At 39.4% G+C, this 72,089-nt stretch overlaps 1 protein-coding gene across 7 annotated transcripts; it reads left to right on the plus strand.

Annotated features, from left to right (window-relative positions):
- Positions 1-2,593: 2,593 nt before the first annotated feature.
- Positions 2,594-31,373, plus strand: RESF1 (retroelement silencing factor 1). Of its 7 annotated transcripts, XM_038577212.1 has the most exons (7): positions 2,594-2,712; positions 4,007-4,103; positions 16,783-16,848; positions 20,166-20,311; positions 21,815-26,835; positions 28,059-28,142; positions 30,645-31,373. In XM_038577212.1, the coding sequence occupies exons 5-7, from the start codon at positions 21,873-21,875 to the stop codon at positions 30,815-30,817; spliced, it is 5,220 nt and encodes a 1,739-aa protein (XP_038433140.1). In that variant the 5' UTR covers positions 2,594-2,712; positions 4,007-4,103; positions 16,783-16,848; positions 20,166-20,311; positions 21,815-21,872; the 3' UTR covers positions 30,818-31,373. The 7 variants fall into 7 exon arrangements, with proteins under 7 accessions (XP_038433140.1, XP_038433139.1, XP_038433144.1 ...); XM_038577211.1 differs by lacking the exon at positions 20,166-20,311; XM_038577213.1 differs by lacking the exons at positions 2,594-2,712; positions 20,166-20,311 and adding an exon at positions 2,980-3,086.
- Positions 31,374-72,089: the final 40,716 nt, after the last annotated feature.

Below are 72,089 nucleotides of genomic sequence, written 5' to 3' on the forward strand. Positions count from 1 at the left end.
CTTTGGAACACTGTGCCATAAGTACGGTAAACAGAAGTCAATGTAAGATCCAGCCCTGTATTAAATATACTTTCAAGTCCTAGAGATTGTGTCTTCCCTCTGCAAGTCTCCTTGCTGGTGATCCTTCAAGGCTGCTAAATTGATGAATGCCAGTTGTACTTTAGGATTTGTGGAAAGACCAAACACTTTTTGGAAGTCAGACAAGCTTTACTTATCTAAAGGAGAAAGGAGAAAGTCAGCATAAACACAGACAAGGATACATGGCAGAGAGATCAGTGACTTCATCTCAAATAAAGTTGTAGCTTCCTGGGCATTAAATCTTGCTGGGCATTAAGCCTTCCTTAGGCTATGTAGGAGTGGGGTCTGCATCAGACTTTCTGGCAATAGAACTCCCTCTCCCTTGGGTTGATTTCTCATAGTCTATCTGTATGGCTTAGGCTCTGGAAAACCCCTTTTCTGAGCCAAGTATACCACTCCATGCTCCAGGAGATGTCCTAAGTTAATGCGTTAATTTATGTAATGGTCTCAATAATCCTAGAAAGTAAGTACAAGTATCCACTGCTTTTCACTATTTTTTTTAAAAGATTTTTTATTTATTTATTCATAGAGACACAGAGAGAGAATGAGAGTCAGACACAGGCAGAGGTAGAAGCAGGCTCCATGCAGAGAGCCTGACGTGGGACTCAATCCAGGGTCTCCAGGATCACGCCCTGGGCTGCAGGCAGCACTAAACTGCTGCGCCACCAGGGCTGCCCCACTGCTTTTCACTTTTTGAAAGGTTTCCTTATGCTACTTTGCTTTTACGAAAGACTTACATTAGTACTTGTTTGTGCTAACCCAAGGAAATCTGAAGAAGATGTTTGCTTTCCTGCAAAAAGATGATAAGTGAGAATAGCATTCAGCGTTTGTGATGCGGAGTGTACCCGGAGCAGCCAGAGTGGCATCGCCAATTCACCTTCCTTGGGAACTACACTCGGTATCTCAGCATTGAGCTGCTATAGCTTTTAACTATGTGAGCATCTGTGCTTTATCCCAACTTATTCTGTGCATCTGTTAGCAAGATGTGTCCTAAGGAAAGCCTAAAAGGAGTTGTTCTTTGGGTCTGGGAATGCTCAAAAATGTTTCCACATAAATTAATGGTAATTGCTTCCTCACTTTACACCGCTTTGGCTTTTCATATGAATTCTCTACTTTCAGACAGCAGGAGAAACCTGCATTCCTGTTATTCTTCTTTTACAGGCAGGAAAATAGCAGAAACAGATTAAGTGATTTTCCCAAAGTTGTATGTCTAGTGAGTGGCAGAGTCAAGATCCAGACCTGGGGGTGAAGGAATACCCTGCCTTCCCTATGCCAAGAACTAACCACCTCTGCCTTTTCTTACGTTTAACCACTCAGACATATTCTCTCATTTACTTCTTCCTATAAAACCCCTCATAAAAAAAAGGCCTAACTTTTGGAAGTTTCCTCTGCATTAATTGTCGTTCTCCCTATTTCAATGACCTGAAAAAAAAAATTATTTACTTGGTGCGCTTCACTTGGTGTGCTTTCTCTTTCACTTGTTTTATATTAAGTTTGCTGACCCCATACCCTGTATCATTGGCTCTGAGATCAGCAGCAACAGCCTATCCCGGGAGCTTGTTAGAAATCTACCCTTTCAGGAACATCTAAGTGGCTCAAGGGTTGAGCATCTGCCTTCAGCTCAGGGCGTGATCCCAGTTAAGGGCTTGAGACCCCATCCGGCTCCCTGCATGGAGCCTGCTTCTCCCACTGCCTGTGTCTCTGCCTGACTCTCTCTCTCTCAAACCAATCTTAAAAAAATAAATCTGCATTTTCAGCCTTACTTTAGCCCACTGAATTGGCAATTTTGCAAGGTGGTGCGCTTCAATCCTTTTTAAGGAGCTCTCTGGATGCTTCTGATGTGAGTGAAAGGCAGAGAACCACTGATAGAGACTTTTTTTTTTTCATTCAAATTTAATTTTTTTGCATATATATATTTTTAAATGTCTTATTTAATATATATATTTTTAAATATCTTATTTATTTATTCATGAGAGACACACACACAGAGAGAGAGAGAGGGGAGCAGAGACACAGGCAGAGGGAGAAGCAGGCGCCATGCAGGGAGCCTGATGTGGGACTCGATCCCAGGTCTCCAGGATCACACCCTGGGCTGAAGGCGGCGCTAAACCGCTGAGCCACCCAGGGATCCCCTGTATATATTTTTTTATTGGATCCGATTTGCCAACATAGAGCATAACACCCAGTGCTCATCGCGTCAAGTGCCCCCCGCCCCCCCCCGGCCCGCCCCCGGTCCCTCCATCCCCCCGCCCACCTCCGCTTCCACCACCCCTGGTTCATTGCCCAGAGTGAGGAGTCTCTCACGATCCGTCACCCTCACTGATACTTCCCACTCATTTTCTCTCCTTTCCCCTTTATTCCTATCAGACACGGGAGCGGGCTTTTGCAAATCTCGCCGCCCGGGACTGGAAGGCCCGACCGGCCGCCGCCTTGCTTACCCGGGGGGCACTAGGACCCGGGCGCCGCCGGCCTCCGGGCGGCCGCCCACGGCCGGGGGCGGGGCCCAGCCGCGGGAGGAGCCGGGGCCTCGCCGCTCGACCCGCCCCCGGAGGCGGCCCGAGCTGACTTAAACTCAGGGGCCCGGGAGGCCGGAGCGTCCTCCCCGCTGGCCCGCGCTGGGCTCTGGGCCCGTCGGTAAGTGTGCGGCCCGGCGGCCCGCGGCCCCTCGCTCGCCTCCGCGGGTCCGCGCGCCCCAAGCCCAGGCGCCCCAAGCCCAGGCGCCCGCGGGCGGCGGCGGCGGCGGCGGCGGCCGCTTTTGTTCTGAGGCGCGGACGGCGGCGCGGGGTCGCGGGCGCTCGGGCGGCTCCGGGCCTCGGGCGGGGAGGCTCGGGCGCGCGGCCGCCCGCGGCTGGGCGGGCAGCCTCGCTCGGGGCCCCGCCGGCCGCCGCCAGACTCGGAGCCCGCGCCCCAGGGCGGCGCCTCGCGGGCTGTTTGCTTTAAATCGCCTCAGTCCGCGGTGGAGGTGGCGGGTGCGCGTTTTGTGGCGCCGCGAGGCGATTGTTGAGGCGGTGGGTGTGAGAGAAGCTTCTGTTTTTAATTATTTCCTGCGTCGTGGTCGTGGGAAAAAAAAAAAAAAAGTCTTTGTTTTTGCATTTACTGTTTCTCGAGCGTTTCCTTCTCCGCGGCTCCGTCCTGCTGACCCTCCCGAAGCGGGACCGCCCGGCGAGCGTCTCCCAGGGGCCGGCGGACGCTCCCCGCGCTCGGCTCCTCCGGGCGTCTGTCGCTCTTGGGTGTCCTCGGGGGACTCCGGTCTCGACCTCAGCGGCGACCTTTGGGCGGGGGGGAATCGTTTCCGTGAAGACAATTCATTTGTGATACTTGTCAAGAGCCCAGCTTGAGAAGAAAAGAGGGCAGCCGGCGTCGCGATTCAAGCTCGGGGCGCATTTCAGTAGGGAGCTTGTTTGGGGATTTTTCTGTTTGACGTTGGTTGTAAATGGTACCAGCGTGAACATGCAGGAATGTTAAGGTTTTACTTCACATTCTTTTATTATTATTATTATTAATTATTTTTCTCTGTGCAGTCGGATTCTCCGAACTCTTCCAGTGAGGGAAATTGCAGTGCAATTGAAGTATTTGTTCTAGAACGGTCGGACAGCAGTGAACCTGGAGGACCCCCCCCCCCCCCACACACACACGAATTCTCATTTTAAGCAGTGAAGGGTATTCGAGGCCACACCTAGTTTGTGTTTCTGTCAGGTTGCACACCTAGTAGGAATTTTGCAGACTTAGTGCGTTTTTTTTTTGGTGCAACCTTACAGGAACACACTCTGGCCCGGCAGTTGTCCTATCAGGGTAAACAGATGAAACGTGTGCTTTTATTGTGACTGTAAAATTCATTATAAATAAAAAAAAAAAAAATATATATATATATATATATATACGCTTTATATTAAACCGCTAATTGCAGAATGTTTCTTGCTCTTCCTAGGACCAAAGAAGTAAAAACACTGTGTGAAGGGGGAGCACGTGTTTGGAGGGAAATGGGAACGTACACAATGGTAAAAGAGTAAGATTATACTTAACAAGTAAGTATGTTACCTCCAAGTAGCCTCCTCTGATTTTTCTGTTGTGGAATGAAATTATTAATTAAACGAATCAGCATCAGTTAGACAATTAAATGGCAGGATACAATGGATTCAGTGACAGAGCTTGAGGACACATGACAATGGTTGACCTAGCCTAGAGAATTCAGTTGTTAATCTTTTGTGAATAAGGAAGAGTAGATCATGGTGAGGTGACTGGGTCAAGTTACTCAGGCAGAGGTCTACTTAAGATGGTTCTGTTTCTTCCTTTTTTAAAATTTGTTTTTATTATTTCTGGCAAGGGGTTGGGGTGAGGCAGCATAGAGCTCAACTCTAGGAGAACCATTCTGAGAGAGGACAACCTCTAAAACCAGAGTGATCATCTCCAGGGCTTCCATCCTGTAAACACCCAAGTTGTGTCAGGAAATATTCTGTAATGATTAAGACCGTGGCCTTGCATCCTTTGCTGAGTTTCAGGTCTTGGCTGTACCATTTATTATCTGTACAACCTTGGGAAAATTATCTAACCTTTTTTTTTTTTTTTTTTTTTAAGATTTCATTTATTCATTCATGAGAGACACAGAGAGAAGAGAGACAGAGAGAGGGGCAGAGACCCAGGCAGAGGGAGAAGCAGGCTCCATGCAGGGAGCCGATGTGGGACTGGATCCCAGGTCTCCAGGATCACACCCCGGACTGATGGTGGTGCTAAGCCACTGGGGCTGCCCAAAATTATTTAACCTTTTGCCTCTGTTTTCTCATCTGTAAAATGAGGATAACAGTAGCACCTGCTTCATAGCATTGGTGGGATAAGTTACATGATTTTTTATTCATATGACCTACTTGGAACAGCTGCTGGCTGTAAGTGGTAAGTGCTCAATAAATTTTAGCTGTTGTCCTGTTAGAGGAAAGATATTATGGCTTGTATTTTATATAAGGAAAGATGTATTACGTCTAATAGGAAATTCAGTTTGCTTTAAGCTCTAAAGTTTATCAACTCTAAGTCAATTTAACAGCTTTGTGTTGATTAAACCTCTCACTATAGAACCTGTTGTAGGTTCAGTTTTTGCAAGGAAGTACCAGAACGCAAGTCTATAGTTTTTACCTGCAGGTTTAATTTGAAATCAGGGACACCTCCATTAAATTCTTTATTGAGGGCATATTTGCCCCACAGCCCTGTTTTTCCACATTATTGTGTGATGTACAGGAATCTCTTCCCATTTAGATTATTGGTATCTCGTACAAATAGAAGCACAGATATTTAGCAAATTGATCTTGCTGTTTTAAAAGGTATTTATAAGGGCACCTGGGTGGCTCAGTCAGTTACACATCTGACTTGGGCTAGGTTCATGGTTTTGGAGTCCTGGGATTGAGCCCCACGTCGAGCTCTGCAACCAGCTTGGCTTTGTGTTGGGCTGGGAGGGATGCTTGTTCTTCTCCCTCTGCCCCTCCCCTTTCCGTACATATGCCTGTGCTTGCTCACTCTCAAATAAGTATATAATAAAATCTTTAAAAATAAGTAAATAGAAAAAAAAAGTAAATAGGTATTTATAAAGTTGGATTTCCAGATTTTTTTTGTTGTAACCAGGCTTTCTCCACTGTCCTGTCCCATCCCCACCATGTAAGGCATACTTTTCAGTTTGAGGTAAAGAGATAACAGTTTACCAACTCTGTCTCCAGAAATGCAAGTTAAAATTTGCTTTGTAATAAGCCTTGTAAAGAAAGAAGTAATCTTGTGGACTTTGAGGAATTCTGAATGCTTTTTTTTGGAGCCATCATTGTAGTGTGTATATTCTTGAGATCTTAAATGTGCTTGTAAATTGAAGGGCAATGTTGGAGGCTGGCCTGTTGAGGTAAGTGTCTCAAGTGAGACATTGCTCATTGTTGTAATTACTGCAAACATTTAATGATAATCACTAAGATTCTCTTGAGATGTATTAAATTACAACACTTCATTTGTAGATAAAATCTTTATGGTTAAGGTTGCAAAGTGTGTTATAGGATGTATTTTCCACTATAGGTTATAAGAAACAAATCATAAATTTTTTTTTTTAAGCCTCAAAACGTAATTTATTGGATCACATCATTTAGAAGTTCAAGTGGCTCAATCTTCATGTTTGGCTGGATTCAGCATCTGAATCTAAGGAAAGAAAATCTTTTTTTTTTTAAAGATTTTATTTATTTATTCATGAGACACACACACACACACACACACACACACACACACACACAGAGGCAGAGACACAGGCAGAGGAGAAGCAGGCTCCATGCAGGGAGCCTGACGTGGGACTCGATCCTGGGTCTCCAGGATCACACCTTGGGGTGAAGGCGGCACTAAACTGCTGAGCCACCGGGGCTGCCCAAAGGAAAGAAAATCTTAAAAGACTTTTGAGATACTCTATCTTTGCTGTCTTCAACATTGACTTAATTCTCAGGCACACCCTCCCCCTTCATTGAGTGGCTGCAGTATCTCCAGGTATAATATACATTCAACTTCAACTTGAACAGACATGCCTTTCATATGATTGCTTTATCAAAAGTCTAGAATTAATTTCATTGGGTCATGTGCCTAAGTTAATAACAGGGAAATGCTGTGTTTGCTTTTTTTTTCCAACTACAGTTCAGAGATATAATTCATATACCATATTCATATGATTGAATTTGCCCATTTACAGAGTACGGTGGTTTTCAGTATATTCACGGGGTATGCAGCCATCACTGCAGGTTAATTTTAGAACAGTTTCTTGACCTCCAAAACCATCTCCATGTTCATTAATGGTGTCAATCTAGATGATAATGAGGCTGTAAAGCAAACAAAAGGGTTTATTTGGTGTCTTAGGGACTGCAGTCTAGGACACCCAGAGTTGACCAGAATTCAGAGTATGCTCCAGTGAGTGGGGAGTGCATGCTTATATAGGCAGAAACCACAAGGCTATATAACTTGTTTTGGAAGAATAATGGTTGGTGCTAGCAGAGTTTTTTTTTTTTTTTTTTTTTTTTGCTAGCAGAGTTTAAACTAACTGTAACACATGATTGATTATTTGGTTAATAGACGTGAACATTCTCTATTTCAGTCCAAAGTAGGAGGATGTATTCCAGGAGGTGGTCTAGTTGCCAAAAGTCAAAAGTTCATGGTGTTCCAAAAATTGAAACTGGAGACCAGCATAGGCCCTGTTTCTTCACTATCCTTTTGACTCTATTTAGAGTGACTCTTTATAATGCCTGTATTTTGGAATCTTCTTCACAAATAACTTCCCTTTCCTCCAACCCAAGCATTCCCATGCAGCTATTAATCTAGTTTTTATCTCTAGATTTGTGTGTTCTGAACATTTCTTTTAGATGAATTAATAATAATGATATGTGATCCTTTGTGACTTTTCTCTCACTTCACATGTTTTCAAGGCATATCCATGTTGAAGCATGTCTGTACTTCACTGCTTTTTATTGCCAAGTAATAGTCCATTGTATAGATATGCCACATTTTGTTTCTCCTTCTGTCAGTTAACAGACATTTGCATTGTTAGCATTTGCTGCTGTGAGCATTGATGTACAAGTATTTGTGTAGTCCTACATTTTTAATTCTCTTGGGTATATGCCTAGGAGCAGAGAGTTGCTCCATCATATAACTATATTTGATCTTTTTGAGAAACTGCCAGAGTGTTCTTCAAAGTAGATGAACCATTTATATTCTCAACTACATGCATAAGAGTTCCAGTATGTCCACATCCATGGCAAATACTGGTCTTTTTGTGATAGGTACTGTGTTTTTCATTGGTGGTTAATGATGTCGAACATCTTTTTATGTGCATATTTGCTATTTTTTATATCTTTGGGAAAATTGTCTATTCAGAATTTTTGTTAACTTTCAATTTGAGTTGTCTTTTATTGTTGAGTTTTAAGAATTCTTTACTGAATTCTAGTGACTGTAAATATGATGGTTTATTTTTTGGATTGTCAGTTCTGTTCAGTACTACATGTTTTGTTACGTGGTTTTGTAGTAAATTTTGAAGTTGGGAAGTGTGAGTCCTCCAGATTTATTCCTTTCAAAATGAATTCTAGGATTAGGTTCTAAATTTCTGAAAAGACATCTAGGATTTGGTAAGGGTTGCACTGAATCTGTAGATGAATCCAGGGAGTATTGCCTCCTTAATAGCATTAAATCTTTAATTGAACATGGGGTGTTCAGTTCCTTTTTTTTTTTTTTTTAGGTCTTTAATTTTTTTAATAAAATTTTTTTAGTAATCTCTACATTCAACATGGGGCTCAAACTCAAATCCGTAAGATCAAGCGTTGCATGCTCTTCTAATCGAGCCAGCCAATATTTTGAATTTTTTTTTCTTTTTTCTTTTTTTTTTTTTTAAGTAAACTCAGTACCTAACAGGGCTTGAATTCACTCTGAGATCATCAAAAGAGTTTTATGCTCTACGGACCCAGCCAGCCAGGCCCCCTTGGTTTTTAATTTCTTGTAGCAATGTTTTATGGAGTATAAATTTTTCATTTCTGTTAAATTTATTCCAAAGTGTTTGATTCTTTTTAATGTTCCTGTAATGAGATTGTTTTCTAGATTGTGTTGTTTAGAAATACATTTGGCTTTTGTATATTGAGGATGTACTAGACAGCCTAGCTAAACTATCTTATTATGTTTTTTATGGGGTTCCTTATGGTTTTCTATATATAAGATGTCATCTACAACTAGAGATAGTTTTACTTCTTCATTTCCAATCTAGGTGTCTTTTATTTCTTTTTTTTTTCTTTTGCTTAACTGCCGTGGTTAGACCCTCTGGTATAATATCTAACAGAAATAGCAAATACAGGCATCTATTTTGTTCCTGATCTTGTAGAGGATAAGCATTCAGTCTTTCCCTGTTCATTATGATATATGCTGTGGGTTTTTTGTAGATGCCTTTTACCAACTCAGAGAAATTCCCTTCTACTTATAGTTTGTTTTTATCATGAAAAGATGTTGGATTTGAAGGTGCATTTAATTTCTATCTTATTTGATCCTTCTGCATCTACTGAGATGGTCAATTGATTTTGTCCTTTATTCTATTGATACATTATATAATATTTTTTTTAATGTTGAACCTGTCTTGCATTTCAGGGATAAGTCCCACTTGGTTGTGGCGTATAATTTTTATATGCTGATCTATTTGGTTTGCAAGTACTTTGTTGAGGATTTTTGCATCTATTCATAAGATACTGGTCTGCAGTTTTATTGTGATTTCTTTTCTGTTTTTGCTATTCAGACAATATTATTAGCCTCATAGAATTAACTTGGGACGTATTCTCTCTTTTGTGTTTCAGAAAAGTTTGTAGAATTGATTTTTAATATTTAAATTTTTGGTATGATTCACCAGAAAGCTGTATGGGACTAACCATTTCTTTTTAGGTAATTTTCTGATTACTAATTCAATCTTTTTATGTAGTCCTATTTAGATTTCCTGTATCTTCTTTTTTTTTTTTTTTTTTTTTTATTTTAAATTTTTTATTTATTTATGATAGTCACAGAGAGAGAGAGGCAGAGACATAGGCAGAGGGAGAAGCAGGCTCCATGCACCAGAAGCCTGATGTGGGACTCGATCCTGGGTCTCCAGGATCGCACCCTGGGCCAAAGGCAGGCGCCAAACCGCTGCGCCACCCAGAGATCCCCGATTTCCTGTATCTTCTTGAGTTAGTTTTGGTCAATGTCTTTTGGGGTCTTCTGGGGTTGTGCACTTAATTCCACTGTATGTGGGGGGAGGGTCCCCCCACATCAACAACAAGCAATTTTCTGGGGACACCATGTGGGTATCCTACTGTTCTAAACCATTCTAACACCTGGAAGTAGCATCAGATTCTGTAGGTTGAGGGCTCAGACCCAGAAGACTGCCCTCCTCCCCCATTTAAGATAGCAGTCTGAAGCCCAGGTTTTCCCTTGTGCTTCTGACCAAAAGGCTGTAGATTGGAGGTTTCTCCAACCCTCCCGGATTTCAGATGCCAATTGCAAGTCCAGGTTGTTCTTCCAACTAACTGGCTATAGAACAGAGGTTTCCACAAACCCTTCCATGGAGTCTATTAATTTGCTAGAGGGGTTCACAGAACTCAGAGAATCATGTTACTTACTAGGTTACTGGTGTATTTAAAATGATTTTAAAGGATACAAATCCACAGTCCTAGAAGAGATGCATAGGGTGAGGTATGTGGGAAGGAGAGTGAAAGTTCTTTGCCTCCTCTGAGCATGCCATTCTCCCTAAATCTTCATGTGTTCACAGACCTAGAAGCTCTCTCGTTTGGGTTTTCATAGAGGCTTCATTACATAGTCATGATTGATTAAAAACATTGGCCATTGATTCACTTTCCATCTCTCCTTCCCTCTCTGGAGGTGGGGTGGGGTGGGACTGAAAGTTCTAATCCCCTGATCACAGGACTGGTTCTCCTGGCAAACAGCCCCCTCTTTGGGCGTTATGAACATAACAAAAGACACCTTTAACACATCACTTAGGAAAACCCAAGGATTTTAGGAACTCTGTGCAGGAAGTGGGGACAAAGATCAAATACATATTTCTTACTATAAAATATCACGGTGGTCGTTTTCATCCAAATCATTAAATATATTGGCAAACAGTTCATGGTATTCTCTCTTCGTTTTCAGTGAAGGGTTGGTAGTAATGTCTCTATTTCCTGATTTTAATAATTTTGAGACTTCTTCTTGGTCAGTCTAGATAAAGGTTTGTCAGTTTTGTTGATCTTTTCAAAGACCCAAGTTTTAGTTTTGTTCCTTTTCTCTACTTTTGTATTCTCATGGTTAAAGTTTATGACAGCAAAGGACACAATATATGTCAAACAGAGAAGAGAGAGATGCATGGGCAAGAGTCCATGGAAGTGAGGTACATGCTTCCAGGTTCTCCTTCCACGAGTACTGAGTGGGTATGCTATCTACAGCTACAGATGGAAAGGACAGGTGGTCTCAGGAAGCATTTATATACATTAGAAATTCTTTTGGACCCCAAAGAATATTTGTTTATGTAGGTTCTATCAAATCTGTTTCTGCATTCAATTTTTTGCATGTGTTTTTAGTTGAAGTAGTTGAGGGTGTTTTGGATGTCTCAATAGGTCACTGCTTCATTACAGCACTGAAGATTCATTGCCACAACTTCTATCGGTTTTTACATTTTCCTTCCATGCGATAGTGTTACTGGACAAAGGATTGTGGCTTGGGTGGCTTAGAGCATAGGATTGATCAGTCCACAATTGACTGATTATCATTCCTTCTCCCCCAGCATAACGGCATAGTTCCCCTATGGTAGTTGGAGAAGGAAGACAATAGACCCAGGTGGGATCAGGGTTGGGGAAATAGGCAGAAACTAGTAATCTAATTTACCCCAGGCTGTTGCTACCTACCACCCTCAATCAACATACTGCTGGCCAGGAGAAGATCTTAATCTAAGGACTCCCTACAGTCTCTCAGCTGTTGCTGAATTTGGGAATGAAGGTCTTGGGAGTGGTATCCTTTGGACCAAGGCTTGTATACCTTATCCTGTTAGTCATGACTTCCATTGGTTCCCTGATTAAGGGAAAGCAGTTCCCTTGTATACAAGTTCTCTTGTATATATTGTCTAAACTACAGTTAATGGCTCTGAATTTAAGTAGATCTGTCATCCCCTGCCTTGATCCCGCTAGCAAAGTAGATTCTGTCCAGTAGGTCTCTTGGGTACTTCAGATCCCCTTGCATTATTAATCTCAACTTTTAATTTTATAAAATCTGGATCTTAACTCCATGCCAACAAAATGCCTCTGTTAAAAGTTCTTGCAACTCTAAACCTCAGACAACCAGAGTAGACAATAGAATGTTGCCTATAATGACAGAGGTAACTAACAGGGTGTAAAAGTTTTCAGATTTTTCTTCAGGGCAATTGAGCCTGCTTTACGGCAACTGTTTAGTTCTTTTCATAGAGTTTGTCTACCTCAAGAGGCACAGAATTGGCTCACTCCTATTATAATAGCAATACTTAAACTTTGTACTCCAAACGCATGTTTCATCTTAGGTTCCTTATACTTGCCTGGCAAACTGCTCATGTATACGTGAGGCACTTGTCGGGGATTTCTAGGTATTTGAGACCATTACCCCTCTAATGATTCCTGTTTCTTTGAGGTGGATACCTGGAGCACTCTAAAATGAGTTACTAGGCAGCACTTGAAGGAAAGATAACTGACTTTTTCATGTATGCTCTGGAATCATTAATTCCCACTGTAGGATATAATACAACTATAAATGAAGTCTGAAATTTGTCTCTGACCTCTGCTCTAGAGACACAGGAAAGTGTAAACTTTGTAACCTGAATGATAGATGCATTGCTCTGGACTTCGGACTGGCCAGTCATGATGGGATATATGTGACTGCCAGCACCCCATGCTGTACCTAGATTAATCCGTGAGCAAAAGTAGAGCTGTTCCCACTCCCTTGTTCTTCCAGGGAGAAAGCCATGTGGCTGTCATTGGTGAACCTCGATGATACCTGGGACATAGTTCACTGGCTTGGCTTGGTGTGGGGAACTTGGTTGTAGTCTGACCTCCACAAAAGGCCTGATCATCCCGCCAAGGGTCAGGGTCAAGTCACTTTTCAAATATTGCCTGAGAGAAAGTACAGTTAGGGTATTTGATGGAGTGTCTGAATAGAATTTGTAGCTGGACACATAAAAGGTGGAGGGTAGAGTTGGGGGGCGGGCAGCTTTACCATGGTACTCTGATTACCTTTGTCTTGTCATGGGCTGAACAGGCAAAACATAATCTCTGTCTAACCCATACCTTGGCAGGACACCCTGCTTGTCTTCCTGGGAAAAGGTTGATAAGAACCCTTGTGAAAAATGGCCTCAAGGATAGTTTTTTTCTGTGCCCCAGTGTGTCAGTTGAGTACTGGACTTTACCACTTCCCTTACCCTTGGGATAGAGCAGTAGGCTATAAAATGGTTGTTTCTGAATTGGCTCCTCAGCAGCCTGTATTCTCAACCACTTTGGTATCACCTTCTGGGAATAGGGACACTAATCTTGGTTTTTCTGTTTGTGTAAGTAATAAGTTGCACATGAAATTATAGTCTTGTTGCCTTTCTCTGGCACTGTGGAGAGTTAACAGCAGTGATAGTGGGACTTGTATTCTTGCTAGCCACTGCACTTCTGCCTGGCTTCATTCATTTGTTCTGTCAGTTGAATGTGATAATGTATTTAAAGCATTCAGCACAGACAGTTCTTAACATATGGTAAATTCTCAAATGTTAGCTGTTATTTATAGAGTTGCATTATAAATAACACAAAACTTAGAATACTTTTGAAAGCCTAATTCAAGGGTTAATAGCCTAATTTATCACGTGACTAAGGATACAAACAGCCAGAGCTAGAATAGGTTAAGTAAATCACGATACTTTTGGCATTCCTGAAAAGTGTCTTTTCCACTGAAGTGTTGGTGTTTGTGGTTTTGTTGATGTTATAGAAGTATCTCTAAGCTTTTTAAAATGCTAATTAGTTTTTCAGTGGAAAATACTGGCTTTCCTCAGTTTAACCACATCAATAGGTACTCCAAATAAACTTTGGTTTGTGGAGCACATTAGAAATGGAACAATTCTTGATGTGGCTTAGTTTGTCCTGTTCTTTCTTACTATTTTATCTGATTTATAGTAGGCCTGGCCATGGCAAACACTAATATAACAGATCCTTTTTCTTAGAGTTGTGTTCATGGGGTGTACACTTGTGCATTTGTTTAGGATAGATATTAATATGATTATTTCTCCAAACTATGATTTTTTTTTTAAGATTTTATTTACTTATTCATTAGAGACACACACAGGGTGGGGGGTGGGCAGAGATACAGGCAGAGGGAGAAACAGGCTCCATGCAGGAAGCCCGATTTGGGACTCGATCCCGGGTCTCCAGGATCACACCCTGGGCTGAAGGCAGCGCTAAACTGCTGAGCTACCAGGGCTGCCCCTCCAAACTATGATTTTTAGGGATTTTTTTTTTGCTTTGTAAATTCCTGTCATAAGGCTAAATTACAGATAAGCTTCTGGGTTGACAATTTTTTGCTTAAACTACATTCTTTGTGTTATATGGATATAGAATAAAATGAAAAAATTCACAAATCTTTTTTTAAACTTGGTGAGGTCTTTATGAAATTATACGAAAATCAGATGCATTGTTACATGTAGTCTCCAGCCATTTCTTTTTTTTTTTTCCTGCTTCACAAATTATTTTTGCAATTCACAGCTTGCTATTCACAGCTTTTTATACTTTGAATTTTTAGTGACATGCTTTCTTCCCAGTTTTATTGCAGGAAGTAATGGTAATAGTATCAAAACTTAAAGCCCCAAACTGTTAAACCTAAAGGTAGTTTATCTAGGGACACCTGAGTGGCTGTCAGTTAAGTGGCCAACTCTTGATTTTGGCTCAGGTTATGATTTCAGGGTTCTGGGATGGAGCCTGTGTCACGTTCCACACTCAACAGGGATCCTCTACTTGAGGATTCTCTCCATCCCTCTGCTCAAATAAATGTATGCTCCTGTATGTGAGCATTCTATCTCAAATAAATCTTTAAAAAAAAAGTTTGTCTATGTCCAGGATATATTTTTTTTTGGTTTTTTTTAGTTAAAAATTTTAAAGTCATTTTCATGATGACATACAAGGAAACCTCCATGGATGTAGGAGTATGTGAATTATGGCTCTGAATTCCCTCAGTTTGGTCATAGGACTTTATCAGGGTCAACATACAAGGGCTGCTTGCCTCCCAGTGAGGGCCACCACATCTTATCAGCATCAACATATTGGTATTACCTATTCTTTATACTGCAAAACCTGCCAGATGGGTGGGGTTGGTAGAGCCAGACTTTGTGCTAACTGTATCTAGGGTCATTATTCAGGGTTTGCTAATTTACCTATAGCTACTAATAGCAAGGATATTCCTAGAATTTCCTACAATTGAATATAAAAATCCATTGCTTTTGTGGCCCCGTGACATCCGCTCTCATTACTGGGCTGGTTGCTGATCCTTTCAGCACTTGACAAAAGAATTTGAACTATTGTTGCCAAAGAGAGAGCCTTAAATCTACAAGGCAACTAATGGGCAGTTATTTGTTTATTTTAAAGATTTTATTTATCATGAGAGAGACAGAGAAGCAGGCTTCATGCAGGGAGCCCGTCGTGGGACTTGATCCTGGGACTCCAGGACAGGATCACACCCTGAGCTGAAGGCAGCGCTAAACCGCTGAGCCACCTGGGCCTCTGTGGACATTTATTTATTAACAACTTAAGATACTCTGTTTTAATCCCTACTAGAAACAAATGTGGGTGTGTATAATGTGTTCAGTACTTCTCTTGTAGATTTTTTTTGCCAGTTCTATTCATTATTGAAAATGTGGAATTGAAGTTTTCAACTCTTGGTGAATTGCCTATTCCTTGTTTTTTATTTTAATTATCTGTTAAGTATTTCTAATTGTTATATCTTTTTCTTGGATTGACCCTTTTATAGTTTAAAATATTCCTTTTTATCTGTAGTAAGATTTGTTTAGGTTTTTTTTTTTTTTTTTTGAAGATTTTATTTATTCATGAGGGACCCAGAGAAAGAGGCAGAGACATTGGCAGAGAGAAGCAGGCTCCCCCTGAGGAACCTAATGTGGGATTTGATCCTGGGACCCTGGGATCATGCTTTGAGCCAAGGGCAGCTGCTCAACCACTGAGCCAGCCAGGTGTTCCTGTTTAGTTTGTTTTGTCTGATAATTAGCATAGGCCTTCCACATATCTCGCAGCTGCTGTGTTTGCATCATCTGATACCTTTTGTATTCTTTTATTTTCACTGTATTTCTTTCTTTGGATCTAAAATGTGTCTGGAGACAGCATTTAGTTTTTTTAAAATCTAGTTTGTCTTTTGGATTGTTGAATCCATTCACATTTAATGTTATTAATATGGGGGGGATATACATCTGCTGTTTATGCTTTTTGTTTTCTAGGTCTTGTGTCTTTCCCCCCCCTTAACATTTCTTTGCATTAAGTGAATATTTTCTAGTGTACATTTCAATCTCCTTAATGGTTTTTTTACTGTATATTTTGTGAAAACACAAATTACTTTTAAAAATCATTTTTATCTGCATTTAAGGTGTTAAACATTTAAAATCTGATCTATTTTTATTTATTTATTTTTGATATATTTTTTAAATGCTTGTGATTTTAAAACAAACTGAAAAGGCTGTCACTAGTACAGAGGTAGGGAGGTGAAGAGTATGGGGCCCAATGAGGTTTGTTTTTGAATCCTGCCAGTCCTAGAATATGTGTGCACCTTTGTGGATGGCCTAATCTCATAGAGTCAGGTTGATATCAGGAATAAAGGGAAGGGGAGTAGGATTTTAAATTTAGAGATTTGGTAGGAGGAAGGTCAGCTCTGTCATTGGAGATGCATATTCCAATTACAAGGGTGGGCTTTATAGATTTGATGATGGAAGGATGGAGAATTGGTGCTATTTCTCCCCTCAAATATAAGGAGCTGAATTAGGGCAGGGGGAGCATGGTTGGAGTGGCTAGGGACCAGGGCGGAGAGAAAAAGTCGTAGAGCATGGGGGAAAAAAATTCAAAAAATGAAGTAGAATTGTGAGCGGTGTTAAGTTTTATGTTTTTGTTCATAAAGTAAAATTAGTCGGCTGGCTTGTGTCAAAATTTTTTTTTTCCCCAGAAAACTTCAGCTATTCCTGTGCAGAGAAGGAGATTCTTAAGTTCAGCCATACTTGGGATTTGTCAGGTAAGTGCCATGCTGGAGTTGGGTGGAGATTTTGGCAAAAAGTTAATTTTTTTCAAGTGAAATTAAAATGATAGACCATGGAAATCCAGTCTCTTGTACTCTCCACTATAGTATATTTTCAAAAAGTTTAATACTTTGTATCTAGAAGTAGAGACTCTGCAATCTGAAATAAAGTCAGACAACTTTTGACTCCTTCCCTCTAAATAGGTAGTTCAGGGATGATTTTCCAGGCTTTAGTTTCCTTGTGTGCTAGCAAAGCAGAGAGAGGAATAAAGTAACCCCAAATTACTCAGAGCGTTTGTCTGCCTACCCATATGCTCTGTATTGGTCCTCTACCGGCTGCTCTCTTGTAATCACAGACTTGGTGGCTTAAATAACACCTGTATTTCTCACAGATCGAGGTATTTGGTTTCTCCTGAGGCCTCTTGGCTTGTAGTCAGCCTCCTTCTCTGTGTGACCTCACATGGTCTTTCCTCTGTGCATATGCCTGCTGTCTCTCTTAAAGGACACCAGTCCTGTTGGATTAAGGCCCTGTCCTTATCACCTCACTTAAATTTAATTACCCCCCTGAAGGGCCTGTCCCCAAATATAGGGGGTTAGGGCTTCAACATAGGAATTTGGTGGTAAAAAGACACAATTCACTCCATAACAGCCTCCCACCCTAAGTATGCATAAAAACTAAGGGAAACTTATTAGGCATCATTAACTCTAGAAGTGCTGCTTTGTATTACGCCTGTGCCTGATCAGCCAGTTTTTTTTTTTGTTTTTTTGTTGTTTTTTTTTTTTTTTTTGAGTAAACTCTGTCCCCAACCTGGGACTCAAACTCATGACCCTAAGGTCAGGAGTTGCATGCTCTACTGACAGCCAGCCATTATTAAGGAGCTTTCCTGGGAGAAGGCATGTGAGGAATACAGAGATGTCTCTTCCTAGGATCTTTTTGTTTGTTTTTTAATTTTTATTTAAATTCTGTTAGCCAGGGGATCCCTGGGTGGCTCAGTGGTTTGCCGTCTGCCTTCGGCTCAGGGCGTGATCCTGGAGTCCCAGGATCAAGTCCCACATCGGGCTCCCTGCATGGAGCCTACTTCTCCCTCTGCCTGCATCTCTGCTCCCCCCCCCCCCCCCCCCCGTCTCTCTCTGTCTCATGAATAAATAAATAAAAAATCTTAAAAAAAAATTCCCTTAGCCAGCATATACTGTGTCATTAGTTTCAGACGTAGAGTTTAGTGATTCACAGTTGCATATAACACCCAGTGCTCGTCACATCAGGTGCCCTCCTTAATGCCCATCACCCAGTTACCCCATCACCCCTGTCCCCTCCTTCCAGCACCCCTGAGTTTGTTTCATATAGTTAAGAGTCTCTTATGATTTTTCTCTCTGATTTCTTCCCACTCCGTTTTTCTGGGATCTGTTTTTAATTCAGATGGATATATGCCTTCTTCAATCTTTTCAATCTTGTTTTTCTTCTTAGTGAGAACACTATGACCCATAATTTAGTAAGTCTTAAAGATCTATAGATTGTTTTGGATTTTCTCTATTACATCTATTACATCTGTGAATATCCATTTTATGTTTTCCTTCCCAATTCTTATACTTTCCAGGATCTCCAATACAGTGATTAATAGAAGGGACAATAGTGGTGTATTTGTTTTATTGTCAGTCTAAATGTTTAAAGCTAACATTTATCAAAATTAAGGAAATTTGTGTTGTTTGATAAAACTGTTCTAATGAATGTGAATTTTTTGAAAAGTTCTTGCATCTGTTGAATTTAGGATTTTAAAAATTATTGTTATTTGGTTAATTTTCAAATGACAAATCTTGTATTTCTGAAATAATCCTAATTTGATCATGATAGGTTATCATTTTCATGTCACCACATTTGGTTTGCTTACATTTTGTTTAGGATTTTTGTTTTTACGTTTCTGCAAAAAATTGGCTTCTAATTTTCCTTCTTTCTGGCTTTTGGATGACAGCCTCAATGAATGAGCTCTAAAGTGTTCTCTTTTTTATCTTTTTTCATATTAGATTATTTCTTTCATAGATTGTTAGCATACTCCAGCAAAGCCGTATTGGTCTGGCATTTTCTTTGTGAAAAGAGACTTGATTATCAATTAATTGGTACTTAAATGGTATTGTTACCATGTCAATCCTGGTTAGGTGTATTTTTCGAAGAATTTCTCTATTCTTCTAAATTTGAAATGTATTGGAATAAAATTATTCAAAATAAATACTTAGTATTTTTAACATCTATAGGGTCTAGTAGTAGTCTCTATTGCCAATATTGCACTTTTTAAAAAAAGATTGATTTTAGAGATAAAGTGAGAGTGTGCTCGCAAGCAGGCAAACACGTAGAAGGAGAGAGAATTCCACAAGTAGACTTCCTGGCTGAGCATGGAGCCTGACTCAGAGCCAAAAACAAGAGTTTACCACTTAACCAACTGAGCCGCCCAGGGGCACCCCCTCACCCCCAGTATTGCACTTTTATTTTTATTTTTTAAGCATTTTTTAAAAAAGATTTTATTTATTTATTCATGAGACACGGGGGGGGGGGGGGCAAGAGACACAGGCAGAAGGAGAAGCAGGCTCCATGCAGGGAGTCTGACGTGGGACTCAATCCCGGGTCTCCAGGATCACACCCTGGGCTGAAGGTGCTGCTAAACCGCTGAGCCACCTGGGCTGCCCTATTGCACTTTTAAAATGTCATGATCAGTATTGTTAGAGGCTTATTGATTTTTATTCTTTTTTTAATATTCTTTTTTAAAGAATTACCTTGTGACTTGTTGAATCTCTACATTTTTGTTCATTATTTTATTTTCACTCTCATCATTTCTTTTCTTAGGTTAGCTTATTATGATAAATGTGGAGTTCATGTCCCAGTCTAATTTTTATTTTATTTTATTTTTTAAAATTTTTATTTATTTATGATAGTCACACAGAGAGAGAGAGGGGCAGAGACACAGGCAGAGGAAGAAGCAGGCTCCATGCAGGGAGCCCGACGTGGGATTCGATCCCGGGTCTCCAGGATCGCGCCCTGGGCCAAAGGCAGGCGCTAAACCGCTGCGCCACCCGGGGATCCCTAATTTTTATTTTATATCAATAACTAATTTTTAAAAGATTTTAAGTAATCTCTACACCCAAGGTGGAGTTCAGACTCACAACCTTGAGATCAAGAATCATATGCTCTACCAACTGCATCAACCAGATCCCCCCCTTAGTCTTCTTTTTAAAATATATTACGAATTATCCTCAAGGGTTAAGTAAACATGAGTATAAGAGCATGTTATGGACTGAATTGCATGTCCCTCTTCACCTATTCCTAGGTTGAAGCCTAACCCCTAATGTAACTATTTGGAGATGGGCCTTTAGGGAGGCAATTAAAGTTAAATGATGTCATAAGGGTGAGGCTTGATCCAGTAAGACTGGTGTAGAGGAAGAGGCACCAGAGAGCACTTTTTCTCTTTGTAATGTAAGTATAAAGTACATTCCTTATTTTTCAATTATTTGGCAATTTCCTAGTTACTTTTTTCCCTGTAATTTCTAGATTGATTCCATTATAAATTAATCTGAATTACTTTAATACTTTGAAAATTGAGATTTACTTCTGGCTCAGCTAGATGGTCATATTGGTAAAAATTCCATGTGTGTTTGGAAAGAATGTGTATTCTGCATTTGGGGTGTACTGTTAATATGCTTACTTTACATTTGTTTAATTTTGTTATTTTAATCTGTGTTCATGAATGAATAAATAAAATCTTAAAAAATAATAATTGCCTACCAAAAATGGCAAAAACATCTTGTGCCAAATTCCATTATTTTCTGAGACTGTGCCATAATATCTTACCTTCAAAGTTTGGACAATTAAGCACTTTCTGGAATAAATTGGACTGGCTAAACTTAAAAGAAGAAGAAAAAAAATCTGTGTTCATGTGCTGTGGTTATAGATTTGACCATTTTTAGATTTAGCAATATACTGTTGGTCAGTACAAATTAACCATTTTGGAAGGCAATTTGTCACTGTTGATGTAAATAATTTTAATGTTCTTTGACACATTGATTTCACTTCTAGGAATTTCCAGAAACAGGCACAAACATAAAAGCATAAATATAAGAATGCTTAGTTTAGGATAGTTTATAAGCACAAAAACTTAAGAAAACCAAATAGAAGAAACATAAGAAAGTGAATAGAGGACTGGTTGAATGATGATATACAGAGAAACTAATGTTATGCAGACAATGAATATATATATATATATATATATATTTTTTTTTTTTTTTTTACATGATAGTCACACAGAGAGAGAGAGAGAGAGGCAGAGACACAGGCAGAGGGAGAAGCAGGCTCCATGCACCGGGAGCCCGACGTGGGATTCGATCCCGGGTCTCCAGGACTGCGCCCTGGGCCAAAGGCAGGCACTAAACTGCTGCGCCACCCAGGGATCCCCAATGAATATATTTGTAGTGCAATGATAAGGTATCCTAGATACAGTAATGAAAATCAGACAAAAAGACAGGGTTTTCTCCATGTGTTTGCTTTTTATGTATAAAGTTTTCTGAAAGGGAAGGTAGCAGTAGACACCCTTAGGGAGTTAGACAATGGGAATAGACAAAAAGGACTTTTTACCATGTGTTTGACTTGTTCGTTTTGTTTCAGTGAGCATGGGTTACTCATAATAAAGAGCCTGTTAGAATAAATAAAAGCAGAAAGTAGTTGCCACTTCAGTGTAACAAACAAAATACTTTTATGTAGAATGAATGCCTGTAAAACACCCTAGACAATTTTTTTTTTATATTTGCTGTATTTATTATATCCTCCTTTGCTCTTTTGTTTCTCTTCCCCAAATTAAAGATGAAGCTTTGATCTGAGGTTTCTGGAATTATGATAGACATAGCATTGGTATCAAGGTAAACTAATTTTCTTGGGAAGTTTTATGTAGATAAATTTTTAATAAAAGTTCCTTATTTCCTACAGATTTCCTGACATTCAGAACAACTGACTTTTAATACACTGCTACTACATCAAATCAACAATGAATTGGAATGTAAAACCAGAGAATGTCACCTTACCACCACAGTATCCTAAAAAGCAGTCATCTTTTTTGGAGCAGGCTTTAATAAATACACTTAATACAACATCTCAAAGTTCTTTAAACTATCCTGGAAGTAACCAAGAAGCATGTATGTTTCTTGGTAATTCAAATACAGTTTCACAGCCACTGCTAAACATCAGAAATTATCCAGCTCCTCAGCAAATCCCTATTCCTGATATGCATAATGGGACAGTTGTGGCCTCACAAACTTCAGTAGAAGGAATCACATATGCAAATGTTAAAGGATCCAAACAACTAAATCACAATTTGCAAATGTCTTCAGGAGTTACACAAAATATATGGTTGAACTCTCAAATGAGGAATTCTATGCTTTCTCATACAGGGGCAACTGTGTCCCATCAAACTGGTTTTGGAACTAATACACCTAATTTACATGCACTACAGAATCAATTTGTATCATCAGATTCCTATTCTATGCAACTACAAATGATCCCTCCTAATTCTGCAAGAGTTCCTGTAACTTATCAAGGAGCCCCAAGACTTAACCCATCTTTATCAGAACGACAGGCTGATTGGGCACAACAGTATACATCCAGTGGACTGACTTACCCAGATTACAGATCACTTCCAAAGCAATACAATTACCCGTCACAAAGCTTTTTGCAAGATCCCACTCATCAGAAACAAAATCCTATGCCATCTACATCATTGCAGATGAAAAATAGTCACCCTCCAGATTCTCCACGGACTTTACAGTCAAAGCAGACTGCAAGTATACAGTCCTATCAATGTGCAGTTACTCATACTGACAAAAGACCACTTCCTCCGCCTTCTGACTGTAGATATGTAAGCCAGCCTTTTCAAAGTACTCAGCATGTTATTAAACAGACTTCTCTGGGTGTTTCTCAGAGTCAAGAAATGCACTTACCTGAAATGAGGAGAGACTTTCCTAGAAACTTTCAACAGCATTGGCAAAGCCTTAATGAAAATGTCAGCACAGTTGGAAATTCCTGTAACTTGAAAATAAATACTAATGTCACTCAGCCTTTTACTGAACCTGTTAGATCTTCTATAGATGGTGTTCAGACCCTTGCTCAGAATAATCAAGAGAGAAGCGTAGACTCTTGTGATCTATCTTCAAATCAAATACTGGACACAAATGCCACAAAAGAGAAGTTAGTGAGGGATATTAAAACATTAGTAGAAATAAAAAAGAAGTTTTCCGAACTTGCAAGGAAAATTAAAATTAATAAAAATCTTTTGATGGCAGCAGGTTGTATTAAAACAACTGATACCCCTTACAATGAATTAGCTCCAAATTCTGAATTGTCTGTGAAACAAAATGTCCAAATCCAGTCTGGGCCACAGGTAACCCTACTGACTCCAGAGAATAAGCCACCAACCATAATGGAATCTGCAAAAGAAACAAGTAGAACACACACTACAATGAATTCTAACATTCAAGACCTCAATTGGGGAAATTGTAACCAAGTGAATTCTACTTTACGAAATTCTGTCTATTCAGAAAAGTTACCAATGCCAGACCAGTTAAATGATATGAAAGTTAGGACTTCTTTAAAGTCATCAACTGTTGAGATTACCCAGACAACATTAAATAACACCCAGGTTTCATCAGGAAATGTCAACGTTGAACCAAATGTGCCAACAAATTCTGAAACAACTTCTGTTCCTCAGTCTACATCTTTTGAGGAATATGTTTCAAAATACCCAAATAAAAATACGCTGATTCTCAGTTTACTTACATGTAGAGATAAACTACAGGAGAAATTATTTAAAAATACTGGTGAAACTATTCAGGGCTCTAAACCACATAGTTTTGAAATTAGTTCAAATACCCAAGTCACTGGTAACCAAACGAATTTGAAAACCATGGAAACTCCAAGTCCTTGTAATATAAATACCAAGGTTTTAGACAACTCTTTTTGCCTTGAGCGGAAATCCTCGAGTGGAATGTCTTCTAAAAGTGACCATCACTTTTCCATGGAATTGCTAGCAACATGTCTTTCTCTGTGGAAAAAGCAACCTAAAGAACCTACAGAAGAAAAACAGTATAATGAGGCAAAAAACAGAACAGCAGTTGGATTTTCAAAGCCTGTGGAAACCTGTGATAAGAGTCCATTTTTAGTTGTAGGAAATTCTCAGAATAAGATGGTAAACACTTCCCAAGAAACATCTTTGTCAACAGTAGTACAGAATTATGAGTCTTCCAGTGCAACTGTTACAAAGGGAACAGAACTTCAGGTTGCTGTAGTGTCACCCTTAATTCTTTCAGATGTCAAAACATTGTCTGCCAAAGGTGTAACACCTGAAGCGGTACCTGAAACACTGTATCCAGTTATTAAAGAAGGCAGTGTTTGTAGCTTACAAAATCAGTTGGCAGAAAATACCAATGTTACTGCTGCGTTGAAAGCTAATGTTAATGAACCAGTAGCAGATACCACAACAAATACAAAGATGTTCTCATCAGTTCAGAAGGAAGATCAAAATGAATCGACTAATTCAGAAGATACACCTAATAGCCATCAAGGAGATCATATCAAATCCGAACCAGATCCCCACTGTTCTGTGAGTGAACAGCAGGCCTCATATAAGTCAAGGAACAGTGATATTGTTAGTGGTGATATGTTACATATTGACAACATTTGTTCTCTTGTTGAAGGTGATACATCTTATAATTCCCAAATAGCAGAGATATTCAACTTGCCTCCTTTGAAAAGGGTTGAGCCACAGAAATCTTCTCTACCCAATCATCAAGTGATTAGTAAAAAAGAGCAAATAGACAGCCTCACTGAAAATAAAGACTTTGGTTTTCAAAATGGTAATTTTTCACTGTGTGTAGATGTTTCACATAAAATAACTGGACCAGCAGAATCACCACAACATCCAGAATCGTTATCTTTGAAGTATGTTAAAGCCAACAGTGAAATTCTAGAGGAAAGCAACGTGGAACATGTCACTAAAAAAGAAAGCACAGCTAATGATACATGTTCATTGTCTGCTATTCCTCAGGAAGGTGATGCGTCCTGCAATTATACTGCCCAAGATCCTGCAAGAAGTGAGATTCTCAATGATAAGGCATCTTTCTCATACCTACACGATCAGCTGTCAGAACTTTTAAAAGAATTTCCCTATGGTATTGAAGCTGTGAACACAAAGGAAGGTTCTGTGGCCCAACAGATAACCAACCAAATCTCAAAAGATCAAACTGGTTGTGACTTCAAGGACTCAACAGAACAAATACAGATTACGGTATTAAACTCTGAGCAAATGAAAGAATTATTTCCTGAACATGACGACCCACTCTGTGAGGTTGACAAGTTGACAGAACATCAGAAAGAAGAGCCTATAAAAATAGAAGGGAGTCCGTGTGACCCACAAGCAGATACAGATGGAAAGACTGATGATAATATAATGGATTCAGAGAAAGATGATGTTGGTTGCTATACATTGGGGTGGCTGTCTATGGTTTATGAAGGAGTACCCCAGTGTCAATATAATTGCATCAATAACTCAGCTTCAAAAGAAGACAAAGGGGAAAATCAGTGTTCACCTTTGAAGATCAAAAGTTGTAAGGAAGGAGAAAGAACTTCTGATAGAAATGTCTCTCGTGGATGTGAGAGTCCTCTAAATAACAATCTGAAGATTCCTTTGACTTTTCCAGATAAGAAAAACCATTCTCCTGAAATAGAGCAAGGCAAAAATATAACTGAAATGCCCAAAACAAAACACAAATCACTGAGGACAGAACAAGAATTATCAGGTCAGTTTTTTTCTAAAGGTGATAAAAAACTAGATTCCATGCAAAGTCACAAAAGAAAAGGAAAACTGCAGTTTCATGAGATAACTTTTCACACCAGTAATAAAATGACAAAATTTTCTCAAGAGAGTCTGCACCAAAAGCTCATGGCACAAAACTCACACCCACTAAAAACAAAGGCAGGCTTCTTGACAAATAAAAATAAAGATTTACATATGAAAAATGGTTCTTTGGTACAATCAGTATCCTCAGAGAAAAGATTGAAAGGTGGCTTTGGAACAGAAGTTTCGGATAAAAGGAAGTTAGATGATGGGAGCATACTTGATTCAAAAGTAAAGAAGAAGAAATATGATAAACAAGAGCAGAATAAAAATGGGGATGGAACATTTAAATTATGTAATATTTTGTCAATCCCAAATGAAAGAGCCAGGGTTAAAGAAAAGACTATGTCAAATGTTAAATCCGCAGCCTCTAAGGGTAACTCATCTAAAATTAATAAAGTTCTAACACCAAAGGAATATTTGCAAAGACAGAAACACAAAGAAGCAATGGGTAGCAACGCATCAAAGAAAAGCTGTGTGAGAAACTTACAGTGTGATTCTCAATACATGAAGTCTAATAAACTTTCCACGCAAGTAGGGAGTTGGGAGAAATCAAATGAGAGACACAATAGCAGTGTACAGACTTGTAAGGAATCATTAAATATTTGTGCAAGCCATGGTAAAAACCTCAAGACTGACTCTTCAGAGGAGTCTAAAGCATACATTTCAAGGGATGCTAAGGGAATAGTTGGTGGAAATCAACCTGAGAAAATGTGGATTGATAAAACCAAGTTAGACAAAAATTCAAACAGTGAAGTGGAATTCAGTCAAATGCCTCCCCAGTCAAAGGATCAAAGGAAAACGTATCTGAACAGAGTTGCATTTAGATGCACTGAGCACGAGAGCATTTGTCTCACAAAATTAGACAGTTCACCAAGGAAGTTTAATAAAGAGAGACCAGAAAATAAACCTCAGAGCCTCTTACCTGTGAAAGATACCACAGAAAAACCAAACATGCTGGAATTTAAGTTATGTCCAGATGGCCTGATTAAGAATACAAATTCTGTTGATGACTGGAAGGATCTGCAGCCTTGTCCTAGGAAGGAAGAAGCCCCTGTGCAAGGTCTAGTATGATTTTTTTGATGGTGTCTCCCAACACTAAAGCATTGTAGGTGAACAGTGGGTTAGCACTACTTATGCCATCTGGGTAGCTAGCAAAGACTTAAATGCATTTGCCATTCCTTGGTATTTGCTTTTCTAAATCAATGGTTCATTGGGCACTATTTGTTTTATCGCCCTCTTCCTGTAAATTGTACTCCATTTGTATTGATGACAAGTGGTATGTAAAATTCTAGGATTTGCCAAATACAAAGATTTCCTTTTTCACCAAGAAGCCTATATTATGGAAAACGTTCTTTGTGCTAAGTTAGAAAAGTGTTTTTACATTATTTCATGTGTTTTGTTGATTCTCATTTGGACTTGTAATTTCAAAGCCCTGTGAATTGAAATTTTAGTCTAGATATGAGGGAATAATTATTATATATTAGTGAAAACTTTTATACATAAGGAAATGTATAAAACTTATTGTCATCTTTGAAATAGTTGGCGACTGTGTTACCAGAAAAGTTAAAGCGCTACTGTTGGCTGAATGATAGAATTCTCATCATAGTGCAAAGAAAGAAGAAAATAGATGACTAATGATTTGTGATAGTAAGGAAATGTTTAGGGGTTGTGGATATTATATATATAATAACATGTTGAGAAATTGAGATTGGAAAACTAAAGGATTTGAATGGCAATCTTAATTTCTCCTGTGCTGTTCAGATGGAATCTGTTGGAGCACAGAAAGTTATGATGTAAATTAAGGTACATTTTCTTGAAAGGAGATAGGGATATGATAAAATAGGGTATATAATTCATTTTGTAAAGCATTGGTGATTTTACTTGGCCATAGAAGTAGATCTTTGGAAACTGAGGCATGGGTGTAACAAGAACATTAAAAGTGGAGTTGGGGGCAATGGGAGTGACTTTCTGTTTCCTGTGCCCTTAAGTACCTTGACATTTGTTGATATTCAACCTAAGTGGGAGAGACATAATTTCATGGTGAAAACAAACTTTTTTTTTTTTTTTTAAACAAACTTAAAGCAACTTATTTTTCATTTATGAGATACTCAGGCACTTGAAATGGAAGAAAACATTTTTTTTCAGGCTTCTTTTAGACTTGTGTTATACATAAATATATTTAATACCTTTCAAAGTCTATTTTACGTTCACCTGATTTTCCTTCACAATACTAAAAGAGATGAATAGCAATTTCTAGAGCTCTGAAAATGAATATTTAAATAGTTACAGGAATAAAAAGTACAAAAGAAGACTGGTTAAGAGGTACAACTGAGGAGAAAAGGATGCCAGAAGCCAAACAAGAAATAGGTAAAATTATCATCTATTTAAATTTTTATTTTATCTATTGGGCACTTGGTCATCTAGAAGCTGAATTATAGTTAAACAATTCTGAGGTTTGGTTTTTATCCATGTTTTTAAAGTGATTCAGTGTTTGTATGAGTGGTTGGAAGATTTTTTGGGGGTATTTTTTCTCATGCTGTGGAGAAGGAAACAGTGATCTATTTCCTCTTAGCAAGAAAATGTTTCTCATCATGAGTTAGGTAGGGTAAGGGGTTGGCATACTTTTCTCCCTCCCTAGGACTAGATGGTGAATATTAAGTTTTTCGGAATGTAAGTTCTCTTAAATACTTGTCTCTTGACACTGTAGTGAGAAGATAATTATAAATGAATGTTTATGGGCTATGTTTCAATTAAACTTTATTTACCATCTCAGGCTAGAGGCTAGGCTTGGCCTACAGGCCATGTCCTGTTTGCCAGCCCCTGGTCAAAACAAGATAGGCAAGGATGTTTCTATTTTATCCCTGGGAGGTTAGATCATTTTATTGAAATTCCATGACTAGTAACTGAATAGGGACTTGAAATAGATCCCCACTTTTCAAAGTTAATTAAGTGTGGAATCTGAGTTATTTTGATGATGAAAGATGGAGCCTCCTAGTTCAAATTTCTTTCTTTTATAGGGGAGGATTTTGGGCCAAGGGCCAACCAGAAAAGGCAAAGCTTTCAAGTATCTGATTTAAGTAGTGAAATGAATGTACTTTGTTTTTAGGGTTTCATATTGAGAACTAGAAGCTAGAGTTCAGGAGTTTTACCTTAGTTTGGTTAACTGAATATGTAAAGATAAGGGTTTAGAATTCCTTGAGAATGGAAGGAAGCAGAATTTTACCATGAGCAACAATAAAGAAGCACATTTCTTAAAAGGGAGGAGTGTGACAAAATTGAGAAGAGAGCTTAAATACATAGGCTTATAGAAATTGAGTTTTACGTATTAAAGGTGCATATAGGAAAAAACTAAGTTCAATAGAAGACTCAAAGAAGGAAGAAATGCACCCTTAATCAGAACCGAAAAACAGTTGAAAGAGGGGAAAATGAATTTTAAGACTCCTGAGTGTAGAGAACACACTTCTAAGGGTGGAACACAGGAATTAAAAAAAAAAATGAGAAAGATAGAAATGGTCATGGAGATTAGGCAAGGAAGGTCCTTGGAAATAGTAGACACCTTACCTCACAGAGAAGGTGAGAGGCATGGTTGGGACCTGAATCTGAAAATACGGATGCCTGTACAGATTGACCAAAGATAAGCGTGAACTAAATGAGAATTCTAAAGATAACCACAAATAGGAGGAGCAATAAGCTGAAGTTGAATAAACCTCAATACTCAGAATCACTATGAAAAAAAATACAAGTTGGGGCACAAGCTCTAGGAGATCTGATGTATGGTAGAGAAAAGCCAAAATATGAGTCACAGCTCTGTCAAAAGTGTAAGATTGAATCACTGGGTTGTACCTGAAACTAATATAACACTGTATGTCAGTTTTATTTCAATTAAAAAGTAAAGGCAAATAAAGTTCACCTGTAATCCAAAAAAGCCTGATAAGGTTTAGGAAAAATGTGAACAAATACCAAGATGAAGGGTGGACAATGTGAATTAGTGTGAAGAGAAACAAAAACAAATGTCATAAATTCCCAAACAGATGCAAAGAAACTTTTTAGATAATCATACATCTAAATTTGGTGGCAAAGGTTGGAGTGTAGATGGAACAAGATGTGAAACTATATCAAGTCAGGGTAAAGTACAGAGAAGAGGGAAGTAACAATTCAGTGGAAAATGACTTAGGGACCCATCTTAGCTATCAGTATTGCTGACATCAAAAAGAATGCTAACAAGGACGTACAAGAATTTGAAACAGTTGAAGGACCAAGAGGACAGAATACTTGACTTCTTAGAAAAAGGTAAAACAAGATTATTATACAGAAAGGAATGGCTAGAGCAGGAATGAAAACCATGGGAATTGTAAATAGGGGGAATGGCTACTGAGATGTAGAGGTACATCTAGAAATATAAGAAGTAGGAAAATTGGACCCATCAAAAAGATAATGAGACTAATGCAACACTGAAATAGTCTAACCAAACAAAAACTACAGACATGTCTTAGGATACCTAATATGTAGCAAGGCCAGAATATTAAAATAGTCTTTTCCATTCACTGAGTGGAACCAGCTTGTGCTCGTGCTCTTTATATTGCTAGTTTAAATAGCTTTTTAAAAAGGTCACATTTATAATAATCTGCAAATAAAAGTAGAATGGAAGAGCCCTGGACTGTGAAGATGGCATGAGAGTAGAAAATAGTTCCCAAAAGAGAGGCAAGATGTCCTGTGTGTATAATTTACCATTCTAAGATTAAAAGCCATAATTTATCAAGCTCCTTGTCCTAAATTGTATCCCAAAAAAGAATGCAGGTTTTCCTTCTTCATTTTAATTGATTATATATTAGTCACTAATACTGAGTAATAAAGTTTCTGTTTTCTTAGATAATAATGTTTTGACTAATTCAAGACTCTCGAAGAGAAGCTTCGGTGCAGATGGATTTGAGACACTACAAAATCCAGTAAAAGATTCAAAGGCAATGTTTCAAACCTACAAAAGGATGTATATGGAAAAGAGAAGCAGAAGCCTTGATAGCAGTCCTTTAAAACAATTCTGAGGCTAATTTTTTTGATGGTTCTATAATTGACACCAGAAAATTTCTGCCATTTTCTGTTCAGAATATATTGCTGGAAATGCTTGGAATTGCCATGATAAAATATCAAGAGAGTTTAGTTACCACTTAGTTATGTAAATCATTGAAGTTATTTAATAGGGCTTGGGGATCTTACCTGTGCATACCAGATATAAGAAATAGACGGTATTTGTCAGGGAAACCATAAGGTATTGAATTTTGACATTATTGAACAATATTTACCAGTTTATTTTGAAATGCTAACTATCCATCCTGAGGGAGGGCTGTTCTCAGTTAAGTACTTGCTTATTTTAGCTGGGACTGTAAATATGTTTATTTCTAAAGCTTATTAGCAAAACTTATTTTTTAAAAACCCTCACTGTGAATGTCAAAGTATATTCTTAAGTATTTTATACCTAATTGTAAACTTTGTCAGAAGTCTTGTTTTGTACTTGTTAAGCTGGACATAATTTTTGGATAATGTTTAGACATTACTTTTCATACTTGAAATAAACATTTATTTTTAAAATATATATAAATATATCATAGTGGTCTGTATTTGATTTTCTATCCTCACAACAGGACACATTTTAGAAGGGTGTTTTATTTATTTTATTTATTTATTTTTTTAAGATTTTATTTATTTATTTATTTATTTTTTTTTTTTTAATTTTTTATTTATTTATGATAGTCACAGAGAGAGAGAGAGAGAGGCAGAGACATAGGCAGAGGGAGAAGCAGGCTCCATGCACCGGGAGCCTGACGTGGGATTCGATCCCGGGTCTCCAGGATCGCGCCCTGGGCCAAAGGCAGGCGCCAAACTGCTGCGCCACCCAGGGATCCCAGATTTTATTTATTCATAGACACAGAGAGAGAGAGAGAGGCAGAGACACAGGCAGAGGGAGAAGCAGGCTCCATGCAGGGAGCCCGACGTGGGACTCGATCCCGGGTCTCCAGGATCACGCCTCAGGCTGCAGGTGGTGCCAAACCTCTGCACCACCGGGGCTGCCCTAGAAGGGTGTTTTAAGAAGAAATTTTAACTAAGCTGTTAGAAGTAAATATTTTCAGGTTACACTCAGAAGAAGAGCAAAAGAAAACATGGAACGTGAAATGTTTCTGGGTTTTACTTAATGACTAGAAAAGTGTTGGTTATTTTCATAAAATCTCAAAGTTCTACGTATAGTTCATATTTTAAAAATACACTTTTGAGAGTAGGGAGAAATAGGGAGTTTGAGGATACAGTTTCAATTTTGCCATTATGTGCATATTCTTAACACTACTGAACTGTACACTTAAAAATGCTTAAGATAGTAACTTTTTTGTATATTATGTTACAAGTTTAAAAACTTTGAAGACTTCAGACTGGGCTTCTCAAAATACTAAGCTGCTTTGCTCATCTTGCATAATTGATGGTTTCATGTCAATAAAAGATTGAATTAGAAAAGCAATAGTTGGGGAAACAGCTGGCACCATAGCACCAGTCAAGGCAATGGCTTCAAACTGTGATGGTCATTATAATTGATCATTGTATTATTCTTTACTGCTGGAAACTCTCAAACATTTCAGAAGGTTTTGAAGCCGAAATACACAAGCAATGATAGTCCAAATGCCATTGCAGAATTGGTCCCTTGGAACATAATTTTTTATTTGAAGAAATTATTGACATTTTTCTCAACTATGTCATCCTGACGTTTCAAGGAAAATAAAATATTTGTCAGTGATAAAACTTGAGCTTTCCAAAACTAGGATTTTGGAAAACTTGTATCTGAGACCAAATTTTAGCATCCTACTACTAGATCTCTGTTGAGTTCATTGGAGATATTAAAGTAATTAAAAAAAATTTTTTAGAGTAGGCTCCACATCCAACGTGGGGCTTGAATTCATGACCCTGAGATCAAGACTCCTATGTGCTCTACAGCCAGCCAGCTAGGCATCCCTGTATGTAATTATTTTTGAGGTATGCTAAAGTATGTCAACACTTGGAAGATCTGCATAACTTCATGAATTAGTATTTTCTGATGACAATGCAAGTTGATAAGAGATTACTCATGACAGGTAGACTAATGGATTTCGATAGAAGAATGCAGAAAGATCCATCATATCAGGCTTCCATGTTGGAATCAACCTTTAGGAAACTCAGCTTTTGGTGTATCAAAAGAATATATAGATTATCTGAAAAGCTGGAGGAATGCTCTTGTCCACACAAAAAGCCATCTATGTGTGTGAGATGGATTTTCATGATATACTTGAACCAAGATGTAGCTCAACAACAGGCTGAATGCACGAGTAGATAAATTCAACTGAGTTCTATGAAGTCAGACCTTAAAAGATTTGCAAAAATGAAAAAAGATCTTTCATCGATTTTTTTTGATAAATTTTTTATTAAGATTTTATTTATTCATGAGAGACACACAGAAAGGCAGAGACATAGGCAGAGGAAGAAGCAGGCCCCATGGAGTGAGCCCAACATGAGACTCCATCTCAGGGCTCCAGGATCACGCCCGAGCCAAAGGCAGATGCTCAACTGCTGAGCCACCCGGGCATCTCTGGTAAATATTTTTAATAACAATTCTATTTATATAACCATGACATGATTTAGCTTTAAATGAAAGCGCTGTTTGAATTTTTCATAGAACAAATGTTGATAAGTATCTCAATTTCACAGTTTTTAAAATGGTTAAAAATCTGGGTGGTCACAGTGGTGATGCAAGAGCAAGCACAATTAGATTGCTATGTTCAGTCTTGCATTGTTGCCGAGAAATCAGCATTAACTTTCAAGTACTTAAGTAGTATAAAGGAGTTACTTAGAGTTGCATATAAAGTAGTTAACAGTGTTGAATTGGCAATTGGCTGCTATTGTTACTTAATTGTTTAGTAGTTAACGTTTTTATGTTAGGTGTGGCTTTTACGTGTTAAGGCTAAAGCCTTATAGGTACCAATGAATGTTATTTTATGACATTCAATTTCAAAGATTAATTTCAGAACTGGATGAGAAAAACCTCCATAATACAACAAAAATTAGTAAAAAAAAAAAAAAAAAAATTTTTTTTTTTTTAAAAGAAAAGAAAAAGACACCTGAGTGGCTTAATGGGTTAAGTGCCCACTCTTGATGTCAGCTCAAGTCTTGAGTCAGGGTTGTGAGTTCAAGCTGTGTTGGGCTCTGCACTGGGCATGGAGCCTTCATTAAAAAAAATAAATTAGTAAAAAAATAAGGGGGGGTGTCCCTGGGTGGCTCAGTAGATTGGCCGTCTGCCTTTGGGCTCAGGTCGTGGTCCTGGGGTTGAGTCCAGCATTGCTTTTCCCTCTCTCTCTGCTGCTCTTCCTGCTTGTGCTCTCTTGCTCTCTTGCTCTCTTTTTCTGTCAAAATCTTCTTTAAAAAGTAAAAATAAGTAAAATAAATTCAATCCTTTAGGTGTTTGAGGTTCCAGACAGCAGTGTGTAAAATATTCCTTTATGCATAATACAAATGAAAGACCTGCTCAGTGAAAGAAATACCAATGATATTCCTTCAGGAAGAAGGAAATTGAAAACAGAAGGGAGATGCAAGGGTGAAAGGTCAAATTAAATGGACATTCATTTAAAGAATGATCACAGAAAGAACACAATAAAACTAATTTTAAAGGAAAAATAAGTGAAAAATCCGTCTGAATGGCAACACTGATTAGGGTGTTACATATATCTTATTTCCTGGAGATGGAGGTAAATTTGCAAATTCTAAATAACTATAATGTATAAAGCTTTGTGGAAAGCATGGTACTACTATAGAAGCTGCAAAAATGAGTAAAACAAGTTCTTAGGATTCTCCAATCTAGAAGATGAGAAGAGGCAAGTGTCCAAATGTCAGTACTTGTGAGAGGCATAAATATTTGGGGAGATAAAATGAGAGATAAAAAACAATTACGATAGAAGTTTTCTTACTGACTTTGGAATGCCTTATATTACCTTACCACAGCCAGGTTAATCTTCTCTTGCCTATCTATATCTAGATGAAAGTGGCCAAAACCAACTGCTCGTCTTACCAACTAATTTTCATTGGAGTTTCTCTTCAAGGGAAGGGTCCAGAGAAAGAAGCACAAATAACATGTTATTATAATAGAAGCATAAATAATGTTGATTTGTGGTTATTTCCATGTTTAGGAATGCATTCAAGGTTCATTTTCTTCCAACTCAAGATATTTACAAATAGAACTTGGAAAAGTATTTGAAACTTTTAACTATATTAAATTTAGACTGCAGAGCAGAGATTATGGAGTGTGAATCAGGATTACAGTGAAACTATATACATAAATGAAGACTATCACATCAAAATAGCCATTAGGCCATCAGGACTCAAAAAGCCTCTGAAATACTTGAAGATAGCTTGAGACTGACCATCAAACTATTATATTTCAAGATTGGGAAGGTGCCTTGAAAAGGGTATGAATACACCTTTAAGAAAGCATTACTAGAGGGGTGCCTGAGTGGCCCAGTTGGTTAAGCATCTATGATCCCAGGCTGCTCAGCAGGGAGTCTACTTCTCTCTTTCCCTTTGCCTTCCCCACCCCCACTCGTGCTCTTGTTGGCTTGCTCTCTCAAATAAATGAAATCTTAAAAAGAAACCATTGCTAAGGAAGCTTAAGAATGATACAAATTGGGCAGTCCTGGTGGCCCAGTGGTTTGGCGCTGCCTTCAGCCTGAGGTGTGGTGATCCTGGGGGCCCGGGATGGAGTCCTGCATCCTGCTCCCTGCATGGGGCCTGCTTCTCCCTCTGCCTGTGTCTCTGCCTCTGTGTGTGTGTCTTTCATGAATGGATAAATAAAATCTTAAAAAAAAAAAAAAGAATGATACAAGTTAATAGCATTTTGATAATTCTGTAATCCTAGTAACCAGAAAGTAGTCAACAAGTCAGCTGTTCGGTATGGTAGCTTGTTAGCCTTGTGTGTAGGTATTGAGCACTAGAATATAAAATGCGCTAGACAGTTTGGATCTATGTTCTGGAGGAAGAGCTACTAGAACCTGATGATGGATTAGATAAGGGAGAAAAAGAGGAGAATCTTGTTTCTAGACTGTGCCACTGAATGGGTAGGAAGTCTTTAGGCTGACCAGGAATTGATTTCTTTAAGCATGTGGCCAGTTTCCATGGAGCTTTTACCTGAAGGCTAACCTGCAAGGCAGTAATCTTGGATAAGTTTTTTAAAGATTTTATTTGAGAGAGAGCACAAACCGGGGAGAGGAGGAGATACAAGCTTCCCCCTGAGCAGGGAGCCTAATGTGGGGCTCAATCCCAGGACCCGGAATCATGACCTGAGCTGAAGGCAGATGCTTAACTGAGTCACCAACATTCTTGAATAAATTAACATTTATTCAAGTGCTCCAACATTCTTGAATAAATTAACCCACAACTCTTAGTGGTTGAGGAATGGACTCATACTCAGGGCACAAGTTTTCCAGACATTTTCATAACCGATATTTCAAGGTAAATTTTAGAAAATAATTGAGGCTTAATTTGAAATCTTTGTAATATCTCCCAACTTTTGTTTTTCCTGAGTAGAATGGATTTGTCTATGAGATAATGTATTTTTGTTAATAGCAAGAAACAGATTGTTGACCTGAATTGAGCATTGCCTTTTCTAAATCTTTTTCTAAACCTTCCTGTCTTCTATTATCTGATCTCTCTATAACTCCAAGTTGATACCTTGCGTGAGATTCCAGGCTGTTGTAATTATGGGGACTCAATGATCAGAGAACTACTACTGTCACTTTGGCAACATTTTTAATGTGTTATATTTCATTGATCACTGGGAATTTGCTCTGATTGCTTTGAATTATATATTCAAAATGTGACTTCTAAAAAAAAAAAAACAAAAAACAAAGAAAAAAACCAAAATGTGACTCCTACCTTGTTCTAATTTTCTGAGGTTCATAAACTCTTAACCACTTCTAAGACCCTCATATCAAATATAAATCATCTACTTATGACTGCACGGGCTGAGCAAAATATTAACTTCTTATGCTTGATGAGAATTAACTCCATTCCTTTTGGATGCTTCAAAGACTCTTGGAGGAAACAAAATGTAGAAGCCGTTAAGTTTTATGCTCAGATTCAAGTATGGCCTTCATTAATATACCTTTACTCATTGCCTATCATGAATGATTATTTCTTGTTCACAATAAACCAGGAAGTCATATTGTCCTAGTATACATATGAGAAAACTGAGCTCCAGAGAAATAAGGTCAAACAGCTTTAATGTAATAAAGGAGCACTTAAAAATTGATATAGTCATCAAACAACTTCTAATTTGGTCAAAAACACGAAAATCAGTGATTATAATCTGTTTCTCCCCTAGGAACATTTCATTACATGATAGAGATGAACACTTGTCCCTTCTACAGTATTAGAAGTACTGGACTAGGGCAGCTCTGGTGGCTCAGCAGTTTAGTGCTGTCTTCAGCCCAGGGTGTGATCCTGGAGACCCAGAATCGAGTTCCACATCGGGGTCCCTGCGTGGGGCCTGCTTCTCCCTCTGCCTGTGTCTCTGCCTCTCTCTCTCAATGTGTTTCTCATGAATAAATAAAGAAGTACTGGACCAATTTGCCTGACTATGTCTGCTAAGTAATCTCAGCACAGTACTCACAGATGGCGCTTCGGCTTCCATGTCTGTTTGGCTTTGCACTTAGAATTTCTAGTGGCCTGGTGCTTTTTACCCAAATTAATCCACTTTGTGTCAGTGGGATCTTTAACTTCCCCTTTCTGCATTTGTGATTTAGTACTATATACCAACTTCATGGATTTAGAACATACTGTTATTATGTGTTTATCCTTTTGCAGAATGAAGCTTATTGTTAGATCCCTGCATCAGTTATTGTCACTGTGTAAGGCTTAAACATTATGTCACAGTTCCTAAAGGTCAGAAATTGGTGTGGCTGGGCTGGGTTCCTCCTTAAGGTCTGTCACGAGGTTGAATCGTGGTTGTCGGCTGGTTGTCAGCTGGGATCTTAGACTCATCTGAAGGCTTGAATCAGGAAGGATCCACTTCCAAGCTCATGCATGTGATTGTTGTTAGGTGTTTTGGGCTGGAAGGCTCAGTGTCTCAGTTCCTTACCACTCTTGGCCAGCATCCTCCTTCAATTCCTTGCCATACTGGTCTCTCCAAAAGGCAGCCTGCAACATGGCAGCTGACTCTCCTCAAAGCAATAGAACATGAGTGTGAGAAAGAGCAGACAAGAGACATCACAGTCTTTTTTTAACTTCAGAATTGACACCCTGTCGTTTTTTGTTACATTTACTTGGTAGGAGTGACTCACAGAGTTGCAGTCCACATTCAAGGTAAAGGGGTTTGGGGTCACTCAGAACCATCCTAGTTGCTGCCTACCAGTCTTTGCTAAATTAATCTCTAAATTCTTTTGTTGTATGTGAATGGAAGCATGACCTTTCTTTTTTGTTGTTGTTGTTTTTTGAAGCATGACCTTTCTGTTAGATATATGTAGCTCTGTGCTTATTCCAAGGAAGCCTGGAAGTCTGGCTTCTTGCCCAAAAATAAGGATAGACAATGATGCAGTTGATTAAACGGTTAACCTTGCTTGGGTTTAGCTCCCTGGTGTGGAATATATGATCATCTTGGCATCCCTGAAATTATACTATCATGCTCCTATGTTGGTGATTCATACCTGAAAAACCCAAGTATGTTCCGTGTGATTGACAAAGGGCCCTGGAAGCTGTGCCTAGAAGCCCCTGATCTCTCTTTGTCTATGCTTTCTTTGTTTTCTGTACTGTATCTTTGACTTTTTTTTTTTTTTTTTAGATTTTATTTATTTATTCATGAGAGACACACAGAAAGAGGCAGAGACACAGGCAGAAGGAGGGGAAGCAGGCTCCATGCAGGAAGCCTGATGTGGGACTTGATCCCAGGAACCCAGGATCAGGCCCTGAGCCAAAGGCAGATGCTCAACCACTGATCCACCAAGGCATCCCTCCTTGACCTTTTTTTAAACCTTACCTGAGTACATCCTGTGGAATCACATGAGCCCTTTGAATGATCCAGTCCCATGTAATTATTGCATTTGGGGAGGACTCTAACCACACTGTGTGTATTTCTTATGAAGACACCGAATCCCAACAGCATCCAGGTGGCTATGGAAACTTGCATTAGTCAAATTAATCATGGGGCTGCAAAGAACTTCTTTAAATGTGTTTCCCTAAAGCCAGTTTTTCTGTGAGAAGAGCTCTTTCTATCCTGCTGTCCATACCATTCCTCTGTTGTTTCTTTGTGCAATACCAGCTTGCTGAATTATTATACTGCTGCAGGAATGCTTATGACATTATGTTACAATTAGTCTCAATTTCTAGACAAATTAGGAGCTTCTTGAATGCAGGGACTCTGGCTTAGTTATATTTGTATTTGCAGTGCCTTATTGTCAAGCACAATGCCATCCAACAGAAATGAAATGTGGGTCACATATGTAAGTTTTATAATAGTCACACTAAAAAGTATTTAAAAAATTGGTGGAAATAATTTTAATACGGCATTTTATCTAACCAATATATTTAAAATATATTGTCAACATGCAATATGAAGATTATTGAGATACCTTATATTTCTTTCTCTTTTTTTTGATATTGAGATTTTGAATTCTGATGTTTATTTTATATTTACAGCACATCCTAATCAGATACTCAGTAGCCATGTGTAGCTTATGGCCACTGAATGGGACAGCACAGGCTAGCACATAAAAGGTGTTCAGGTATCTCTAGGTACATAAGAGGTACTCCATCCTTATAGGATTTACCAATTGCTATGCCAATTTGTTGCTTGATACTTGGTATATACTATCTCAGTGCACACACAACCTTGAGAAGCAGGTATCATTATCCTCAGTGTTAAACAGAAAACCATTTGTTTTCTTCACCATTGTATACTCAATTCCTGACTTATTTTTAAAACTAATAATTATTTTATGAATAAGTGAATGACTATCAATGAGGGAACATTTGAGCTTAAACGTTTAAATAACTTCTCCAAACTGAGTGACAGTCAGGAGTCAAATGCAGCTCTCTGACTTGACCCCTGGGCTCTTGACTCTTCTGCTAAATGCCTCTTCGATGGCCAGGTGAAAGAACTGATATGTTAATTAATAAGCAGCACATTAATAAGGACATGGAACCCTGCCAAAAATGCAAGAATCCAGCATGTATCACTTATGTGAAGCACCTGTTGAATAACTAAATTATCTGTCACAAAATGTTTAGAAGTGAGGTTATTAGAAAAAAAATATCAAAAGGCACTTGCAATACGTATGTGAGCAATAAAAAATAAATTTTTACTGCAGTAAACCTTATGTATGTCCTGTCACTAGAAACAGATGAGAATAACTCTTATTTTTTTAAAGATTTTATTTATTTATTCATGAGAGACACACAGAGAGAGAAGCAGAGATATAGCAGAGGGAGAAGCAGGCTCCATGCAGGAGGCCCCATGTGGGACTTGATCCCGGGGCTCCAGGATCATGCCCTGAGCCAAAGGCAGACACTCAACTGCTGAGCCATTCTGGCGTCCCTACCTATTTTTTTTAATTGAAGCATAATTGATATATAATATTAAATTATTTTGCTCTTTGCTATGTCGTATGCTATGCTTACCACAAGTGTAGCTACCATCTATCACCATGCAACTGTTATACCTACATTGACTATTCCCTATGCTGTACCTTTTATCCCCATGGCTTACTCATTCCATAACTGGAAGCCAGTATCTCCCACTCCCCTTCATCTGTTTGCCCAACCCCCATCCCCTCCCCTCTGGTGACCATCAGTTCTCTACATTTATGAGTCTGTTTATTTTTTGGGTTTTAGATTCTACATAAAAGTAAAATAATATGGTATTTATCTTTCTCTGATTTATTTCACTTTTTTTCATTTATTTCACCTTCTCGGTCCATCCATGTCACAAAGGCAAGACCTCATTCTTTTTTATGACTGAGTAGTATTGGTTGTGTGTGTGTGTGTATGTACCACATCTTTATCCATGCCTTTACTGATGGGACACTGCTCCTTCCATTTTGGTTATAAATAATGTGCAGTTACCATAGGGGTGCAGGTATGTTTTCAAATTAGTGTTCTTGTTTTCTTTGGGTAAATAACCAATGGAATTACTGGATCATATGGTAATTCTATTTTTAATTTTTTGAGGAACTTCTATATTGTTTTCCACAGTGGGTGTACCAATTTGCATTCCCACCAACAGTGCACAGGTGTTCCTTTTTCTCCACATTCTCACCAACTCTTTTTGATTCTTGTGTTTTTTATTTTACTATTCTGACAGGTATGAGATGATATTGCCTGGTGGTTTTGATTTGCATTTCCATGATAATGAGTGATGTTAAGCATCTTTTCATGTGTCTGTTGGCCAACTGTAGGACTTCTTTAGAAAATGTCTATTCAAGTCTTCTGTCCATTTTTTAATCTAATTGGAGTTTTCTTGGTGTTAAGTTGTATGAATTTTTTAAAAATTTTATCTTATGCTTTTATTTTTTTAAAGATTTTATTTAAATTCAAATTAGTTAACATATATTATTAATTTCAGAGAGAGAATTTAATGATTCATCACTTGCATATAATACCCAGTGCTCAGTACAAGTGCCCTCCTTTTTTTTTTTTTACATTTTTTAAATTTGAATTCAATTTGCCAACATAAGTGCCCTCCTTAATCCTCATCACCCACTTACCCATCCCTAAACCCACCTCCCCTCCCACAACCCTCAGTTTGTTCCCTGTAGTTAAGAGTGTCTTATGATTTGCCTTCCTGTTTTTTTTTTTTTTTTAAGATTTTATTTATTCATAGAGATGCAGAGAGAGAGAGAGGCAGAGACACAGGCAGAGGGAGAAGCAGGCTCCATGCAGAGAGCCTGACATGGGACTCGATCCCAGGACCCCAGGATCATGCCCTGGGCTGCAGGTGGCGCTAAACCGCTGCGCCATGGGGGCTGGCCTTTCCTCTGTTTTTATCTAATTTTATTTTTCCTTCCCTTTCCCTGTGTTCATCTGTTCTATTTCTTAAATTCCACATATGAGGGAAATCATATGGTATTTGTCTTTCTCTGACTTATTTCACTTAGCATAATATATTCTCATTCCATCCATGTCATTGCAAATGGTAAGATTTCATTCTTTTCAATAGCTGAGAAATACCACATCTTCTTTATCTGTTCATCAGTTGATGGATATCTGCACTCTTTCCATATTTTGACTATCTATAGAGCATTGCTCTACAATCATTAGGATGCATGTGCCCCTTCAGATCAGTATTTTTGTATCCTTTGCATGAACACCTAGTAGGGCAATTGCTGGATTGTAGGGTAGCTCTATTTGTAACTTTTTGAGGAACCTGCATACTGTTTTCCAGAGTGGCTGCACCAGCTTACATTCTCACCAAGACTGTCAGAGGGTCCCTCTTTCTCCACATCCTCACCAACATCTGTTGTTTCTTGAGTTGCTAATTTTAACCATTTTGACTGGTGTCAGGTGGTATCTCATGTGGTTTTGATTTGTATTTCCCTGATGCCAAGAAATGTGGATTATTTTTTCAGGTGTCTGTTGACCATTTGTATGTCTTCTTTGGAGGAATGTCTGTTCGTGTCTTCAGCCCATTCCTAGATTTTTTGTTTTTTGGGTGTTGAATTTGATAAGTTCTTTACAGATTTTAGATACTAGCCCTTTATCTGATAAGACATTTGCAAATATCTTCTCCCATTCCATAGATTGTCTTTTACTTTGTTGTTTCCTTTGATGTGCAGGAGCTTTTTTTATCTCAATGAAGTCCCAATAGTTCCTTTTTGCTTTGGTTTCCCTTGCCTCCAGAAACATGTGTAGTAAGAAGTTGCTGTGGCCAAGGTTGAAGAGGTTGCTGCCTGTGTTCTCTTCTAGGATTCTAATGGATTCTTGCCTCACGGTTAGGTCTCTGATCCATTTTGAATTTATTTTTGTGTATGGTATGAGGAAATGGTCCAGTTTCATTCTTCTGCATTTTGCTGTACAATTTACCCAACACCATTTGTTGAAGAGACTATTTTTTTTCCTTTGGATATTCTTTCCTGCTTTACTGAACATTAATTTACCATATAGTTGTAGGCCATTTCTGGGTTCTCTATTTTGAACCATTGATTTCTGTGTCTCTTTTTGTGCCAGTACTATACTGTCTTGATGATTGTAACTTTGTAATACAGCTAGAAGTCTGGAATTGTCCTACCTCCAGTTTTGGTTTTCTTTTTCAACAATACCTTGGCTATTCAGGATCTTTTCTGGTTACATACAAATTTTAGAATTGTTTGTCTTAGTTCTATGAAAAATGCTGGTGTTATTTTGATAGGGATTATATTGAACATATAGATTTCTTTGAGTAGTATAGATATTTTAACAATGTTTGTTCTTCCAATCCATGAGCATAGAATAATTTTCCATTTCTTTGTCTTCCTCAATTTCTTTCATCAGTGTTCTCTAGTTTTCAGAGTACAGATCTTTTACCTCTTTGGTTAGGTTCACTCCTAGGTATCTTATTGGTTTTGGTGCAAATATAAATAGGGGATTAATTCCTTGATTTTTCTTTCTTCTGCCTCATTATTTGTGTATAGAAATACAACAGATTTTTGTACACTGTTTTCTATTTTACAGTTGCTGAATTTCTTATCAGCTCTAGCTATTTTTTGGTGGAGTCTTTTCAGTTTTCTACATAGAGTATCATGTTATCTGCAAAGAATGAAGGTTTGACTTCTTCCTGATGATTTGGATGCCTAATTTTATTTCTTTTTGTTATCTGATTATTGAGGCTAGGACTTCTAGTACTATGTTGAACAATGGTGGTAAGAATGGACATCCCTGTCTTGTTCCTGACCTTAGGGGAAATGTTCTTAGTTTTTCCCCATTGAAGATGATCTTAGCTGTGGGTCTTTTGTATATGGCCTTTTTGATGTTGATGTATGTTCCATCTGTCCCTAATTTGTTGAGAGTTTTTTATATGAATGTGTGTTGTATTTTGTCAAATGCTTTTTCTTCATCTATTGAGAGGATCATATGGTTCTAATCCTTTTCTTTTATTAACGTGGTAATATCGTCATGATGATTAATTTGTGAATATTGAACCACCCTAGCACCCCAGGAATAAATCCCACTTGGTCATGGTGAATAATCCTATTAATATACTCTTGGATTTGATTAGCTAGTATCTTGTTGAGAATTTTTGCAACTATATTCGTCAGGGATATTGGCCTATAATTCTTTTTAGTAGGGTCTTTGATTTGAGGATCAAGGTAATGCTTGCCTCATAGAATAAATTTGGAAGTTTTCCTTCCATTTATGTTTTTTGGAAAGTTTGAGAACGGGTATTAATTCTTTAAATGTTTGGTAGTATTCTCCTGGGAAACCATCTGGCCCTGGACTCTTGTTTGTTGGGAGATTTTTGATTACTGATTTAATTTCTTTGCTAGTTATGGGTCTGTTCAGATTTTCTAGTTCTTTATATTTCAGTTTTGGTAGTTTGTATGTTTCTAGGAGTATATCCATTTCTTCCAGGTTGCCTAATCTGTTGGCATATAAGTACTCATAATATTCTCTTATAATTGTTTGTATTTATTTGGTGTTGGTTGTGATCTCTTTAATTCATGATTTTATGTATTTGGATCCTTTTTCATTTTCAGTAAGTCTGGCTAGGAGTTTATCAATTTTGTTAATTCTTTCAAAGAACCTGCTCCTCTGAGGGGCACCTGGGTGGCTCAGTTGATTAAGTGTTTGCCTTTGTCTTGGGTCGTGATGATGGGGTCCTGGGGTGGGGCGCCATGTCAGGCTCCCTGCTCAGCGGGGAGCCTGCTTCTCCTTCTCCCTTTGCCCTATCCCGACTTGTGTGCTCTCTCTTTCTCAAATAAATAAATAAATAAATTTTAAAAAGAACAAAAAAATATATATATATATATAAAATAAAGAACCAGCTCCTAGTTTCATTGATCTGTCCCACTATTTTTTAAATTTCTGTATCATTTATTCTGTATCATTTCATCTTTATTATTTCCCTTCTGCTGGATTTAGGCTTTTTTTTTTTTTTTTTTTTTGGATTTAGGCTTTATTTGCTGCTCTTTTTCCAGCTTTAGGTGTAAGATTAGGTTGTATATTTGAGACTTTTCTTGCTTCTTGAGAAAGACCTGTCTTGCTATATACTTTCCTCTTAGGACCACCTTTGCTGTGTCCCAAAGTTTTGGACTGTTGTGTTTTCATTTTTGCTTTCTTCCATGTATTTTTCTTCTTTAATTTCCTGGTTAGTCCATTCTAGTAGCACATTATTATTATTATTATTTTTTTTTAAGATTGTGTTTATTTATTAGAGAGAGAGCACTAGAGGCACAGAGCAAGCATGAGTAGGGGCAAGGAGAGAGGGAGAAGCAGGCTTTCTGCTGAGCACAGAGCCCAATATGGGTTTGATCCCAAGACCCTGGGACCATGATGTGAGCCAAAGGCAGACACTTAACCAACTGAGCCACCCAGGTGCCCCAGTAGCATGTTCTTTGATCTCCATGTATTTGTACTCTTTCCAAATTTTTTCTTGTGGTTGACTTCAAGTTTCATAGCATTGTGGTCTGAAACTATGCATGGTATGATCTCAATCTTTCTGTACTGGTTGAGGCCTGATTTGTGACCTAGTATGCGATCTATTCAAGAGAATGTCCCATGTGCACTTGAAAAGAAATTCTGATGCTTTAGGATGAAATGGTCTGAATATATCTGTGAAGTCGATCTGGTGTAGACTGTCATTCAAAAGCCCTTGTTTCGGGAACCCTGGGTGGCGCAGCGGTTTAGCACCTGCCTTTGGTCCAGGGCGCGATCCTGGAGATCCAGGATCGAATCCCACGTCGGGCTCCCGGTGCATGGAGCCTGCTTCTCCCTCTGCCTATGTCTCTGCCCCTCTCTCTCTCTCTCTCTATGTGACTATCATAAATAAAAAAAATAAAAATAAATTAAAAAAAAAAAAAAAAAAAGTCCTTGTTTCTTTGTCGATTTTCTGTTTCTATGATCTGTTCATTGATGTAGGTGGGTGTTAAAGTCCTCTATTAGTGTATTATTATTTTTTTTTAATTTTTATTTATGATAGTCACAGAGAGAGAGAGAAAGAGAGAGAGAGGCAGAGACATAGGCAGTGGGAGAAGCAGGCTCCATGCACCGGGAGCCTGATGTGGGATTCGATCCCGGGTCTCCAGTATCGCGCCCTGGGCCAAAGGCAGGCGCCAAACTGCTGCGCCACCCAGGGATCCCTATTAGTGTATTATTATCAGTGAGTTTCTTTAAGTTGGTTATTAATTGATTTATATATTTGGCTGGTCCCAAGTTAGGGGCATAAATATTTACAATTGTTAGATCTTTATCATTAGATCCCTTTTTTATGATAGAGCCCTTCTTCCTCTCTTATTACAGTTTTTTAAATAATCTAGTTTGTCTGATGCAGGACAAATTATTCTCTATCCTTTCACTTTCAACCTAGAGGTGTTTTCGCATCCAAAATAAGACTCCTGTGGGACGCCTGGGTGGCTCAGCAGTTGAGTGTCTGCCTTCAGCTTAGGGCATGATCCCGAGGTCTGGGATCGAGTCCCATGTCAGGGAGCCTGCTTCTCCCTCTGCCTATGTCTCTGCCTCTCTCTCTCTCTTTCATAAATAAATAAATAAATAAATAAATCTTTTTAAAAAATAAATAAGCAGCATATAGATGGGTCTTGGTTTTTTTTAATCCGTTTTGATACTTTGTGTCTTTTGATGGAGCATTTAGTCCATTTCCTTTAAGAAAAAGTATTGAAAGATACGAATTTAGTGCCATTGTATTATCTGTAAAATCACTGTTCCTGTAGATTGTCTCTGTCCTTTCTAGTCTTTGCTGCTTTTGGTCTCTCTTTCTGGCTCAAAACATCCCCTTTAATATTTCTTGCGGAGCTGGTTTAGTGTTCATGAACTCCTTTAGTTTTTGTCTGTCTCCAAAACTCTTTATTTCTCCTTTTATTCTGAATAACAGCCTTACTGTATAAAGTATTCTTGGCTGCATATTTTTCCTATTTAGCACATTGAATATTTCCTTCTACTTCTTTCTGGCCTGCCAAGTTTCAATGGACAGATCTGCTGCTAACTTCATATGTCTACTTTTGTAAATTAAGAACCTTTTGTCTGTATCTGCTTTTAGAATTCTCTTTATCTTTGTATTTTGCAACTTTCACTATGATATGTCATGGTATTGACAGGTTTTTGTTGATTTTGAGGTGAGTTCTCTGTGGCTCTTGGAGCTAAATGCCTGTTTCCTTCACTAATTAGAGAAGTTCTCAGCTGTAATTTGTTCACATAAACCATCTGCCCCTTTATCCTGCTCTTTTTCTTCTGGGACTCCTGTGATATGGAGGTTATTTCTCTTTGTGGAATCATCGAGTTCCCTAAGTCTACCTTTGTGATGTAATAGTTTTCTTTCCTTCTTTTTAACTTCATTATTTTCCACAATTTAATCTTCTATATCACCGATTCTCTCTTCTGCTGCTTCAGTCCTCATTGTGATTACATTCTATTGGTTTTGCATCTCAGTTATAACATTTTTTATTTCACCTTGACTGGTTTTTATGTCCTTTATCTCTACAGCAGGGATTTCTCTGATGTCTTCTATGTTTTTTTCAAGCCCATCTGGTAGTCTTATGACTACTAAATTATTGTTCTAAATTCTTGTTCAGATATATTCCTTATGTCTGTCTTGAGCTTGTCCATGGCTGTGATTTCTTCTTGACCTTTCTTTGGGGGAATTCCCCCATCTTGTCATTTTGGCTAAGTATCTGTCTTTTGTGTGTTATGAAAGCTATGTTGCCTGGACCTGGGAGTAATGCTATATTAAAAAGGCATCATACTCTGTCAAGGTTTGGCACTTCAGGAGGTGTTTCTGGTGTATGCTGTATGCACCCTGCTGTTGTGTTTTGGATGCTCTTTCCCACTGGTCAGGCCCCTGAAGAGTTCCTCCTTGTTTGTAGTGGGGAGTGTTTGGACCTTTAACTAGGTGTGCTTTGATTTGTTTGTTGAAACAAGCTTGGAAAAAAAAGAAAAATCCTAATCCAAAAAAAAAAATAGAATCCTGATTCAAAAACTAGAAAAGAGGATGAAAAACAGACAAAACAAGCAAAAAACTATAAGCCTGATTCCAAAGGAAAAGAAAAAAGAAAAAAAAAAGCCTAATCCAAAAAAAAAAAAAAAAGAAGGGAAATGAGAGAAACTAACAATCAAACAAAAAACACTATAAGCCTGATTCCAAAGGTAAAAAAAGAAGAAGAAAAAAAATACGGCCTGGTCCTATTTCCACTAGAACTGAAGGTGACACTTTGAAGGACCCTATGATCAGTAGACTTGGTGCATGTAAAGCGCAGCCAGTGCTGGTCTTCCAGGGCAGAGGCCGGCTGTACTGGCTTGGAGGCAGTGCTGCCCCAGTAAAAATGCACTTGCCAGGCACAGGGGACAGGATATGGTATAGGCAGCTTCTGCCTTCACTGGGGGCACTGTGTTGTTCTCTGAAGTCTGACCATGTTGATGGTGAGGGTAAAATGGTGCTACCTCACTCTCATCTTTGGATGGGGGATCTCACAATCCCTGCTGTTCAGGAAGCCCTCACAGAAAAGCAAGGGCCATCAGTGCACCCACCAGGTACCACAGCTCTTCTGCATTTTATCTTTGGTGCACAGCCAGGATTCAAAACTCTACATCTTAAAGGACCCAGCACCACCCAGATCTGCTCCCTCCTCTGAAGTAGAGCCTCCCCACCATGCTGTATCTAGTGTCCTTTGTCCAAAAAAACAGCCCACACCTGTGTGGTGCATGGAATCTGTCATAGCATCACAAAAAGCAGCAACCAGGTTATTTACCCTCTGTGTGCCTCTGTCTCCTGCCAAGGGAAAGGCCATTTGCTGGTATCTGCAGGGATTTTTATTCTTGAAGAGGCAATATACCCTCTTCCAAAAGTACTCCAGGAAGGGGAATGTTCTTTCCCTGTACAACCCAGGAGATCCCTACACCACTATGTGGATTTTGTGGCCAGTGCCCTCCTTCTTCCCAGGAATGCATGCCACAGCTCCAGTCTGACAAAAGTCATGCACTTCCAAAACCTCAGAATTTGAGCACCACACACTGTTTCCAAAAATCTGTGACCCTCACTTCCCCTGCTTCCTGGTTCCAGGTCAGGAGAGGTTTTTTTCTTGTGTAGACCCAACATTGTACTCTCAATCCCGCTCTCTCTCCCTTCTCTCTCCCCTTGGAAAGGGCTCCCTCCCCACCATGGCACAACAGTTTTTCTCTCCCCCAATTCACTTCCACATACCTCTCTCCTGTCATGCTGTCTCTCTCCAACCATAGAGATCTTGCTTACAATCCTCAGATCAATTTCCTGGGTGTTCCAGGTGATCTGACCTCAATACAGTTATGTTTGAGGGATGAGGAAAGCCCAGGGTCCCCTACTTCTCTGCCATTAACTCCTGAGGAGTTGTATAAGTTCTTTATATATTTTGGATATCATTTGCAATATCATCTCCCATTCAGTAGGTTGCCTTTTAGTTTTGTTGATGGCTTGCTTTGCTGTCAAAAGTATTGTATTTTGGGATAGTCCTAATAGTTTATGTTTACTTTTGTTTCATCTGCCTGAGGAGACAGATCTACAAAAACATTGCTAAGGCTGATGTCAAAGAAATTACTGCCTTTTTTTTTTCTAGAATTTTTGTGGTTTCAGTTCTTACATTTAGATCTTTAATCCATTTTGAGTTTGTATGTGGTATAAGTGGTCCAGTTTCATTCTTCTGCAGGTAGCTGTCCAGTCTTCCCAGCAGCATTTATTGAAGAGACTGTGTTTTCTCTAAGAATAAGTTTTTAAGTAGGCTCCTCGCCCAGCATGGAACCCAACTGTGGGACTTGAAGTCATGACCCTGAGATCAGACCTGAGCTGAGATCAAGAGTTGGATGCCTAACCAACCAAGCCACCCAAGTGCTCCTCTGAAAATAACTTTGATATAGTCTTTCAGTTAGTATACTCCAACATCCTGCAGACCTTTCTTTTATGCATACGTTCTTGGATATGATTAAATTTAAAGCAGAAGGAGAGCACTGGTTCATTCACCTGTGTATCTGCTATAATCCGGTGTAGTCAGATAGGGCAAAATCACCACTAAGTGACTAGCAGAATTAGCAGAATCTGTGGAGGGATTGCCCTATTTGGTTTGATAGGCCTTTAGGAACCTTGTCTATTGGCTAGTTAAGGAAAGGTCACTGGCTACTCCTACTTTGGAGTAGCAGCACTTTGTATATCGGCACTGTCCATAGTTCTGTATCTACATGGTCTAACAGTACAGCTGCTAGCCACCTGTGTCTATTGAGGAACTGAATTTTTAATTAATTTAGAGTTAAATAGCTATATGTGGCTATTTTTACCACGTGTCCCTTCTTGGATAATTTGATATCACAGAGTGGGTGGAACATTTCTGCAAGTGGAAATTTCTTTGTCACTGGGATCCCCATAGGCTTGTGTGCCTATGAGTTATCAGTGGGACCCTGGTAGAGCCTAAGGCCTTATCTGAGATCTCCTGTGGGCTGACTCAGTACCTGACTGCTCTCTGGCCTCCTGCCTCTAGGACATGGACATATAACAGTGTGAAGGTACCTACCTGTAGCTTAGATATCTGCCTTCGGGCATTTTCTTTTCTTTTATAGAGTGAAATTTATCCTCTTGATATCTTATAGAACATTGGCCCATTTCTTTGATGATATGCTAATTGGAAATGACAGGAAAGAATAAGCATTATATAAGATTTAATAAAACACATGCATGCAAGAGGATGGAAATAAATGTAAAAATTCAAGGACTTCCACATTAGTCAGATTTTAGGCATATAACTATATCCTGGCACAAGTTGTACCACTCACTACAAAGAAGAGGCACAGTGTTTGATGAACCTCTCTAGGGTTTGTGGGGGAACTTATACCATATATGGATATGCTGCCCTAAGTAATTTATAAAGTAATTAACACAGCTCCAGATTTCTATGTGGCCCCAAGCAAGAGAAGTCCCTACAGCATGCTCAGTTATGGTATAAGCTGCCTTGCCTCTCAGGCCTAATGGCCCAGGGGGCCCAATGGTTCAGGGAATTTCTGTGCTATATGAGTCTCTCAAAAACCTTTTTTAAAGAGAATCTTAGCATCATGCCCTGTTTTGCTGACATGCTTAACCAGCTGAGCCACCCAGGTGCCCCAATAAAGTTAACTTTGAGTAGATTTCTCTGGTGGTGTGGTGGGAAGTTGACAAAAATTTGAAAGCTAAATGGGCATTGTGTACAATTTGTACAAATAAAATTCTCTGTCAAACACTGAATCCATGATCTAATCTTTCATTTTTTTCTACTGCTCACTTACCTAAACTAGATTAAAATGACAATACTTGTTTTGAGCCAACCAAAATAATAAAAACCTGTGAACATCGTTAAGATCAGATTTTTATTTTGCCAAATAATTATTAGGAGGCTGTCAATATAAAGTGTAAATATTTGTAATCAAGATTAAGACTCCTATCTTTTAAAAGAAGAAGCTATACAGTTGCTTTTACCTCTACTTTTGCATCCACAGTATCCTTAGATCCCTTAGCTGAATGTGGTCATTTACGGAAAACAATATGGTTGAGTTTGTTATACTTTGAATCTTCAGAGGAATGTCTTTAGAGTACAGATCTTGTCAGTACTCTGCATAAGATCTTCATTGATCTGTCATTGCTCCAAAGGTAATTTCAACGTCCTTCATACACTGTATGAACTCTTGCCTGTTTGCCAAGCTTCCTCCCTTTCTTTAAACACTCCAAATTCCTTTGACATTAAAGGCCTTCACATTTGCAGTTCTGTTTCCTGGAACATTCCCCTCCTCTTTGACATTTCTTTCTCCTCCTCTAAGTCTCATCCTTTAGCTTTCAGGTTAGATAGCACTCCCCAAGCATCACATTCTAGATTAAGTCTCCTTTCATAGTTTTCTTTGCATTCAGCCTTTCCCTTCCTGGAACAAACCTAGGGTTGTAAGGATATCATTATTTGCATAATTGTCCCATGCGTCTCTCCCACTGGGCTCTAAGTTCTCTGAGGCACTTTGTTTACTATACAGCATAGTGCCTTTCTCCTAGGAGGCTCACCCTAGATATTTGTGAAACAGATGAATTAATTTTTTAAACTCATTTTTCTCCATAACTGTCCTCTTAATATAGGAAAATATGCTAAGTAAAATATTCTTTTTTGTTTTGTTTGCTAAGTTTTAGATAAATTAGTTACAATTACAGCTTAGCTATCTAGGTTGAATAACTTGAAGGAGTTCTACTTTCCTGGACCTCTCATACAAGATCAAATTCCAAAAGCCACTTTGGGTGAGGAGATTCTTGGGTGGCTTCTTGCTTTCTTGGCTTATCACTTTTGATGACCTGCTCCCCTAACGAATGTACTCTAACTCCTGAATGCCTGTTCATGATAAGACAGTCCTGGTACTTCATCAATTATCATCTTCATGAAGTGAGGGAGGCTTATCAGTCTCAGCATGCTGGTGCCAGGACTCCCAAAAGTAAAAATTCCATGAATTTTAAAGTTTTTTTAATCTCCTAATTCTAGAGAGATTAAGTTTATAGGAGAAAATTGGGAAATTTAAAAGAAATTGAAAATGACTCCAAATCCCACCATCTATAGGTGACAATGATTAATTCTTGGGTAATTTCAAATAGCTTGTGTTTAAGGCCACTTTCAGAGGCCTAAGATACTGTTTTGGATTCAAAGAACATCTGCATAATTTTTCTTTATTCCAGCCCCAATGGCTTTTTTGCAGCTCTTTGAATGTTTGAAATACTGTTCCTCAGGGCATTTGCACTTACTGTTCTTTCTGCCTAGAACAGTATCTGCTCAGACAGCAAGATGGTACACTACCCCCCCCCCACACACACACCCTTTATACAGGCACCCAAATGTCACTGTGATAATTAAAATTCATGTGTCAGTTGACTAGATCATGGAATGCCCAGATATCTGGTTAAACATTATTTTTGGGTGTGTCTGTGAGGGTGTTTCCAAGGAGAGATTAGCATTTGAATTGGTGAACTGAGTAAAGTGGTTTGCCCTCCTCAGTGTAGGTGGGTATTATCTGTTGAGGGCCTTATTACAACAAAAAGTAGAAGGAAGGTTGAATTAGCTTTCTGCCCGACTTTATGAGCTGGGAGATTGATCTTCTGCCTTTGGTGCTCCTGGTTCTCAGGTCTTCAGAGTTGGATTGTAATCTACCATTGGCTATTGACTCTCAGGCTTTTTGAGCTATACCACCAGGTTTTGTGCATCTCCAGATTACAGATATCAGATCTTGGGACTTCTCAACCTCCATAATCAAATGAGCTAATATCTTAAAATAAATCTTTCTCTCATTCTCTCTCTCTCTATCTCTATCTCTTTCTCTCCCTATCTACCTATTTATCTAGCTTGCTAGTATTTTGCTTCTGTTTCTCTGGAGAACCCTGACTAATACAGTCACTTTTCAGAGACAGCTTCCTAGGCCACAGTATTCAAACTACACCCTCATCCCTGGGGCTGACTTATTTTTCCTCCTAGTATTTATTACAGTATTTTATTGTATATTATGTTTATTATTATTGTATTATCGTATATTAGTGTATTATTTCTCTCCCTGCTAGAATGTAAATCTCTGAGAACAGGACTTTGCTTTGTTTCTCAGTGTCTATTTTTATTTATTTAACAAAAATATATATACCATTTCCTATGTGCTGGGCACTACCATGCGTTTTTTTTAAAAATATGAACTAATTTTGTCCTCATAATAGTGTTCTGGGGTAGATACTATTTATTATCCTCCTTTTATAGACAAAGAAATGGAAGCACAGAGTAGTCAAGTACATCATCTAAGGTCTTATGCTAGTCAGTGGCTGAACTGGTATTTGAACTCAGTAAGTCTGATTGCATTTTGACCATGATTGTCTGTTGTGTAGAATAGTGCCAGGCATTGTAGTAAGTGCTCAATAAATACTAGTTGGATAAAAAGTGTTTTCCTATGATCTTTCTTTGCCCAGATTCAAGCAAGTATTTTATTTCAAGGCAAAAACTGCATCATTGAATTCTGTATCCCAGGGCCTACATTATCTATCTCAGATAGTCACAACCTGACAATCGGCTGGTTGGAAAGTCAGGATGAAATCACTACTCTCTGACCCCCAATCCCTGTGTATTCTTTGATTCCTACTAAAGTCTGGGATCACATACCATTGGTGGCATCTTGCTAGTGTATAAATCAGATCAAAAAATTTTTTTAAAAAGGTTAAATTTTTTTTTCCCTGAAGGTAAATAAATGTAAAATGAAAACAAACAGGAGTGAATGTTGGCACAAAATGCAAATTGACACAGAAATTTTATATAAAACTGGAGCATATAAAATAACGTTTTGCTTGGGGTACACCCCATTAGCAATACTCCCACCAGTCAAGAGAAGTACATTAACTCTTTTAGAAGTAAGAGCCTCAGGAGAATCTCCTTCACTGGGAATGCTGGAAGGTGGAGGACCTATAAGGAATGGACAGGAAGGAACCAAGAAACAGTAAATAATAACCGGAGCCACAAAACCATGAGTTTGGACTGTTACAGTGTGAGTCTTAGCTTGCTCCTGCTTCCACAGAAGCGGCAATGGACAAGACAATGTAAACACTCGACCAAATGGTTGCTGCATTGTGCATGATTTCACATTTCTGGAAAATGAAAAATACATGACTATTTACATTCTGTGTCCTTCTCTATTCTCTTCTTTACCTTTCTGCGAAATCAGTGGGAATCTTTTGCTAGAGAGCTGTGCTCACTTTATAGCTTGGTTTTGTTTACTCTGGGGCCAAGGATAATTCCATCCATCTTTAAAGAGGCAGAAGATAGAAAAGAAACTGTAAGTGACTCCTTGTCCTTGAGCCTAGCCTGAAGTCTAGGCAGTGGAACAAAATTCAGGGTTAGGCCCTTCAGGAGGATGGCATTAATAATTAGTCTATTCAAATTACTAAATGCTAAAGCCAACCATATTTTGAAATTTTAGTTAGATAACTACCTGCTCTCCCTGTCTTGCAAAAGTTTTAAAGCAGTGTTAAAGAAGAACCATACTGGCAGGAACCAAGACTCTTGTTGATTTAATTGCATGAAGTTGAAGAAAATAGAAATATTATTTCTCACAGTGTGATTTCTTGCTTCTCCCCCTCATATTTATTTTGTGAAACATCCCATTTTACAGTAAGATTCTAATAGCAAGCTAGTATTATAACCCTAACTTATAGATGAGGACTCTTGAGATGAAGAGGAGGTGTTTAATTTGTCCAAAAAACATGGATGGCAAATGGCAGAAGCAGAACATGAACACAGGCGTCAGGACAAACCCTGCCCTACACTGCAACTTTATGTATTTCTGAGTTAAGAGTAAAAGTGGTTGCCTCCTGACTTGATTAACTTTTTACTCACTCTTCAGCAATCTTACACTGATGAAGGAATCAAAAAAAGCCAAATGTTGTGCCCAAGATTGCGAATCCAAGAAACCACCAAGGAGCTGACACTGATGCAAGCGCACGAGGGTTTATTAGCAAGCTCAAGCTTGGGTCCAAGTATACCCGACACAGCAGAGCAGGGACTTGGACCGAAGAGGGTTACAGCTGGGTTTTTTATAGGCTGGTCTAGGGGATTTTCAGAAGGGGTGGAGGAATTTCTCAAGTTCTGTTTACATTCTGATATGGGGCTTTCAAGGGCATTGAGCTCTGTTCTCATTCTACTATGGGACTTTCTACCACGGGCGTGGGCTCTATTGTCTTTCCGATATGGGATTCTCTGCCGAGGACATTGAGGACATTCTGAAGTTTTTCCCGTAAAGTTCAGCTCTTATTCACAGGAGCCTAAGATGGCTGTATGTGTGCTAATGCTAAAGTTTAGGTGGGATGGCCTTAATTTTTCTTGGCCTCCACACAAGAAGGCTCCAGTTCCATAGGCTCCGTCATTACATCTCCTGGGAAAAAATTCCTTCTCATTTGAATGTAACTGTTGATTTTTTTTTCCCTTCTCTTTGTGAGTCAGTTTGCTCTTGGTGTTGAAACTATTTTATTTATATAATTCCACAGAAGAAAATAAAAGAGAAACTGTGTTATCAGAAACATTTCTGAAAATCTTATAAACTAATTTTAGAGACCAAACAAAACCCTTTAATTTTATTACGGGTATTCAGAATATAAGGTTTCATCAAGGATTGTAATGTGGAGCTATGATAAAAATGCCTCTGCTCGGGATCCCTGGGTGGCGCAGCGGTTTGGCGCCTGCCTTTGGCCCAGGGCGCGATCCTGGAGACCCGGGATCAAATCCCACATCAGGCTCCCGGTGCATGGAGCCTGCTTCTCCCTCTGCCTGTGTCTCTGTCTCTGTCTCTGTCTCTCTCTCTCTCTGTGACTATCATAAATAAATTAAAAAAAAAAAAAAAAGATCTTTCATCCATTTTGAGTTTATCTTTGTGTATGGTGAAAGAGAGTGGTCTAGTTTCATTCTTCTGCATGTGGATGTCCAATTTTCCAAGCACCATTTATTGAAGAGACTGTCTTTCTTCCAATGGATAGTCTTTCCTCCTTTATCGAATATTAGGTGACCATAAAGTTCAGGGTCCACTTCTGGGTTCTGTATTCTGTTCCATTGATCTATGTGTCTGTTTTTGTGCCAGTACCACACTGTCTTGATGACCACAGCTTTGTAGTACAACCTGAAATCTGGCATTGTGATGCCCCCAGATATGGTTTTCTTTTTTAAAATTCCCCTGGCTATTCAAGGTCTTTTCTGATTCCACACAAATCTTAAAATAATTTGTTCTAACTCTCTGAAGAAAGTCCATGGTATTTTGATAGGGATTGCATTAAACGTGTACATTGCCCTGGGTGACATTGACATTTTCACAATATTGATTCTGCCAATCCATGAGCATGGAATATTTTTCCATCTCTTTGTGTCTTCCTCAATTTCTTTCAGAAGTGTTCTATAGTTTTGAGGGTATAGATCCTTTACCTCCTTGGTTAGGTTTATTCCTAGGTATCTTATGCTTTTGGGTGCAATTGTAAATGGGATTGACTCCTTAATTTCTCTTTCTTCAGTCTCATTGTTAGTGTATAGAAATGCCACTGATTTCTGGGCATTGATTTTGTATCCTGCCACGCTACCGAATTGCTGTATGAGTTCTAGCAATCTTGGGGTGGAGACTTTTGGGTTTTCTATGTAGAGTATCATGTCATCGGCGAAGAGGGAGAGTTTGACTTCTTCTTTGCCAATTTGAATGCCTTTAATGTCTTTTTGTTGTCTGATTGCTGAGGCTAGGACTTCCAGTACTATGTTGAACAGCAGTGGTGAGAGTGGACATCCCTGTCTTGTTCCTGATCTTAGGGGAAAGGCTCCCAGTGCTTCCCCATTGAGAATGATATTTGCTGTGGGCTTTTCGTAGATGGCTTTTAAGATGTGAGGAATGTTCCCTCTATCCCTACACTCTGAAGAGTTTTGATCACGAATGGATGCTGTATTTTGTCAATTGCTTTCTCTGCATCTATTGAGAGGATCATATGGTTCTTGGTTTTTCTCTTGCTGATATGATGAATCATATTGATTGTTTTACGAGTGTTGAACCAGCCTTGTGTCCCAGGGATAAATCCTACTTGGTCATGGTGAATAATTTTCTTAATGTATTGTTGGATCCTATTGGCCAGTATCTTGTTGAGAATTTTTGCATCCATGTTCATCAGGGATATTGGTCTGTAATTCTCCTTTTTGGTGGGGTCTTTGTCTGGTTTTGGAATTAAGGTGATGCTGGCCTCATAGAATGAATTTGGAAGTACTCCATCTCTTTCTATCTTTCCAAACAGCTTTAGGAGAATAGGTATGGTTTCTTCTTTAAACGTTTGATAGAATTCCCCTGGGAAGCCATCTGGCCCTGGATTCTTGTGTCTTGGGAGGTTTTTGATGACTGCTTTAATTTCCTCCCTGGTTATTGGCCTGTTCAGGTTTTCTATTTCTTCCTGCTCCAGTTTTGGTAGTTTGTGGCTTTCCAGAGATGCGTCCATTTCTTCTAGATTGCCTAACTTATTGGCATATAGCGGTTCATAATATGTTTTTAAAATTGTTTGTATTTCCTTGGTGTTGGTAGTGATCTCTCCTTTCTCATTCATGATTTTATTAATTTGAGTCTTCTCTCTCTTCTTTTTAATAGGGTTGGTTAATGGTTTATCTATCTTATTAATTCGTTCAAAGAACCAACTCCTGGTTCTGTTGATCTGTTCCACAGTTCTTCTGGTCTCGATTTGGTTGAGTTCTGCTTGAATTTTAATTAATTCTCTTCTTCTGCTGGGCGTGGGGTCAATCTGCTGTTTTTTCTCTAGCTCCTTTATGTGTAAGGTTAGCTTTTGTATTTGAGTTCTTTCCAGTTTTTGAATGGATGCTTGTATTGCGATGTATTTCCCCCTTAGGACTGCTTTTGCTGCATCCCAAAGATTTTGAACGGTTGTATCTTCATTCTCATTAGTTTCCATGAATCTTTTTAATTCTTCCTTAATTTCCTGGTTGACCCTTTCATCTTTTAGCAGGATAGTCCCTAACCTCCACGTGTTTGAGGTCCTTCCAAACTTCTTGTTGTGACTTAGTTCTAATTTCAAGGCATTATGGTCTGAGAATATGCAAGGGAGATCCCAATCTTTTGGTATCGGTTCAGACCCGATTTGTGACCCAGTATGTGGTCTATTCTGGAGAAAGTTCCATGTGCACTTGAGAAGAATGTGTATTCAGTTGGGTTTGGATGTAAAGTTCTGTAGATATCTGTGAAATCCATCTGGTCCAGTGTATCATTTAAAGCTCTCGTTTCTTTGGAGATGTTGAGCTTAGAAGACCTATCGAGTATAGAAAGAGCTAGATTGAAGTCACCAAGTATAAGTGTATTATTATCTAAGTATTTCTTCACTTAGGTTAATAATTGATTTATATATTTGGCAGCTCCCACATTCGGGGCATATATATTGAGGATTGTTAAGTCTTCTTGTTGGATAGATCCTTTAAGTATGATATAGTGTCCCTCTTCATCTCTCACTACAGTCTTCGGGGTAAATTTTAGTTTATCTGATATAAGGATGGCTACCCCTGCTTTCTTTTGAGGACCATTTGAATGGTAAATGGTTCTCTAACCTTTTATTTTCAGGTTGTAGGTGTCCTTCTGTCTAAAATGAGTCTCTTGTAGACAGCAAATAGATGGGTCCTGCTTTTTTATCCAGTCTGAAACCCTGTGCCTTTTGATGGGGTTATTAAGCCCGTTCACGTTCAGAGTTACTATTGACAGATACGAGTTTAGTGTCATCATGATATCTATTCAGTCCTTGTTTTTGTGGATTGTTCCACTGAACTTCTTCTTAAAGGGGAATTTTAAGAGTCCCCCTTAAAATTTCTTGCAGAGCTGGTTTGGAGGTCACATATTCTTTCAGTTCCTGCCTGTCTTGGAAGCTCTTTATCTCTCCTTCCATTTTGAATGAGAGCCTTGCTGGATAAAGTATTCTTGGTTGCATGTTTTTCTCATTTAGGACCCTGAATATATTCTGCCAGCCCTTTCTGGCCTGCCAGGTCTCTGTGGAGAGGTCTGCTGTTACCCTAATGCTCCTCCCCATAAAAGTCAGGGATTTCTTGTCTCTTGCTGCTTTAAGGGTCTTCTCTTTATCTTTGGAATTTGCAAGCTTCACTATTAAATGTCGAGGTGTTGAACGGTTTTTATTGATTTTAGGGGGGGATCTCTCTATTTCCTCGATCTGAATGCCTGCTTCCCTTCCCAGATTAGGAAAGTTTTCAGCTAGAATTTGTTCAAATACATATTCAGGCCCTCTGTCCCTTTCGGCGCCCTCAGGAACACCAATTAAACGTAGGTTTTTCTTCCTCAGGCTGTCGTTTATTTCCCTTAATCTATCTTCATGGTCTTTTAATTGTTTGTCTCTTTTTTCCTCAGTTTCCCTCTTTGCTATCAACTTGTCTTCTATGTCACTCACTCGTTCTTCCACCTCGTTAACCCTCGTCGTTAGGACTTCTAGTTTGGATTGCATCTCATTCAATTGATTTTTAATTTCTGCCTGATTAGCTCTAAATTCTGCAGTCATGAAGAGTCCGTTATGCTTTTTTCTAGAGCCACTAGAAGCTGTATAATAGTGCTTCTGAATTGGCTTTCTGACATTGAATTGTAATCCGGATTTTGTAACTCTGTGGGAGAGAGGACTGTTTCTGATTCTTTCTTTTGAGGTGAGGTTTTCCTTCTAGTCATTTTGCTCAGTGCAGAGTGGCCAAAAACAAGTTGTATTGGGAAAAGGAGAAAAAGAGAGGAGAGAAAGAAGGAAAGAAAAGAGAAAAAGGAAAAAGAAAAAAAGAAAAAAAGGAAAAAAAGAAGAAAAAGAGAAAGAGAAAGAAAGGGGAAAAAAAGGGTGGGGGAAGCAATCAGAAAAAAAAAAAAAGACAAACAAACCCACGAGGGAGTATCTTCTGATTCTGTGTACTTTAAGTCCCTTGACTTCCCCTGGAACTTGTCCTTCTAGCTGGTCGTCTGGGGGAGGGGCCTGTTGTGCTGATTCTCAGGTGTTAGCAGTTGGGGGAGCTGCTGTGCCCCTGCCTGGTGTAGAGCTCAGTGGGGGTTCTTTACCCCGTGAGGCCCCAGGAGGAACAGCCACAGTGGCCGCGGCTGCTCTGGAGCCCTGGAGTCAGCCCCCGCAGGAACTCCGGAGCTCTCCGTCTGCAGGGCCTGGAGGCTCCGGGGCGGGGCCGCTGATCTGCTCAGCTGGGGCAGGAGCGTCCTCGCTGTCCTGGGCCCTCCCGGCCTCTGCCAGTCCCGGGGAGGCCGGATCCTGGGCTGTGTCCCGGCGCCCTGTGCTCGGGGCCTGCGCTGTTGGATTCGCGCTCCCGGGCCGCAGCCCCCTCCGCGGAGCCTCTTCCTCTGCCGGAGCCCCTCCGAGCTGCTCCCGCCCCGCAGCCCCCTCCGCGGAGCCGCCCCCGAGCCCCCCCAGCTGCTCCGGGTCCCGCCGTGCGCGCTGCAGCCCTTAGGGAGCTCGGCGCACTCTCCTGGGCGCGCAGTTGCTGTTACTGTCCCGGGGAGCCCGAGGGCATCCCCGCCCTCCTGGGTCCTGCTCCACCTCCCCGCGAGCCCCTTTCCCCCCGGGAAGGTCGGTGCAGCTCCTGCTCCTCCGGGACGGGGCTCTCCTGTCCTGGGGACACTCGCCCCGGCCTCAGCCCGGCTCCTCGCGGGCCCCTCCCCCTCGGAGGCCTTTGTTTCTTTATTTCTTTTTCCCCGTCTTCCTACCTTGATAGATGCACGAACTCTTCTCACTGTAGCGTTCCAGCTGGTCTCTCTTTAAATCTCAGGCTGAATTCGTAGATTTTCAGGATGATTTGAAGGTTTTCTAGGTAATTTGGTGGGGACAGGTGACTTGGGGACCCTACTCTCCTGCCATCTTGCCCCTCCCTCCTCTAATACATGGCCGAGAGGTTTAGCGCCGCCTTTGGCCCAGGGCGTGATCCTGGAGACCCGGGATCGAGTCCCACGTCGGGCTCCCTGCATGGAGCCTGCTTCTCCCTCTGCCTGTGTCTCTGCCCCTCTCTCTCTCTCTCTCATGAATAAATAAATAAATCTTAAAAAAACAAAACAAAACAAAACTAGGCATAGTTCCTAAGATTACCAAAAAAGGGATAATTCCATATGTCCCCTTACTTCCTTATGCCGCTCTATAACTGTGGTCCCCCCTCCCCCAGCCACTTCCTCATGGCAGATAGTCTCTCCTTTGCTGTCCTGCCCACTGCCCCCTTGCAGTGTGTTCAATAAACTTTTTTCTCTTATTCTGCCTTGGGTGAATTCTTTCTAACTGTTCAAATAATCATATGCACTGGCCCCCACCTGATGGGAGTGCCCCAAAGCATCCATGTTGTTGTTAATGGCAAGATCTTAATCTTTTTATGTCTCCATTGTGTGTGTGTGTGTGTGTGTGTGTCTCACATCTTTATCCATTCATCCATTGATGGACACTGATACTTCCATATTTTGGTTATCGTAAATAATGCTGCAGTTACCATAGAGGTGCATGGATGTTTTCAAATTAGTGGTTTTGTTTTCTTTGGGTAAATACTCAGTAGTAGAATTACTGGGTCATGTGGTATTTCTTTTTGTAACTTTATGAGGAATTTCCATTCTGTTTTCCATAGTGGATGCACCAATTCACATCATTCCTACTAACAGTGCTTGAGGGTTCCTTTTTCTCCACATCCTCACCAATACTTGTTTTTTGTGTTATTGATTTTAGCCATTCTGATAGGTGTGAGGTGATATCGCCTGGTGGTTTTGATTTGCATTTTCCTGATGATTATTGATGTTAAGCATCTTTTCATGTGTCTGTTGGCCATCTGTATGACTTCTTTGGAGAAATGTCTATTCAGGCACTCTGCCCATTTTTTATTCAGATTGATTGTTCTTTTAGTGTTGAGTTGTATAAGTTCTTTATATATTTTGGATATCAATCCCTTATTGGATATATCATTTACAAATATCTTCTCCCATTCAGTAGATTGCCTGTTTGTTTGTGGTTTCTGGTTTCCTTTGCTCTGCAAAAGCTTTTTTGGTGCAGCCCCAGTAGTTTATTTTTGCTTTTATTGCCCTTGCCATCTAGAAAAATATTTCTATGGACAATGTTAAAGAAATTACTGCTATGTTTTCTTCTAGGAGTTTATGATTGCACCTCTCACATTTAGCCCCTTAATCCATTTTGAGTGTGTGTGTGTGTGTGTGTGTGTGTGTGATTTAAGAAACTGGTCCAGTTTCATTCTTTTGCATGTAGCCATCCAGTTTTCCCAACACCATTTGTTAAAGAGACTTTTTTTTCTTAAAGATTGCATTTATTTGTTCATGAGAGACACATGAACTCTCTCTCTCTCTCTCTCTGTGTCTCATGAATAAATAAATAAAAAATCTTAAAAAAAAGAATCATAGGTATTTTATTTTATTTTTAAAGATACTATTTATTTATTCATGAGAGACCCAGAGAGAGAGGCAGAGACACGGGCAGAGGGAGAAGCAGGCTCCGGTGGGGAGCCCGATGTGGGACTCAATCCCTGAACTGGGATCACGCCCTGAGCCAAAGGCAGATGCTCAACCACTGAGCAACCCAGGTGTCCCAGAATCATAGTTATTTTAAATTTCAGTCTGATAATTTCAACATTCTACCATGCTTGATTCTGCTCTGTCTCTTCAGATTGTGTTTTTTGCCTTTTAGTGTTCCTTATAATTTTTTCTTGAGAGACATGATATACCAGGTAAAAAGAACTGCTCTAAATAGACCTTCAGTAATGTGGTGAAAAAGTATGGCAGTAAGGGAAGCATTCTATAGTCCTATGATTAGGTCCTATATAGTCCATTCTATAGTCCTATCATTAGGCCCAATATTGTCCATTCTATAGTCCTATGATTAGGCTCAATCTCAGCCTATTTCTCTGGACTTTGAAATTCACAAGTATTTTTGTTTTTTTTCTCCCTGCTTAGGTGGGGCAGGATGGCTAGAGTGGGCTGGAGTTGGATATTTTCCTTCTTTGAGTTCAGTTAGGCTCTGCTAAACTAGTTATCCCTGAAGGCAGGCCTTGTTAAGAACAGAGTGCTGTGGTATATTTCAAATTGGTTTCTTTTCCTCTCCCTCTACCAGAAGCACAAAGCGATTTTTCTCTGATATTTACTGTGAAAGCCTGTTTGAGTTCCTGGATGTATAACTCACAAAAGTGTAATGTCTCTTGTGTATTTGAGCTCTCCTTGAGTTTTTAACTCTCATATTTGCCCTATTCAGCCTCCAACAATTTGTCTATTACAGTTTGAATATCCTAACCTGGCAGTTTCCTGTGGTGGTTTCCATTTGTGACTCTCTACTCTGGTAAACCCACTTCCTGTATTCACCTATAGGTTTCTCCAATCTTGGGAACATTGGTTTGCTGTCCAAGAAGAGTTGGATCCAAGAAGAGTTATTGATTTTTCAGTCTCTTAAGCTTTTTACTGGTTGTTAGGACAGAGTGGAAATTTCTAGGCTCCTTACATGTAGAACCAAAAACTGGAAGTCTTATTTTCTAACTTAAAATGTTATCAAGAGTTTGATTAAGCTTAGTCAAAGAGGGTACAGGTCTTTTTATCAATGACCACTGATACAAATTATTATCAAATTATTACATGATTTAATTAATATATTTTTCTTTTTAAGATTTTATTTTGAAGTCATCTCCACACCCAATGTGGGGCTTGAACCTGCAACCCTGAGATCAAGAGTCACATGCTCTGACTGAGTCAGTCAGGTTCCCCTTATTTTTATTTTTATTTATTTTTTTAGCCAGGTTCCCCTTAATATACAATTTAACTCACTTGCTTTTAAATTGGAAATAAGCAATCTATAATTCTACTCAAAAAAAAAAAAAAAAAAAGTAAAAAAAAAAAAGTGTACTCCAAAGGAAAGGCATTAAGAGTAGAAGAAAAGAGGCATTGGAGGATAGTGGCAGACCAAGAAAGAATGAGAAATGAAGAACCAAGTAAAGAAGAACCAACCAGATAGAGATAAAGGTGAATGCCACCTATACAAACCTAAACACAAGCTATGGAGACAAAAAGGTCTATATACAATGTGAATTGAATGTGTGGATTGTAGATCATCTACCTGAGTCCTGTTTATCTTTCAATAGCTGATGTTTTGGCTTTGTTATAAGAATATACATATTTAACTTCTCCTTTATTCAACGGAATAATTATCAGACATCTTCAATGTACCAATCACTGTATTTGGAGCACTGTATTAGGGTATAACAGCAAATAAGACAATGATTCCTGTCTTAGAGAAGTTGAAAGTTGGCAGGAGACACTGGCAGTGTTTTTTTTTAAATTTAAAAAATAAAAAATTTAAATCACATCATTCTCACCCCCCCCACACACACACCCATACAGGGTGGCAATGTGAGGTGACAGGTATGTTAATCAACTTGATTATTGTAATTATTTCATATACATATATACCAAGGTATGGCATTGTATGCTTTAAATACATACAATTTTTATTTGTCAATTATACCTCAATAGAGGCACCTGGGTGGCTCAGTGGTTGAGCATCTGCCTTTGGCTCAGATCATGATCCTTGGTCCTGGGATCGAGTCCTGCATCGGGTTCCCCACGGGGAGCCTGCTTCTCCCTCTGCCAATGTCTCTGCCCCTCTCTCTGTGTCTCTCATGAATTAATAATAAAATCTTTTAAAAAAATTATACCTCAATAAAGCTGGAAAAAATAAATCACGTTATAGTTTAAAAATACTTTTTATGGGAAAATAGGAAATCCTCTATGAATTCCATTTTAGTGTTTTGCATCTTATTATTTTTAAAATATTTTATTTAAATTCAATTTGCCAACATACAGTATAACACCCAGTGCTCAAACCATCAAGTGCCCTCATTAATGCCTGTCACCCAGTCGCCCCCTCTCTGCACCCATCTCCCCTTCTGCAATGCTTTGTTTGTTTCCCAGAGTTAGGAGTCTCTCATAGTGTGTCTTCCTTTCTAATTTTTCCCCACTCAGTTTCCTTCCTTTCTCTTTTAGTTCCTTTCACTATTTCTTATATTCCACATATGAGTGAAACCACATGATGATTGCCTTTCTCTGACTTATTTCACTCAGCTTAATACCCTCCAGTTCCAACCATGCTGAAGCAAATGGTAGGCATTCATCCTTTTTTTTTTTTTTAAAGATTTTATTTATTTATTTGAGTGACACACAGAGAGAGGCAGAGACATACACAGAGGGAGAAGCAGGCTCCCTGTGGAGAGCCTGATGCGAGACTCAATTCTAGGACCCTGGGATCACAACCTGAGCCAAAGGCAGACACTCAACCACTCAGCCACCCAGGTGTCTGGTATTCATCCTTTCTGATGGCTGAGTAATATTCCATTGTAAACATACACCACATCTTTATCCGTTCATTTGTCAAAGGACATCCTGGCTCCTTCCACAGTTTAGTGTTTTAGATTTTAGACTCTTCTTCAGGGGGCACCTGTCTGGTTCAGTTGGAAGAGCATGCAACTCTTGATCTTGGGGTTGTGAGTTCAAGTCCCATGTTAGGTATGGAGATTACTTAAAAAAAATAAACTCTTCTTCTGAAGCTTCTTATTTTTTAAATGTATTTAATACTAAGGTCTCAATACAGTTTTCCAGACATTTAGGAAAAATGGCTTATTTGCTAAATACAATGAAATTTGCTTATAGGTAAAAGAAGTATAGGAAAGTAGTCAACATTTTTGAGAAATTGTCCAGGAAAAGTATCTTTTTCTTCCTAATTTGAAAAAATACAGAAAGTACAAAGAGTAATAGAACAAACATCTGTTGGGGAAATAAAATTAAAAACAAAATCTCCCAACCCAATAAACCTCTCCACAAAGGTAGATGAGAAAGAGAAGAGTTTTATTATTTGCATAAACATTAAACTAGAATGTGATTATTCATCACAGGCAATCTGCTAACAGATTACAGAGAAATAAATCTCACTGTTTTGTATAGCCAGGTAGATATAACCTATCACATATATATCTTCAGGATAAATGATAAAACTAGTCCTCAAGCAGGAGTACTTGAAAACATCGTTTGTCACATACAGTTCATCCTAAATTTGCTTGGGAGTTGGAGTAGCCATGAGTGTTACTTGGCTTTGTAATAAAGGAGAAACCAACTTCTCATATCTTTATGAGAGCAAGTAGTTTTGCAGTTTGGAGCAAGGTAACCACCAAAATTAGGCACCTCTTCTCCCACAGGACCTGGGAAATAAGGATGCTATCTCCCCTGACATTTACATTTCAAGATGTTCCCCAGATTCTTGAGAAAAACATTCCTGAGTTATAAATCTGGGGGGGGGGAGGCCTTTAAAAAGATTTACATATATCTCAAACATACAAGTTTTCTAGAGAAAACACACTAAGGAAAGGGAGGAGAGAATCTCATTTTTTTCTTAAAACAATTTTATTTGAGAGAGAGAAAGGGAAAGCATGGGGGGGCGGGGTGGAAGGGTGCAGAGAGGGAGAAGCAGATCTCCACAGAGCAGGGAGCCCAACATGGGGCTCAGTCTCAGGACCCTGGGATTACCTGAGCTGAAGGCAGACAACCCACTGAGCCACCCAGGCTCCCCTCTTCCTTCATTTTTAACAGGGAGAATTAAGCCTTTTATTTTTAATTTTTATTTGCCCGTACATGCGGGACCCAGGAAATTTAACAAAATCCCCTACCCCTGGACAAGCAGACCAGGACTGACTCTTTCTGTGCTGCACCCGCCTTGGGCTGACCTGCTTATTGCTTAGGGCACTGCCCCACCCTAGTCAAGCCCAGGGCACACCCTAACCGGAAATCCGGCTCAGTGATAGGCCAGTTCAAATGGATACTTTAGGGTAGAATGTAATTCCATCGGCCACCTGCGAGTGGACCAGCATGACTGTGCAAGTTTCTGCGTATCCCATTGGCCACTGGCCCCTATAAAGTTGCTAAGCCTCTTAGTCTCGGGGTCAAGTCCCTGCCCCTCTGCGTCGGGTACACTTGGACCCAGGCTCGAGCTTGTAAACCCTCGTGTAATTGCATCGGTGTCGGCTCCTTGATGGTTTCTCGGATTCGCGATCTTGGGCACAACAGTACACACCCAAATACTGCCACATATAATTAATAAGTATTAACATTTAGTTACGTTTGCCTTAAATTTTTTTAATAAAAGGAAAAATATGGAAGTTAAAATTCCTTTTGTACCTTCCCCACCCTCAGTCTTTCTTGAAGATGCCACGATTCTATATTTGGGGTGTTTCCTAGTGATTGTGGGTGTATTGTGTTTTGTTTACTCTTACAGCTTACTCTCTGTGCGAGTTTTTTAGATTCCCCATATGAGTGAGATCATGAAGTGTTTTTCCTTCTGTGTCTAGCTCCTTTCACCTAGCATACTATCTCCAAGTTCATCGTTTTGTTGCAAATGGCATATTTCCTCATTATTAAGGCTGAACAATTTTCCACTGCACACACACACCACATGTTCTTTATTCATTCATCCATCAACAGATACTTCAGTTTTTTACATGTCTTGGCTATTGTGGTTTTTTTTTTTAATATTATTTATTTATTTATTCATAGAAAGAGAGAGAGGCAGAGACACAGGCAGAGAGAGAGAAGCAGTTTCCATGCCGGGAGCCCGACGTGGGACTCGATCCCAGGTTTCCAGGATCAAACCCGGGGCTGCAGGAGGCACTAAACCGCTGTGCCACCGGGGCTGCCCATGTCTTGGCTATTTTGAATAATATTGCAATGAATATGGGTGCACAGTTATATCTTTAAGGTACTGATTTTATTTCCTTTAGATATATATGCAGAAGATGGATTGCTAGATTATATGGTAATTCTATTTTTAGTTTTATGAGGGTCAGGGAAGTAGGGGAAATGGCAAGATGTTGATCAAAGGGTACAAAGTTGCAGTATGTAGAGTGAATAAGTCTAGAGATCTAGAGCAATGACTATAGTTAATACATTTATTCAATACTGGAAAGCTGCTAAGAGAGTAGATTTTCAGGTGCTCTCATAACACACAAAAATGATGAACTGCTGGGATATTATATTTTAACTAGCTTGACTGTAGTGGTGCTTTTATTATGTGTATGTATGTCAGATCATCTTGTATACCTTAATTATATACAATGTTTATTTAAAAAAGAAAAAATCTGTCTTTTGTAATAAGTATGGAATATAAACAGTATCATTTCGCTATTGCCTAGCCTGGATTAAAAAGAACAATAGATAAAGTGTCTGACAAAGAGGAACTCTATCTGGATTTAATATGACTCTGCTTTGCACATATGCTATGCCCAAAATCTTGCTCTGAGCTGATAAAGAAGCTTGATTCTCGGGATCCCTGGGTGGCGCAGTGGTTTAGCGCCTGCCTTTGGCCCAGGGCATGATCCTGGAGACCCGGGATCCAATTCCATGTTGGGCTCCTAGTGCATGGAGCCTGCTTCTCCCTCTGCCTATGTCTCTGCCTCTCTCTCTCTCTCTCTCTCTGTGTGACTATCATAAATAAATAAAAATTAAAAAAAAAAAAAAAGAAGCTTGATTCTCCTTCAGCGATCCAAACAAAGAATTGTGGTCAATTGACTGATGAAGGTGCAGCTAAGTCACGTGAGAATTGGTTATGTTCCGACAACTGGGCCTAGGTCAAGTCAGTGCTGATTGCTAGCATGTCTCCCTAGCCTCCTTCCCCCAAGCTTCAGAGGCTGGAAAATCCCTATCCTTGGGCACAGGGTGCATATACAGCAGCAATAAATAGCAATAGGAAGAATATGAGCAACAGGTGCTGGAGACTTGTCAACTAGCAACAGAGTGTTACTTACATATAAGAATATCATGACATGGCTTCCCAGGTTAGAAAGATGCCAAAGGCCAAAATCAAAAAGACTGGGTGCCTCAACATCTACCTATGGCGTAACCATGTTCAGTGGAATGTGTACTCTCTGCTACCTCACTTGTGTAATTTTTAATGCAACAATTTAAAAAACAAAAAACAAAAAACAATTTTTCCAGTGCAGTCCTAAAATCCTGGAGGTGCCCACAATCCTTTCAGGGATTCTACAGGGTCAAAACTTTTCAAAATAATACTAAGCCATCATTTGGTTTGTTTTCATTCTCTCATAAATGTAAAATGGAGTTTTCCAGAGACTACATGGCATGTGATGTAATAACAGATTGAATCTACAGCAGATATGAGAATCCAGCTATCTTCTAGTTGGCTGGAAGAGATTTACAAAAATGTAAAACAATGCTGCTCTTCTTGCAGAAAATTTTATTTTTTTATTTGTTTTTTTTTTAAAAAGATTTTATTTATTTATTCATGAGACACACACACACACACACACAGAGGCAGAGACACAGGCAGAGGGAGAAGTAGGCTCCATGCAGGGAACCCGATGCGGGACTTGATCCCGGGACTCTAGGATCACGCCCTGGGCTGAAGGCAGGTGCCAAACTGCTGAGCCACCCAGGGATCCTGTTTTGTTTGTTTTAAATGTGTTATTCATTATTGTTACTGCTATTTTAAAAAATGGATTAATAAATATTTTTAAGTGCTTAGTTTTAATTTGTAATGCAGTAAATATTGATGTATTAAACTACAATTGACCCTGGAACAACATGGGCTTGTACTGCATGGGTCCACTTGTATGCTGATTTTTTATAATACAATACTATAAATATATTTTGTAATGATTTTCTTAATATTTCTCTTCCCTAGCTTACCTTATTATAAGTATACAGTGTATAATATGTATAACATACAAAATATATGTTAATCAACTGTAAATGTCAACAGTAGGCTTTTAGTAGTTAAGTTTTGGGGGAGTCAAAAGTTATATGCACACCATTTGCAACAATTGAGCTAGAGTGTATTATGCTAAGCAAAATAAGTCAGTGAGAGAAAGATGAATACCATATGATTTCATTCATATGTGGAATTCAAGAAACAAAACTGATGAACATATGGGAAGGAGAAAAAAGAGAGTGGAAGAGAGGGAAACAAACCATAAGAGATGCTGTATGATAGAGAACAAACTGAGGGTTGATGGAGAGAAGTGGTGGGGGATGGGCTAGGTGGGTGATGGGTATTGGGGGGCACTTGTTATGCTGAGCACTGGGTGTTATATGTAAATGATGAATCACTAAATTTTACTCCTGAAACCAATATTACACTATTTGTTAACTAGAATTTAAATAAAAATTTGGGGGGCGCGGCAAAATGGCAGAGGAGTAGGGCCCCCAAGTCACCTGTCCCCACCAACCTACCTAGATAACCTTCAAATTATCCTGAAAACCTACGAATTCGACCTGAGATTTAAAGAGAGAACAGCTGGAACACTACAGAGAGAAGAGTTTGCACTTCTAACAAGGTAGGAAGGCAGAAAAAATAGATAAATAAAATAAAAAAGAATCTAGTGGGGAAGGGGCCCCATGAGGAGCTGTGCTAAGGGGGGGCAGCAAGAGCCCCAGGACAGGAGAGCCCAGCCCCAGAGAAGTGGGAACTTTAAAAATTCGCCCTGAATTCTTCATGGATGAAAAGGCATTTGCAGGGAAATTGGGCAGAACCACAGGAGGGGCAGTGGGGCCCCTAGTCTCCCGAGGTCACTAGCAGAGGAGGGGTGCCTGGGGGTGAGCATGCCACACACCGGGACCGAGCTCTGTAAAGGGCTGGAGCGAACCCAGCGGAGTTTCCAGAGCGGCTCAGGTGGCGGCTCCGCACAGAGGGGGCTGTGCAGCCCGGAGCCCCAGACCCGGGAGCACGATTCTGGCAGCGCTGGCTGGAGCCCAGGGTGCTGGGGGACACAGCCCAGGATCCTGCGCTCCCCCCGGGACAGGTGGAGGCCAGGAGGGCCCACGACAGCGAGGATGCTTCTGCCGGCGGGCACCCCTCAGCTGTGCAGATCAGCACCCCCACCCCCACCCCCGCCCCGGGAGCATCCAGGCCAGTGAGGACTGACTGGGAGCTGCGGTAGTTACTGCGGGAGCTGACTCCAGGGCTGGAGAGCTGGCCGTTGCCAATGGTGTTGTCCCTCCTCGTGTCACCCTGTGCCTGGAATGGATTGGGGCCACCAGGGAACAGGGGCCTCATGGGGTAAACAGCTTCCACTGAGCCATGCACCTGGAGGGAGGGGCAGGGCAGCTCCCCCAGGTGTACACCTGAGAGTCAGCACAGCAGGCCCCTCCCCCCAGAGACCAGCTGGAAGGACAGGGGAAGAGCACGTTCGTGGCTGAGCAGTTCTGGAAAGCTCCAGGGGAAGTCAAGGGAATTACAGTATATAGAACCAGAGGGTACCCATCCTATTTATTTATTTATTTTTCTTCCTTTTTCCAGTACAACTTTTTTTAGCCATTCTGCACTGAGCAAAATGACTAGAAAGAACTCACCACAAAAGAAAGAATCAGAAACAGTAGTCTCTGCCACAGAGTTACAGAATTTGGATTACAATTTGATGTCGGAAAGCCAATTCAGAAGCACAATTATAAAGCTACTGGTGGCTCTGGAGAAAAGCATAAAGGATTCAAGAACTTCATGACTGCAGAATTTAGATCTAATCAGGCCAAAATTAAAAATCAATTAAATGAGATGCAATCCAA

Source organism: Canis lupus, chromosome 27 (genome assembly GCF_011100685.1).
Source record: "Canis lupus familiaris isolate Mischka breed German Shepherd chromosome 27, alternate assembly UU_Cfam_GSD_1.0, whole genome shotgun sequence".
Lineage (NCBI taxonomy): Eukaryota > Metazoa > Chordata > Mammalia > Carnivora > Canidae > Canis > Canis lupus.

Coding starts and splice junctions, on each gene's coding strand:
- RESF1 (XM_038577212.1), top strand. CDS start 21,873: ATGAATTGGAATGTAAAACCAGAGAATGTCACCTTACCACCACAGTAT. Junction 26,836..28,058: donor GGAAGAAGCCCCTGTGCAAG/GTCTAGTATGAT, acceptor ATATTTAAATAG/TTACAGGAATAAAAAGTACA. Junction 28,143..30,644: donor AGAAGCCAAACAAGAAATAG/GTAAAATTATCA, acceptor CTGTTTTCTTAG/ATAATAATGTTTTGACTAAT.